The sequence below is a fragment of the Drosophila willistoni genome (assembly GCF_018902025.1).
Source record: "Drosophila willistoni isolate 14030-0811.24 chromosome 2R unlocalized genomic scaffold, UCI_dwil_1.1 Seg200, whole genome shotgun sequence".
Lineage (NCBI taxonomy): Eukaryota > Metazoa > Arthropoda > Insecta > Diptera > Drosophilidae > Drosophila > Drosophila willistoni.
Genome location: NW_025814051.1, coordinates 4,157,278 through 4,229,366, shown reverse-complemented (window position 1 = coordinate 4,229,366; position 72,089 = coordinate 4,157,278). Strand labels below are relative to the sequence as shown.

The following is a 72,089-nucleotide window of genomic DNA, read 5'->3' as shown; positions in this document are numbered from 1 at the left end:
ATAATCGCCATTCTCAATACATGGCTACTGTCCGACAGGCCAATGTAGAACAGCGCGAAATTGAACGGCAACTCGACGCTCAGAATCATTCTGAAAGGCGCCGCAGCCTACAAGTTAGACTTGCACAACGCCTTCGAAATACGACATCGCGACAACAATCTTGTCTCGATGGGGACTATAGTGCTGCAGAACAAGAACGAAACACGGATGAACGTCGGCAAGCTCGCCTGGATCCGGAATACCGCGCTGCTGAACAAGGACGAAATACAGCTGGGCATCGACGAGCTCGCCTGGATCCGGGCTATGTTGCAGAAGAACAAGAGCGAAACACAGCCGGACGTCGTCGAGCTCGCCTGGATCCGGGCTATGTTGCAGAGGAAAAGGAGCGAAACACGGTCGGACATCGTCGAGCTCGCCTGGATCCGGGCTATGTTGCTGAAGAACAAGAGCGAAACACGGCCGGACGTCGTCGAGCTCGTATGGATCTGGGCTATGTTGCAGAGGAACAGGAGCGAAACACGGCCGGACGTCGTCGAGCTCGCCTGGATCCGGGTTATGCTACTGAAGAACAAGAGCGAAACACGGCCGGACGTCGTCGAGCTCGTATGGATCCGGGCTATGTTGCAGAGGAACAGGAGCGAAACACAGCCGGGCGTCTTCGAGCTCGTCTGGATCCGAGTTATGTTGAGGAAGAACAAGAGCGAAACACAGCCGGACGTCGTCGAGCTCGCCTGGATCCGGGCTATGTTGCAGAAGAACAGGAGCGAAACACGGTCGGACATCGTCGAGCTCGCCTGGATCCGAGCTATGTTGCTGAAGAACAAGATCGAAACACGGCCGGACGTCGTCGAGCTCGTCTGGATCCGAATACCGTTGCTGAGGAACAAGGCCGAAATACAGCGGGACGTCGTCGAGCTCGTCTGGATCCGGGCATCGTTGCTGAAGAACAAGAGCGAAACACGGCCGGACGTCGTCAAGCTCGCTTAGATCCAGACTACAGCGCAGCTGAACGAGAGAGGAATGCTGAACAACACCGAGTAAGGAGGAATAACCCTGTTACAAGCGCCGAGGAACGAACTGCAAACACATCGCAAAGGAGAGAAACTCGCCAGCAACGGAGACTACGAGAACAACAAATTCGGGAAATGGCAGAGGAGCGGCTTATTACATACAGAGGAAATTCTCAAAATCGATTGGAAGCATCTATGAGGCAATCACAAAGGAATATTGCAGCAAGAGCAGAACAATCGCAAGAAGAACGGGAGGAAGCCAGAGAAAGAGAACGTCAGCAAAGAAGAGGACCTGCAATTACAATATACAAAAGGAAAATCAAGGAAGGACCATCGGAATGCTGCATATGCTGTGGAGGGACGTGGTTCCCAGACAAGGTACGTGGTTTGCACAAATTATCTATATCCATTAAGTATCCAAATTTAGATGTAGGCAACGCATTTTTTCTGTCAGTTAAGTTCCCTTGTCCGTCCGAAAAATATTTCTTTTGCCTTACATGCCACAAAGCCGTTTCTTCCGGCAAAATTCCCACCATTTGTCTTGGTAATGGTTTTCCGATATTCCTCAATGCCTCCAAGATCTAAAATGCGCTGAAGAGCGCTTTGTATCGCCGCGAATTCCTTTCATGCGAATAATGTCCCTAGGCTATGAGAGGCAATGTGGTATCAGAGGTGCTGTGGTAAATATTCCCATATCCGTCCCCGATATTGTTACGGCCCTTCCACGCACATCTGACAATACCCATACTATCCAAGTCCATTTAAAACGCAAGCTCGAGTATAACCACAATTTTATGACAGAAACCATCCGTCCTGCCAAAATTTTCAATGCTGTACAGTTTTTGGTAAATACTGAGCTGTGGAGAAAACATGGCATTACCGTGTCTGAAGATTGGCTTCCTCAATTTAACAATGCAGAGGAAGTTCCTTATATTGCAGACGTAGCCGATAGGTCAGTTGTCGATCAACTTCTTGGTCAAAATAATTCCCTTTTAGATAATCCAAATGTAGATGAAGAAGAAAATTTAAATCCGGGTGGTCAAGAGACTTTGTTGGACAACAATGCACTAGAGCAGAACGCAATCACCAGTCGTATTGCATTGGCTCCCGGTGAAGGCCGCCGTCCAGTGGACTTAATATTGGACGAAGACGCAGAAGAACTGTCCTTTCCTACAATTTCATGTGGCCAGATTTTCAAAGCCAAAACTACATATGTCCGAAAAGCTCGTTCCCAAATCCGCTATTACGATCGTCGTTGTGCTATAGTCCCCAAAGTTCTTTATATGTACAAGCGATACGAGCTTGAGCGAATTAAGAACTCGATATCCATTTGTCTTAGAAAAAAATCTGGTCCAAATGTAACAGCAGCAAATATGCGTGATGATTCATATGTGGATAGTTTGGTTCAGCATGACGATGGATATCAAATTCTTAAAGGTTTGCGTTCAGCTCCAGCTCATTGGGAAGCTGAAAAAAAGAAAGTTCTTGCCATGATTAGACAATTTGGGTTGCCTACATTTTTTATAACATTATCTGCTGCTGAAACCAAATGGACTGAGCTTTTGGTTATACTTGTAAAACTTTTGGATAACAATATTATTAGTGAAGAGGAAGCGGCAAACCTTTCGAGTTCTGAAAAGGCTAGGTTAATTCGATCCGACCCAGTTACCTGTTCTAGATACTTTGATAATAGACTGCGAGAGTTGATGAAACTATTCAAATCTGATATATTTGGAGAATTTGAACGGTCGCACTATTATTGGAGAATAGAGTTCCAACACAGAGGGTCACCCCACTCCCATGGCATGTACTAGTTTACTGGAGCTCCAAAGTTCAACAATGGCGATTCCACCAATATTGAACAGATGGTGAATTTTATCGATAGATTTATCACCACCAACGGAGATGATTCTGAACTACAAGAAGTGATCCGGTACCAGCGCCACAGACACAGCGCATCATGTCTAAGGGAACTTCGGGGTCAAGAATTTTGTCGATTTAACATGCCTTACCCGCCAATGCCTCAAACTGAAATATTGTTTCCATTAGAAGATGAAGAGGCGAATATTGATCACTATAAAAACCTTTTCAAAAAAATTAAAGAATACTTAAAGCTCAGCACAGAGGAAGAAGCTATTAGATTTAATAATTTTGATAATTTTTTGTCCGACCTTGATACTACATATGAGGGGTATAAGCTTGCTTTAAGATCGAGTTTGAAAAAGCCGCAAGTTTTTCTCCGCCGAAGATATACTGATAGGTTGCTAAATGCTTATAATAGAGATATTTTGGGGCTGCACCGTGCAAACATGGATATTCAATTTATACTAGACGCCTATGCCTGTTGTAGTTACATAATAAACTACATAAACAAATCAAACAGGGGCGTCTCTCAATTGCTTCGTGAAGCCATGGCTGAGATAAGTCACGGAAATATCTCTGTTAAAAGAAAGCTGCAACATCTCGGTAACAAATTCATTAATGGCACAGAAATATCAGCACAGGAAGCTGCATATAATATTTTGGGGTTGCACATGTCTGAGGCAGACAGTGCAGAAATTTTTATTAATACATCCCACCCAGATAAAAGAGTTCGGATGGTTAAATCCAGAAGAATGCTGGAGGATCTTCCCGATGACTCGACTGATATCTATGTGCCCAGTTTGATTGACCGATATACTCAGAGACACGCCTCCTTGGATCAAATATCCTTGGCAGACTATGCAGCATTTTATGATTTCAAAAAATCAACAACACGGGCAGCAGAAAATGAAAATTACGAAGAAGTTCAAGAAGTCGGTGGCGAAGAAGAAGGAACTATAGCGCGTCCAAATTATGCTCAGATGGATGGAAATGGTTCTGTAAAGCTGCGGTTAAAACCAAAAATCATTAGATGGCGGCGCTTCAGCTTGAATACTTCACCAGCCGACTATTTTAGAGAGCACATAATGCTTTTCTTGCCTTGGCGATGTGAACAGACTGAACTTATTAGAAATGACAACGAACATACATTCCGGGTTCACAACACCCTAATAAAGGAAAACAAATTAAAATATGATGTGTTCGATGATCTGGACTTGGAAGCTGTTCTTGCGGAATTGCAAGAAAATACCGAAGAAGAAAATAATTCTGAAGAAGTATCAGCCAGCCAATTCCTAGATGATGAGTTCAGGGCTCTAGCTGTACCCAGTGTTGATAGAAATTTAAATCTGTTGCAGGACGAAAATGTTGAAATCGAAGCCGAAGAAGAAAACGGAATTCGTTTAATTAAGCTACCTCCTTTAGTATCAGATAGTAATCTTTGTTCCCTTGTACGCTCGCTTAACTTTAAGCAACGTCTGTACTATGCTCATATAATGCAGAATTTGTCTACCAAGAAAGTATTCTATGAGTATATAGGTGGAGGTGCTGGGGTTGGTAAAAGTAGATTGATATCTACAATTTACCAATCAGTAACTTGGCGAGCGACTAAATTACCTGGTTCCACCGACTCTGTAAAAGTTCTTCTATGCGCCCCTACTGGAAAAGCTGCTTTTGGTATTGGGGGCCAAACGCTTCATTCCCTATTCTCCTTACCTATCAACCAATCATCTGGGGCCTTAAGACAATTGGGACACGATGCATTAAATACGATGCATTGCAAACTGGTTGACCTTCAACTAATTATAATTGATGAAATTTCAATGGTCGGAGCTAAAATGCTATCATACTTAGATCAAAGGCTCCGCCAAGTATTTAGAAATCCTGATATGTTTTTTGGAGGAATATCTATAATAGTGTTTGGAGACTTAAAGCAGCTTTCGCCAGTTGGAGACAGTTGGATCTTTTCTGAAAGGACTTCTAATCCATATAGTGTTCTAGCTGGAACAAACCTGTGGGATAGTTTCAAATTTTTCGAGCTTACAGAAATAATGCGGCAGCGCGGTGATCGTGATTTTGCTGTTGCATTAAATAATATGTCCGAAGCCAATATGACAGAATCGAACATTGAGCTCTTCAAACAAAGAGTTGTCACCTCAAGTGATGTTCCTTCCGATGCTATACATTTATTCTGCTCAAACGATGAAGTCAGTAATTATAATACTAGGAAACCTGCCCAAATAAATACGGAGGAATTTATTTCAACTGTAATTGATACTATTAAAGCGACAAATATGTCTACCACTAATAAGCAAAATACATTAAGGCACGCGCAAAGTATGAAGCAGTCGAAAACTCAAGGTCTTGCCTACTCCTTACATTTAAAAACACAGGCAAAGTACATGGTTACTGTAAATGTCGATACAAGTGACGGACTTGTAAATGGTGCGACTGGGCAATTGATGCAGATTGATCAAAGCAGTAGAAATGGCTCAGTAGCTATAACAGTTTTATGGATAAAGTTTACGGAAACATCGGTTGGTGCGATCGCAAGATCAAAAATTAGAAATATTCCTGACCCTGACTGGACTCCGATACAAAAAGTATCTCGGGTTTTCCAATGTGGACGATCAGAGCATGCCTCAATCGATCGGAAGCAATTTCCAGTTGTCCCTGCTGAGGCTATTACCATTCATAAAAGCCAAGGCGCCACATATAGCAAAGTCGCAGTGCATCTACAAAGAAACATTAGCCGAGCTTCGCTTTACGTTGGCTGTAGTAGGGCAACTAGCGCATCGGGCCTTTTCCTAATAGGTGACTTTAATGCTCCAACTAGATTTGGAGCTAGAAATGTTCAAACAGAGCTTGTAAAGCTTCGAGGAGAAAAGGCTTTGCATACGCATTATGAATGCTTTATAAACCGGTCAGCATCTGTCACAATGTACTACCACAATGTTGAATCTCTTCGGGCACACTTCGAAGACATACGCAACGACCAAATTATTTGCTCAGCAGACTTCTTATGCTTAGTCGAAACTTGGACTCTTCCAACTGAAGAGTATCTTCTTGAAGATTTCGGCATCATAAGAAGGATTGATGGGAATCGAACTGATGGTATTTCAAAGAATGGAATACTAGTTTTGGCAAAACTTAGTATTTTGCAAAATGTAGAATTTCTATTTGAGTCTCAAAACCTAATAAATCCGAGACAGGTTTATCAGTCGATTGCCTTCACGTACTATAATACGTCGTTTCTAATTGTTTATAGGAATTCACAATTCCCTATAACAAGATTTCGTAATGAAATTATGAAAGATGTAGATAAAGTTCGAGCTCTTCGAGCAACTTATAATGTGGTAGTAGTAGGGGATTTCAATATTTGCCGATTTTCCAGCACAGATCAGTTGGAAGCTCGTCTTAATGATAGGGGTTTAGTTTCTTTTTTGAATGTACCAACAACCAAACACTCAACTCAAATAGATTGGCTTTGGGGAACCAGTAATTTACCGGAGGCTATAGCTATGACATATGCATCGCCGTATAGCCATCATGATGCAATATTTTTAAAATATAGTTTGTAAACATTAAGTAGATTAATTTAATTATAGAAATATTTTAGTGTGTAAGATATTGTAAAAATACCTCCTCGGGGATTGTGACCTTGTCGTGGTGGGGAGGCTGAGTATGTGAAAACTTTGTGGGACAAAATTTTACTGTTCAATAAATACTTATCACAGAAACTAGCAGCAATCCAATTTTGTTTTATTTCTTACTACAATTTAGTTAAAGATATTTGATATGTGTAAAGAAAATATAAATTTCAGCAACAGTGAATAGTTTTTACAGACCGCATAAAGTTGCAAGGGTATACAAACTTCGGCACGGTCGAAGTTAACCCCGGCCCTCTGGTTTTTATATCCTTGTGGGTTTGTTTGTAATGCAGTGATCGACACGTCTCTGACCTCTCAGACTATACTTATACCTAATCAGTGTGAAATGACAAGTCTATGTAGCCTTCCCCGTCTGTCCGTCTACAGTATACTGCAGTAGAAAGCTACTGTCATGAAATTTGATCAATATAAAGTTGTCATAGAAACCAGAGATCGAAAATATTTAAAAAACGAATGTCATTCAAAGGACTGCAAGAATATACAAACTTCTGAACAGACAGATATACTTTCTTTCGAGTATTTATCTGCGTGATAATTTGTAAATAAAGAAATTTGAAAAGTTTCTCTGTACTTCAATGATTTTTGTCCACGAGAGTATATTTAGATTGCATGAATTATACAGCAATTTGTTTTATATGTTAGAGATTTCTGTATTTAACACATCAAAATTAACAAAGCATTTTCAATTCGTATCTTCGAAAAAGTTTCAATATTTGATCAACTGCCTTATATTTTTATTATACCCTTGCAAAAAGGGTATATTAATTTTGGTCAAAAGTGTGCAACGCATAGAAGGAAGCATCTCCGACCATATAAAGTATATATATTCTTGATCAGCACGACGAGACGAGTTCAAATAGCCATGTCCGTCCGTCCGTCCGTCTGGATCAACGCAAACTCCTCCTAGACCGTTGGAGCTACAGAGCTGAAATTTTGCATGTAGGCTTGTATATACTGCAGGCGTTGTATATCTCGGATTCAGCCGTATCGGATCACTATATCATATAGCTCCCATACAAATGGCAATGTCACGAACAGTGACTTTTCTCAATAACTTCGTTATTTTCTGAGCTATTGTCGTGAAATTTAATATTGATGAGTTTATTATACATATAAACGACTATGCCGAATTTGATCAAGATCGGGTGACTATATCATATAGCTCCCATAGGAACGATCTTTCGAAAACAGTGACTTTTATCAATAACTTCGTTACTTTTGACGCGATTGCTTTCAAATTAAACATTTGTTAGTTTAATATATCTGTTAATGACTGTGCCAAATTTGATAAAGATCGGGTTACTATATCATATAGCTCCCATAGGAACGATCTTTCGAAAACAGTGACTTTGGTCAATAACTTCGTTACTTTTGACGTGATTGCTTTTAAATTAAACATTTGTTAGTTTAATATATCTGTTAATGACTGTGCCAAATTTGATAAGGATCGGGTAACTATATCATATAGCTCCCATAGGAACGATCGGTGGAAAACAGTGACTTTGATCAATATCTTAGTTTTTTCCTATGCTAAGATTGTAGGCCGTTCTTTCGCAAACATTAACCTTTTTAGCTTGAGCGTTTTTCCATTTTGATGGCTATAGGTAAGGAAAGAGTTACCATAAAAGTTGCAAGGGTATACAAACTTTGACGCGGTCGAAGTTAGCCCCGGCCCTCTGGTTAGTATTCACTTTGTATGTAGGTTTGAATTTAAATAGTTATCATACACTACAAACGAACGTTAATGTAAAGAGCAAGTTAAAAGTTTTATGTGTAATTCCACTGAACCAAATGTTACTTTATAAACTACGTCATAGTCTGTGAATAAGTATGAAAAAGTAGTTTAAAAGTTAAAAGTTCATTAGTTTTTTACTGCTTAATTATTATATTACTTAACAAACATTTCTCTGAAAATGAATTTCATTTAGATTTTAATTCAACTTTGCACTACATATAGACAAAACAAAAAGATTTTTTTTTCCATTCCGTTTACCGAAAAAATTCAAACACTTTTAGTTAGAATTAACGTCGGGGTCACCATTTTAATTAAAAGTATTTACACAAAATACAAAGAATGTACCTATTTATCGTTTACTTTTATCTATGCATAAGGCATTATTCGTGGACCAAAGCATTCGGACGTGTTTTAAAATGCCTATGTATACATATATCCTCTATTTTGTTTTGGCAAGGCCAATTAGAGTGTTGCAACTGACAGCTTTTAGATAGTGGCGAAGACTCCAATCAGCTGTGAGCATGTAAACTAATCAACAAACAAAATGCATTGATATGTAAAATATCGACTCAGTGCATCGCTTTCAATCTTTTTGATGAGGATGATGTTGATGCCGATGCTGATGAGTAATAACGAACAATGGAAGGGATGATACGCTTCCAATACATGACCACGCCATTTTGTTGTAAACTTTACAACCAAAAAATTTGTACCGCCAAAAAAAAATGTTTGCTTTCTTTTCTGGTTTTGTTTTTTTTTCCTGAATTTTTTGTTGAAATTTTTCATTTTTTTTTTTATTGAAAATGGTTGGAGAAAGAAAAACAAAATAAAAACAAGTAAGCAGGACCAAAAAATTCGCTGCTAATTGCTTTTAAAATGCAAAAAGCCCTGCCAGATAGATGTTGACGGTTGCTGAGGTGGTGGTGAGAAGCGCTGGCTGGGGACCAACATTGACTTTGGACCATGACACAGCACAGAAGAAGGAAAAGGCAAAAAATATAAAATAACAAGAAGAAAAAAAGAGCCAACCACACAGCTGCCTGTGTGAGAGCCTGTGAGCTGGCAAACAAACGAACAGAGCCTGAAATTGTTTATGAAAGAGGGCGGACGGTTCGACCAGCAGGATACACAAATACTCGTACATAAATCAAGGATAATGGCCTAACGTCGTCGTCATCGTCGAGTCATCGAGTAGCCCATGCGTTCTATGCGGTTTTGCGATTTCTCGTAATTCGATGCCTTTTGCATTTACGTCGAGAGTTTTTGCTTTATTAAAATCCAAAAATGAGAAAAAAGAAAATAAAACAATTTTTGAAAATTGAAAACGCATTCAATTTATTCATTGGTGGACGAACAAGGTCGTCGTGCAAATCAATTCAATGGCTCCGCAACAGGAGGGATTAGGGCTTCATCGTCGCAGTCGCCGTCGTCGTTGTCGTTGTCCTCATCATTGCCGTCGTCTGGACCACTGATTGACGTTTCATGGCAGTTGTGTGAAATGGTTCTCCCACCTTCATCTCCTCCTTCTCCATTGGTTTTTGTCTTTAAAGCAAATTTGTCACGGCCGTCAAGAGAACTGGTGGTGAGAAGTTAAAACAAGAGAGGGTACAGACATAAAGGGGTTTTTACTTCCATTGTCATTGTCGTAGAGAATGACGCGGCTTTGCCATTACCTGTCAAGTGAGTTGAAAACAAATCGCAATGGGAATGTCAATAGGGCAAAAACGCCATTCAATGTGCCTCCACCCGCAATTGAAAATGCAAAATGGCATCACAAAAAGGCTCATCCAAGAGGAGGTCAAGTGATTTGGCGCTCTGAAATTGCTTCCCCAAATGCAAATCAAGAAATCAATTTTATTTATTCAAGTGTTGAGGTTATGATTAAAAATAACTAGGCAGAGAAAACATAGATCCTTGTGCCTTCTCCCCCTCCTCTTTCCTATTGAATGCACACTTCACTTTACTTACTCTAACTACTCATGCATAATTGAATTGACTATGTTGCATGTAGTCAATGTAGAAAACATAACAACTCCATTAGAGCAAGACACCACCAACAAAAACAAACACAAAACTGTCAAGGTCGTAACGAAAGGGGGGGTCTTAAAATCAACAGCTGCCAATGTCTTAAAGTTTTAGATCCAGATTCAGCAATGAAAGATGAAATTTTCTACTTATATTGTACATAATTTCCAAATTATTGCATTTAATTTAATTTTTTAAAGGTTTATTAGCAAATGGAAGTCTTTTCTGAATAGAATGAACTGGATACTGATATATATATTTTAAAATATTTTATGAATAACCTAGACACAAACATAAAACTAGATGGTCGCCCATCAATCTATATTATCAAATTTTGTAAAAAAAAAAAAAAAACCTATTCACTTTTATTATGCAGATCTGTCGGCAGAAGAAAAACTACTATTTTTATTACGGAATTTACATTATATATATGTCTTTAGTTAGGCGATCTTTTTATTGTGCATTCCTAATTACATATCTTTTCTAACTATTTCCGAGTGTTATTCCACAATTTTCGATATTTAATCTGCTCTAAATATTCTGCAATTGTTTTAAATTTTTCTTGCTTTAAAAGTCAATTTAATAATATGAGGAAAACTTAAATAAAAATTTGATACCGAAACAATTGTTTGATGCAGAATTTGTAATTTATGTATAAACAACAAAAACCTTATTTAGCATTGGAAGATGAAAAATTATAAAAATGTTTTGCCTATTCATATTAATCAAAAGGTCAGTGGCACATCCCCCCTGTTTAAAAACATGTCTACGTCTATGACTAAAATGGCGAGATACATAGAAAAAACTCAATTTAAACTAGATAAACCAATTAGAGAGAGCCAAAGAATAAACTTTGACTTGCAACTGATTGAAGCAAAAGAGAAAAGAAACTGCATAGTCTAGCATCGATCCATCGATAACATGACCAAAAAAAATGGCAAACCCAACGCGTGGCAGAATCGTGGTAGTCATAAACAATCTCATGGATTTTCCCAGCGATAATTATGTGGGCGTATCCCGGCAGAAGGCTTCTCAAATGTGAGAGCGTGCGTATGTACCACCTTCCTCTTGCCACTTGCATCAAACGTGAAAACGCCGCACGTGTTGGTGCAAATAATCTCAACCCTAGCCCATATCCAATCCACTTGCAACGTGGGTGTATGGTGTACCAACAATTTGCTGATAATCGCGGCTGATCGGCGGCCTTTTCTTTTTGGTTTTTCATTTTCTTTACGAATTTTTGCAACTTGCACTTCACTTAATTAAATTGCAACGCAGCAACGTCCTACGGATGTAGCGTTTCGCTTGAAAGTCGCCGCACCATAATCGAATTATGTGGCAAGTGCCACGGCACTATGCAACGGCAAATGGCAACGACAGCGGCGGCCGTCTGAAAGGAAAGAAGAATTACGATGGCAAAGGCGCAAAAAAAGAACATTATTAAAAGCTCATCAGCAATTGACATGCAACGTGGGTCGTTGTCGAGCCAGTTCTCCTACAGACAAAGAGGGAAAAGAAAGAATAAAGCAAAGATACAAAAGGAGAGAGAAAAAGCAGAGGTTAGTCGACCCACAATTAAACGGAAGCAGCAACTTAAAAATGACTTCATTAACTAACCTTTTAAGCTCTAAAGTTGAGTTGAACAATGAGCAGGTTGCCAGGCAAAGAGAATTGTATGGAGTTAAATCAGAACATGGGTTAGCTCATCAACAGGAAATTAACATTTTAGGCTTACTCTTTAATGATTCATCTCTCTAGATATAATGAATTAGATCTTTTTTTCTTAATACAATAAAGAGTCCAATCAAGACCCAACACTTGAGAATAATTAACTAAGCATCTCCAACAAAACATAGTAGTTCAAACTTTAAATTTCAGATGACCAAATTTTATCAATATGTTTCATATATTTATTAATAAATTTGTAATAATGTAATTTGTAAACTTTTTAAAAAAAACTAGTTAGTCTCTAGATCACAAGTAATTCAATAGTTATACAATAAAATGCTTTGGAGTATAAACGTCTCATAAAACTACATACATACGAAAATCCACTAAAGAAACACCTACATGACTTTTTGAAATCATTTTTTATTCATAAATTTGGTAATTTCATTCAAATCATTCCAATTTTAAAACATAATAATATTATTAAACAATTCATATATTAAATCTTAAGTCTAGTTGTAGATTCCTTCTAAAATAATATTAATAATATTCCTTCTAATAATAATATTTGACCAAAAAGATATTAATTAGCTAGATATATATTTTTTTATATTGAGATCGTTCTTATGCGGACAAAATGATATCACTATATCACTGTCCGATCCGATTGAATCTGACAATGAGATATACAATACCTGCACAATATAGTTTGAACTCGTTTCGTCGTGCTAATTAAAATAATAAATATATACTTTATTTAGTCGGTTGTAACTAAAAAGAATGTACCCTTTTTGCGATGGTGTACAAAATATGATGTTATAACAAAAGTAATTCATTATAAAAAATTGGCTTTTTCAAATGGATTCAAGAATTTTTGATCTTTTTATATACTTTGAATTAATTAATTTTTTTTTTTTCTTTTGCTGAATAATATATTTTTAGATTGCAGCATAATAAAAGATTCATTCTTTGTGATCGCCGTGTGGAAAGGAATGATATTTTGCAGGTGTTGTATGGCTAAATTACTCAATCAGATCACGTACCAAAGTCATCACTCAACTCTCGATCGCTGTGGATTGTCAACTTTGAAACCCGAATCGATCATACTTGTATACACACATATTTGAGTTTAAGCGTTGCAAATTTAAAAAACAATTTAAAGTGAAATCAATTGACAAATCTTTATTTATGTTGGCCATTATCATATTTTAGCCTTAATGGATCCAAATGCATATTTAACAACACAAATCGAGAGAGTCTTATGCGGTTTCCCATAATAAGCGTGTGTGGACAAACATACATACATTCAATATACTCATAGTACAAAACATTTGTAATCGGGGCCAATTAATCTCATGCAAGCAATGTTGCTCGTACTCCCCAAACAATTTTCATGTCTACGACTACAACTACGGCTACGGCTCTGACTCCTGGGCCCCGTTGTATTTGCTGTTAAAAATAATTTCTGTTGACACAAAGATTGAATGCCTGGCAGAGTAGAGCACAGGGCATAGAGGCAAACTGGCTCCACGAGATCTGCGATCTTCGTTGTCATTGAAGTCGTTGGCATAATTTATGCCTTCGATCACATGAAGACATGAAAAATGTCGCCACAACTTGCCCGGAGCGACGATGACGAGATCGATGCCTCAGCTCCATAGTTGAGCAGTCGTTGCCAAATGCGGCAGAACCAGTCCGAGGGAGATGAAGAACTTGAGAGAGGCATGGTATACATGTATGTTTGTAGAATGGGAATGGGTGGTTAAGGTGGTGGTCGGTTGCATCTTTGCCTGCATTCGGAATCAAGCATAAATTAAGTTGACATGCTAGTGTTTGTTGTACTCGTAGTTCCGCTCCATGGTGCGACTAGCCACCATTCGCTCACCTACCCGCACCAGGCAAACGCTCCTCGAGTGTCATCTCTGTGTGTTCACCAAAACGACCAGCGTCAATTTAATGTGTGGACATAATTTTCCTGTCGCATTCAATATGAGATGCTTTGGTGCAGGCAAAAACAAAATACGAGAAGTAGAAACAACAAACATAAAAAACTTGCACGTGGATTGCATCACTGATGTGCACACAAGCACACATAAAGTGAGAGGAACGAGCCAAGAGCCACAAGATGAGGATGATGCCAAAGAGGGCATCGGGCCAAGAGTGTTGTGGTCCTCTCTGATGGACGATGATGTTACCGATAATGGGCATGGCAATGTGCACACGTTATTTGAACATTTCGTTGAGTACTTTATATGGGTCTGTACTTGAGTGATATAAGGGCAATGTCGTGTGCGAGTATAAACCAAAAAGAAAAACAACAATGGAGAAAAGAAAATAGTCTTCCTTTGGGTTTAAAAACTTCTGTAAGGAAGGAAGGAACGATAAGCTCTAAATGCTTGTAGCAATGTGCTTAAGATGCTATCTAGTGTTATCTATCGATCACTTGGACAGCAATATCTAGTCATATATGTACATATATTTAGACATATGTAAAGCGTTGTATTTCTTAGAATCTCGTCACGAAGTCTTTATAAGTTTAATCAATTTGAATAAAATATTGTGAACTAGTTGTCGTTTCAATTTTCTTTTCATTTTGGGTCTTTTTTTTCTATTTTGTTGTATATCCAATAAAATTGGTTAGAAGTAACGTTTTTAATATTATCACATATTTATTCAAATATTATAACTTTCAACTAAAATTTGTATTTAAGAAAGTGCTCGATTTAATATTTGTTGCATACCAGAAGTTACCTTTTGTTTATTAAGATCACTCACTCTTCATCTTCTACTACTGATCAAATTGCAATGTATTCTATTCTATTGTACATAAAGACATTTAAATTTAAATACATTTTATATTAATAACAGCTTTATATAAAACAAAAATTGTAATCAAACTGGAAAATCAAAATTAGCTGTTTAAGTTTTCTTTTGTTCATTAGGTTCACTCACTTCAACTGCAACTACAACTGATCGAATTGCAATCTATTTTACAAAAAAATAAATATATGACAATTAATGTAATCAAGTTAGGAAGTCAAAATGAGCTGTTAATAGTGTTTGGAAAACTAAATATTTCGAAATAAGCCGAGAACTATTCTTAGTTAACTACATGAAGTGAATAATTCTTTGAAATAATCCTTAAAATTACTTAGTCTATGAATTTTGATTATCTCAAAGTTTGCTTCTTAAGGCGTCTGATTAACCAAGTTGTATACATTTTGAGACGTTGGTTTATACTGTCTTATCCCATTTGCATTCTTAATGCATCAGAGTTGGAGTGGTGGTTTTTCCATTGATATCAAAATTCCATTGTTCCGCCGCAAAAGTTGACGTAACCACTTACGCAAGTCGCCTCACCCAAACCGCTCCTTTTATATTTTTTTACTTTGCAAAACTTTCAACTTGAACTCGATGCACAAGAAATACCTTAATAGTTTATTAATGATTTTGTTATTGTTGCTGTTGCTGTTGGTACCCTCTTAGAAGTTTATTATATGTAAGTGTAAGCGGCTCTAAAGAGAGGCCCCAGACCAAGGGAAAGAAGTTGTGGAGTAAAGTAAAGTATCTGAAACTATCAAAACAGCCAACACTTTCTTTTCACTGTTTTTTAAACCAATTATAAAAGTATTGCACTGCCAGGAAGGAGGTAAAAGTGGTAGAAATAAGGATTGAGGTAAAGGCGTTTTCCCTGGCAACACTTCCTGCCTTGCAGTTTTTGCCTTGGCGTCTATGAAGCCATCATGTGGAAAAACACTTAATTACTTTAGAAGAGCTGGCATACAAAAGTGTAAAGTGCCCAGCCACGCCCATTCGCCCCGAATGCCATCCTGGCTCATAAACAGTTAACTAACTAAAAACTAAATGGGAGTATGGGAAGTATAGGGAAAGGGAACCCAAAGCCATCAAAGGTTGCCCCATCCTGTTTAGTTCAGTTCAGTTCTGTTTCGTTCGGTTTCCCATGGAATGCCTGACGTGTAGTCGTATTTAAATTAGATTTGCCTGAAATCGTGCGTGATTGTCAGAGTCTAAGCAGAAGCAGAACTCTAGGCACAGGAAGAAAGTTGAGAATGAGTGTGTAGTGTGACGTCGCCACGGATGGGGGTGGGGGTGGAGGAGTTTGGGTTGACAAGAACCTGAGTAAACACCATTACCATTCTCAAGAATTTTAGCGTGTGTGCATACTCGAGAAAAACTTGCAAATTGGATTTTGGTCGTAGAACTTTGAGTGTTCAAGTTCTTTCCATCAAGGCTTATGGCTAAGTATGAGCATTTCTCTAGGCTTGACTCGGTCTTTAATTTAAATCATTTCAAAATTATTGTATACGGTTCTTCATTTTTATTTTTTAGGTCAATTAAAGTGAAGCCTTGTTCCCCCGTCACTCTTGCTCATTGTTGGTCTTAATCAATTAAATAAAAGTCTGTGACAGCAAATTGTCTGAAGTGGCCTCCTAAAGAGAATGCAATAATGTTTTCTTTAAATAAATTGTTCTAGAGGGTAGGAAATGAATAATTTCGGTCAGTGTCAGAATAAATGATCATATAATTTTTGTAAAATTTGTCTTAATCAATTTTTTTTTTGAGTTATGGGAACCAACATTATTTTATGAAATAACCCGACGCTCCCACAAAATTGTTCTGTTTAAAAAAGTATTCATAATGAATGCATCTATATTCTAGTATCATTAGTGTTTCCAAATGTATTTACCTTGGGATTGCCGTTCTTCTCCCAGCCCTTGTAGAATTCTAAGAAAGATGTCTCTTTTTTTCAGCATATGCCTAGAAAATTATGATGTTGAAATTTTTCTGAACAGTAACACATGGATTGAGCATCTGTCACAGTATTACTAGATCTTAATGATCGGTATCTTAGAAAGCGCTAAAAGAGGTTGACTTAACCTTAAGGTATAGAATGTAAGGAAACTCTCATGGCAGTACCGGATTACCCATATCGCAGGATCAGCACGCACTATCAAATCTTTTATGATCAATGCAAAATTGATTCAATGTTTATAAAGTAATTAAAATATAGTCAATTGACAAAAACTTAATCCAATAAATTCTTCAAATTTTAACAACTCTTATCTTAGCAAATCTGTAACAGCAGAACAGCAAAATATTCCAATAAACCTTAATTTCATGAAGGTCTTATTTTGTCAATTTTTGACGTATCTAATATATTCATGTCCTTACTTTTATTTAAATTACAACAATATTTTGGAAAAAAAACATTTTTAAAATTTTTCTGTTTTAAAAAAGATTTGATGCCATTTTATGATTTTTTTAAATCGGTTAGAAAATGACTAAAATACTGTCTGATAAAAATGTAGAAAGAAAAACATTATAATTTGCATTGTGAGTAAAAGTAAGTAAAATTTTTGGTTTTTTCATAGTTTATACAAAATTTTATCATCATAATGCATACTGTTTATGATATTGAGATCTCACTTATAAACCAGCCAGTTCTTAGTATTCGATCAAATTCAAGGAGTGTGAGTTTAAGTTACAAATCCATTATTCTTGTTAACATCACCGACATTATTCGTTTTCGAACAGTTGGTTTGATCGGCTTTTCCTTTTAAAAAAAATACCCACAAAGTGTCATAAGTTATCGATTCCATGACCGAAAAATTGTTTCTAAGAAATAATTAAATAGTTCCAATAATCGGCTACCCATAACATTGGATAGCGGAAACATAAATAATTGAGAAAATGCTACGCAAACAATTAAAGCCAGTTTAACGCTTCTTGTTGCCCAGAGGACACCGCAGGATATGGCGAGACCGAGGTCCTTGCATAGATAATAAATGATGTCTTTGGCGGTGGGAGCTAAACTGTTTTGACTTTGTTAATAAATTGAAAAATTATGATAATGCCTCGAGAGAGTGGGAGCAGCGCAACGACAACTGTGTGGGCACATTAAATTAAACAAAAAAACAAAAAAATGAACAAACAGGACTCGAAGGACTCACTGAGTTGCGTCGTGTTTCAGCGCTGTGTGTGTGTGTGTGTGCAATGCGCAACGCAACATTAAGCAGGCGACGTCCGTTGACTGCCAACTGGCTCAAAGGACATTAAGGCCAACGAGGCAATGATGATGCAACATATTCGCCAGGACTCCAAGACGCCGCAATTACAATATACCGTGTCCTGGTGTCCTCGTGTCCGCTGTCCTCGTGTGCGTATCCTGCCGGCGGCTTCACTGCAATAAAGTGTCACTATAAATAAATAATAACGCCCTTCGAAGGCCAAGCATGCTGTGCACACCGAAAACGAAATATATATTGAAAAATTGTAATTGTATCTCATAGATACAATTACAGAGCTGAAGCACGAGCACGAAAAGGGAGAGCAAGAGTAAAGAATGTGACACGTGACCGTCGCAATGCATCTCATCGCGTCGCATCGCATCGCATAGCATCGAGTGCGAAAAGTCACCCACTACCAGCGGCGTCTCGCACTTAATGGACCAGAGTTCCGTAAAGCAAACAAAAGTAACGCTTGATTGCGGGCGGATCAGCAGCGGCCAGCAATGAAGGTTAATGTTAAAGGACAGGGCGGGGATGGGTAAGGGTATCAGCGTGAACTCTACGCAAAAAGGGCAGCTACTATGCGTACGAGCCGTGGGCAAATGCAAACAAACACATTCACACACACCCACACACACGCATAGATGAACCGGAAACGGCTAACGTGGCACTCTGTAGATGAGCATGCGGTGCGTTTGCCCGTAGGGCAGGACAACGACAGGATGTGCTAAATGTAAAATGTTCAAAGTGAAACGAAACGCAAGTGTGAAGCTGCTAGCAGATGTCAAAAATAGAGAAAGGGTTTTGGCAATGGATTTCCTACAGTTTGCCAAGCAACAAGGGTACGAATGGTCTGGGATTTAAGTGTGATTAAAGTTGTGGAAAAATCTGATTTATTTCTTCATATATATTCAAATTGATTTAAATGTCTAAAATGGATACACTAAGAAGGAAGAAATCCTGTGGAACAGACGATTCTTTGGATTCGAACAAATGACTATTATAGCATAATTTTTTGGGATGATCTACAATAGATGACAATGCCACTTTTTTCACTGAAGTGTCAACCTTAGCCTTCTAGTGCAATGAACAGGATTTTCTCATGCTAAGAACAATGCACTAAACTTTGAATCTTCAAACTAGTCATATCATATGGCTAAAAAGAGTTTTACTTAGGCAACGACCTCCGTTAGAAAAAATTCCACAAGAAAGAAACCCCTTTTTACGGGACTGGTCTGAATTTCAATCAATTTACCAGGTCGAGGAGGTTGCAAAATAAGTTGTTAAGATTATATTGAATAGATGACCATCACAGGCAGAATAATATACAATAATTAATATCTAAAACAACATTATATATTCACCTCTTAAATACATTACGACATGACCAAAAATCTTCTGCCTTGGGGTGAAGTGTTAACCATCTATCATAGTCCCAGTTAATCCTTTCATAATAAGAACTAGGCTTATACTTACTCATGATTCTATGGCAGCGCACCCTTTTGCAATGCATTCAGTCATTAGAAGTTCCATTAACGAATCTTATTAACCACCACAATTGATTTATGATTGCAATCTAAGTATTCATATATCCCCAGGATGTCATGTGAACCCCATACAATTTCAATTCCCTTCGCTCAAGGACTACTCCATGGTTGTTACGTTCTCCTTCTTTCTCTCTTCATAGCTGGTTTTATCTTTATATCTCTGGCTTTGTCTTGTGTCCTGTGTGTGCCCGAGTGTAGAGCCAAGCATAATTTCAGGCGCAAAAGCACCCGGATCAACTTAAGTACATGCCGCAAACAGCGACACACAAGGACACACGCGTCCAAAGTCTCCATAAAGCAATATAATCTCTTATTACAAGTACAACAAAAGCGACCAGCGGCTCAGGCTGTGCCATATGCTGCACCAGCTCCTTCCCCAGCCCCATGGCCGTCTTCCCCTCCGTCACACTGTCGCTCTGCTGGAGTCGGTCGTCGAATTTATAGCCCCTGCAGTGCCGACAAACTGCGTCGAGTGCAACAAGCACATATATAGCGGTTGAAGAAGAAACTGAAGAAAACCCAAAAAAAAAAGAAATAAATTTATAACTCAAGCATAATGAACTCATATTTTATAACGTTTATTAACCCATTGATAACACTCCAAGTGCTTAACGGCAACTGGAATTTATGCGTCTGTCCGGGATAACTAACGGGGTTGCAAAGGCTTGGAGCACAACTCGCCTCGTCCGCCTCGCCTGCCCCGAAACGACACAACGACAACTGGCTATCGAAAATACAAAATCCTAAATTGCCGCCTGCCTTCGCTCGCACCACAACAAATGCCTTATGACAAATAAATGTCATATTAATGTCAGAAACCCACAAGCAAAATTGATTCGCCTCGCACCATCGCCAACCACCACTGACACCAACCAAGAGGACGCATTCAAATCTGCGGCTATCTCAAGTGCCCAAACGGAAAACGGAACAAAACGAAACAGTCTTGCTTGGATTTTTTTTTAGGGTTTTTGGGGACCCTTCGAATTGAGATGGCAGCTGCTTGGTCCCTGGAATTGGTCACGAAATGGAATTTTTGCAACACGCACGAATGCTTTACATAGATTTCTAACACCGCGAGGGTCTATATCTACTCGTAATGACCCTGAATAAATAATACATTCCCATCACACATATGTATATTTCTTTTTCTAGATGGGAGTAAATTAGAATTGATTGTTTTGGAATTCGATTTTTTCAGTAAAGCTTTTTTTACTAAGGAAATTAAACACTTATAATCTGTTCTCTTTAATCATATTCAACATTTTTAGAATTTCTCAAAATATTTTGTATAGTACTTAACACAAGACAAAAACGAAAACATCTGAGATTATTCAAAAAAAATATTTACACGAAAATTATATTATCTTTTTGAAAGATCTTTCAAATAGATCCTAAATCTTGCTGTAAATATAATAGTTATGTATCTAGATTAAAGGTATAAGAGTTTTTTTTAATTTGTTGAACGTTGAAGTATTTTTCAAGTTTATTTTAAAATATATAAATCGATCTAAAGAGCCTCGAAACGCCATATTATTCTCATTATGGAATGGAACCTCCATATAAATTATTCAAACAATTTAGTCTTTAATCTTTAGTCCTTACTAACTACTTTGAGATTGCAAAAGAGGAGAAATAATATTTGAACACGGTTAAAGTTTACATTTTATTAAGTTTAAATTCAAAATTAAAATTAAATCCTATACTGAGCAATGCAACAAAACGTGTGCTAGAAGAGTCAAGGTATAAACCAGATGTATGATCAAACCGAAAAACATGATCTGATCTTCATGTTCAAAGCGCTATATCATCTATGGAATAAAGCCTTCTATATAGACCATATATACATAGTACAATTGATTCAAGTCTCTTCTTTCTCTATTTGGCCAATTTTAAAAAGACATTTTCAAACTATCGCAAATAAATAAGTATAGAAATATTTGATCGACTTCGTTCGTGACACGACCATTAAACTTTAAGAACTGCTCATCTCTAGTTTCAAATACAACTTCACATTTGATTTTCATGCATGTTAGTATGGCTTTGCGCTCTATTACGATAAAGACATGTTATGGGTCTAGGGATACAGCCATAAAAGTGTTTTGTGCCTAGCTTAGAAATAACCTAAGAACAAATTGGCCACTAAGAAGTTATTAGCAGAGAAATTGCTGAATAAATAGAGACAGTATAAAGGGAAAACCCAACAACAATGCCAATTATCCGGTTATAAAACCTTTATATAGTTATCAATAACACTGTAAAGCGGCGGGATAAGCTAACAACTTGTGTGGTTTTCCAGCAGATTTTCTTAACAATAGACAATGGAAAATTGAGCTGACCGTTCACAATTTAGCAATTTCATGATAATTATATCTGTAAAATGAGCCCGAAATGCTTCTTGAAATGATGTTGTCTTGGATTATACAGGGGAACTAACAATAACGTTCGGCACCTGCCGAACCTATTCTAACAGCTTATGACTGAGATTCAGAGTAACTGGATTGAGCTGTGTGGTCCTTGATCCCTCCTTCATGCCAGACAAAAGGCAAAACAAACAAGCAACAGACAATAAATAAACCATTGAAAAGCATTTTCCATCGTCCTCTTGTTGTTGCCTGTTGTTGTTGTATTTCTTTTATTTTTACCCCCAATGTAGATTGGAACATGCGTTTTAAATTTGTCGCCTGCATAAATTTTCCTTCGGTTGATCCTTTTTTTTTCTTCTTTCATATGTCCTCGCCCCGGTCTTGAGTGCGTGTTGTGCCTTACAAATTTTAGGCTAATGCCTGTTTCCTTTCCTTTCTCTTTTTTTCCAATATATTCAATATTGTGTAAACAAATAATGGCTGTAGGTGTCGTCTTACAATTTCCTCATCCTACCCCTCACTACTGCTCTCACAAGCATGCGATCAATTCTGGAAAAACAGCCTGTTGGATTCGGTTGACAGTTGCCAGCAGCTGTTTGGTTAGACGAGCCCATTATATCTGTCTGTGTTTATCTCTGGCAAAGACTAAGCACGTCGTACAAATGCGGGTGAACTATTGACACAATTGTTTTTCGAGCGACCAATCGGCCAGCCAACCGACCTTTCTTTCATTTTTCCACTTTTCCTTTTTTCGACAAAAAAAAATAGAATATTGCGCCGACATTCATTTGAGTCATTGTCTTTCGTCGTCTCTTGGGGCTATTTTTAATTATTTGTATTATGTTTCAGTTGTTTGCGTTAATGTCTAGTTGGGTTAGCTGCTCGTTAATTATATCACAATGAGCTCGGCTTGATAATGTTTCAACTCTTGAGTTTTTCCAAATATTTGTTACATGGTGGTCTGGGTCGGTTTGCTTCAATCGGCGTAATGTCACATTACTATGCGCTGAGTGAGCCAGGGAGGGGCATCTAATGTGGTTACTGTGTTAGGTCAATATGGTCAATCGGTGTTTTCCGTTTTCTGACTTTCACCTCGTCATTATTCCCATTCAATTGAAATCAACAAAAACAGATGCAAACTGTTTTTAGGCCCGTATAAAAGTGTAGAATATCAGACAAAACAATAATGAAAAAAAAAACGTTTTTCTTTTTTTGTAAATTACTGTGAAATGTATATTGCAATTTAAGGAAAACAATGTACGCCTTCTCAATTATGTTTGAAATATATCCTACAGTTTTCAGAAAAAAATGCATTTACATTTTACATATTTGTTATACAAAAATAAATTTAGCTTTACGGAACTTTATTATTTGCCACAGAAGAACATAGGAACATTCTAGCTGATAAATAATATAATTAAATTTTGAACAAATATTCACAGGTTTATTCCATAAACACACGTATTTTCACTAAATATTTGTAATCTAGAAATAAGCCAAATATGTACCAAGTTTTCCAATGTTTTTTGCACAAACTATTTGAAAATATATTACATTTTTATATAATAAATCAATGAGTAACCATAATACCCTGCTTTATATTTATATTTTTTCTTTGATGGAGTTTTCTAGTGATTCCTAAGTTTATATACCATAGTTAAAAGTCGGTTCCTAGTTATTCCGAACTAAAATTAATCTCATTTCTTAATCTAAGAAAATGAGTTTGTCAGAAAACAAAACATTTTTATTCTAGCTAAATTTAAAAATTTTTCTAATTTCAACTTGTTTAAGATATTTTGTAAGGCTTATCTGTTTAATTAACGTTTTCTCCGCAGAACTCAAAATAAATTGTCAGAAAATGTCAACAAATTCAGAAGAACGAAAAAAAATGTTAGAAAAAAAGGTCTACCCTAATCAACTTAATTGATTTTCCTTTCCCAGCATTTTCAGAAAAATCCTCTCAGTGACTGCCTACCAACCCGCTTCCTTCCCTTTTCTTGCAAATCCATCTTCATATTTAGAGGCAAAGCCAAAAATCACAGTTAATACCTTTGGAAAATTCATTTTTGCAACTCCCCAGGAATATATATTACGCTTTATTATCAGATAATTTCATTATTTAACCAAAAACATAATCAAATGTGTTATATTCATCACATCTACATACACACACACTCACACACACACACACACTGACACACACACACATTAATGCACAATTAATTTCATAAGCTCATAAAAACGTGCAGAGAAGAATAACAGAAAAAAGTGCAAAAAAAAAAGGGGGCAACCCAAAAAAAATCAGATAAAGGAGCATAAATACATAGATGAGGGAAACTCCATAGGATGGCTTAAAGTAGGGTGTTTGGAGTAGGGGGGATGAGGAGGATTGAGTAGCAAAAACCGAAGAGAAATTATATATAATCCCGACTGCGCAATCAGCGTGTAAATTATAAGGCGGGCACAACAGAGGCCGTGCCAAAGTACCGCAAAACTTCCAAGCGGTTGAGAAAATAAAGTAATGCGAAATAATCCTTGGGTTGTTATCACACATACACACCACCACCGGCAAGCACCACCACATACCACACACACACACAGACACAAAGGCATATACATAGAGACAGAAGCGACACGGCATTCGCGTGGTCTAAAACTGGAAAATGCAAAGTATTGTAGACGACCATCATGACATGGAGACAGGATATTTACACAACGGCAATATTTGCTTCGTGGGTGAGTGGGTATCTGTGTGAGTGAGTCAGTATGAAAAAAGGATATGAATAAATGCGTATGTATATCATGCATTCTATAGAGTGTAATATAAGAGATTGATTATGCAGCCACATTACAAGGCAATTTTGATCACAGAAAGTCTTTAGTAAAATCATTAAATCCAACTACAGTAGATACCGGCTAAAACGATTTAAGCTATAATGATATAAGCAATAAAGTCTGATTGAATTTCATTGGAACTATTGAATTGTTGAAGAGTTCAAAAATTATCTATATATAATGTTTGTTATGAGAGATTTGTATGAACTGTTTTACTTGTTGCATACTTTAAGGGCGATATTTTCCCATTTCACATGCCTACAATTTAAATGGGAGTTGATAACACTGAAATTTTGAAGTCAACCATTATGTGTACCTAAAATAAGTTCGATTCAGTTTCTACAAAGTATCATTTTTTTAAATTTTTATTATTATTAGTTGCTTGAGTGAGGATGAGTCATATCGATTTGAATTATATTTATAGTATAAAGCAAGATTAAAGCCCAACATTGGAATGCTAGCCGATGATTGAAGATAAAGACATTAAAAACGTGGATCTGTGTGTTCTGATAAGAGAGATGTAGGGCAAACAGCTCATTCTGAAAAATGAATCAAATTAGCAAGTTACATATATAATTCATTTTGATACTTACACTTCGCTCAACCAGAGGTGTTTGTCTCGAATGTCGCCGTAAGACAATTCTGAAATGCTGAAGCATATTATTCATGACTTCTGACATGTAATATACCATAAACGATTCTAGCATTGCCAGTGTATAAACAATTATGATATGGATCATCATTCTCATAGTATTAATCTTAATACGAATTAATAAAAATGTCATCAGAATTCCATTATAAGTGTTACGAATAAGAATTCCAAAGAAAACAAATTTAAACACCATAGAGATCTCTCGAACTGTGAAAATTAGGCGTAGATATTTTTTCTGCAATATTTGAAGTTCTTTTAGCTGATCACTTTCTGCCATTGGCATTGGTTTGGATAGTATATATTTTAGCTGGTCCTGAAGCAAGCAGCAACATTGACAGATCAATCCCATTAAACAAAAGACCAGAGTTTCTGTCGAAAATACGACTAGGTTGGGAGTGTACCATAAAATCGATGGCAAAAGTACGTAAGCGAAAATAAGTAAGCCGACATGTGAGCTAAATCGAAATGCTAGCATCCATAATAAATGTCTTCCATGAAAATTCGCATTTGAATCCAATTGATCATTGTTGTAGCTAACGTTTTCCATTTGTAGCAAGTCCTTGAACATTATGATGATTTTGTACTCCCAGCGATACGCACAGCCAACACAAATCAGCATTGAGGCAATTAGCATAATTTGAATTATATAACCACCTTGTAGTATGAAACCTGCAACACCTAGATTTTCTAATAATTGTTTCTTTAAGTCACAGACCAAAAAAATTGTCACAATTATTATTAAACAATGATGCATTTTTTTGTATATCCTTAGAATTCGTAATGTTTCTAGTCTACACATTTTGGTATTAAAATAATATGAGATAAGTCCATTTAAGAAAAAGAAATAACTTAGACAAGCGTACGTGCGATTCCTCCTTGGTAATGACATGACTAAAGAGAAAGAAGTATGGATTGCTTTTTATATTCTCATAATTAGTAAAAGTATACTATGAAGGTTTTTTCCTCAATTCCATAGGGCAAAAATATTCGATCCTATGAGATAAAGAAGTATTCAATAATAACTACGTAGTTAACCGAGTCATGCTGTGTGAACACCTAGTTTAAAAACATTGAATAACAAATTATAGATATATTTAATATAAACCCAACACAGCAATAACTCCAACCACTAGCTTTAATAAGATTAATTCTTGTGTATAAGAAATGTTTCATTTATAAAGCTAAAGTGCAATTTAAATTAGATTTAGCCTTATTGTTTGGCGCAGGATATAATAAAGTCGGTTCGACTACTCAAAAAGGTTTACTTCATTTTTTTAATTAACTAAAAGCATTGGGTTTTGCAATCGTAATTAATCATTTAGATGAAATTACAAATACCAAGTGATATGGCTTAAAAATAAAGAGCTGGAGGTTAGAGAGGCCGCAACTGAATGAAGTTCTGGTGATATTTAAGGTCTTTTTTGTTACTAGAAGGATTTAAACAATTAAAATGCAGATCATTTTAAATGAATCTAAATTTAAACGAATAAATTTACACATGACTTACGTCTTACGATAGTATAGTCCTAAAATTCAAACTATAGATAGGTTTTTAGACGAGAGTTTTGTGCCATTTCCTTAATTCCATATACCTCAAAGCAAGAGCTTAGCAAGGGTTAAAATTGGGTGGGCAAACATTTTATAACTGAAATTTTGAATACATTTGGATTCTGATTTCTATAAAACAGTATTTGGAACTTCTATAAATGAATTGAAATAAATGAATTATTAAAAAACAAAATTATAAAGAAACTTTATCTTAAATTAAATGAATTCTTTAAAAAACTTCCAAATTTAAGTCACCCATGACTACGTCCTTGTCGCAAAGTAAGACTTTTGCAATGTTTTTACAGTGCAGTGCATAAACATTTAAAAATATTATTGCCAAAGACTACCCTATATTAACTTCGGCATTGCTGATGTTAGCTTCTTTGATAATGTTTTAAGTTTTTATCGAATTTTAAAACTATAAAAATTGTATGAAAACACGAAATTTTGTGCTGGAACATTAATTTGCCGTCATTTTTGAACACACCCAAATAATTTTGACACTAAAAACTCCTTTACAGTATTAGAAACATATATTTTAAATTTCAAATCGATATTTTTTGGTTTGATTAAAAAGTTGCAGATTTTTGCCAGCAACTTCAGCTAAATCAGCCACCGTGCGGTGATTTAATGCAAATTATCCGAAAATACGGATCTGTGTATTGTGATTAAAGTGATTGGAGTCAGCATGATGTTAAACACAATTATAAGAATGAAGAGTGTTTTAATTGATCCGCTTAAGAGGTGTATTGCAACAAATATCCAAAGAATTTTAAGTCATATCGCATTGAACCATATACAAAACATGTAAAACAATAACAGTTGCACTCAAAAAGAGTAAGCGATGGTTTAAGGCAAAAGTTCCGAAAATGCGGATCTCCGTATTCTGATACGACAAATGTAGGGCAAATAGTTCATTCTGAAAAAAGACATGGTTAGCTTTGAAGTTAATTTAAATGCTTTTTGAATACTCACATATCGCTCAATAACTTGTTCTTGTGTTGCAGATAAACGTAATATAGTCCTAGTATGCTGTAGCATACAGTTCATGGTGTCAGACATGGCAAATATTGTCAATGTATCGACGATTTCAGAAACCATTGTCATAATGAAAATGGTTTTAACTGATCCACTTAATCCGCGTATTGTAACAAATATCCACAGTATGTCGTTGCAAACCATACTCAGAAGAAAACAAAAAAGAACGTATTTAAAAATGGAAATTAGCTGTTGGACTAAATCAATTAAAAATTGATGTTTTTTCTTTATCCATATAAGTTTTTCAAGTTGATCGGTCATTGGATCTTGTTGAGACCTTTCTAGGACTTGTTCTAAGCCCGCTTGAAGTGAGCAGCAACATTGACATATCAATCCCATGAGACAGAACACCATTGTTTGTGTTGAACTTATCATACAGTAGGAGAGATACCATACCACAAAACTATGTTTATTATAGAAATAAGTTAGAAGTAAACGGCTCACAATGTTTCCAATATATGCCATCACTTTGACACATAGCAATTGTGTCAAACGTCCCTGCTCATTCCTCGATGCAAAGTAACCTTTATCATAGTTTTGTTTTTCAAGTCTGAGTAGTTGATGGAACATCATAAAGATCTTGGTCTGCCAGCGCCAAACACACCATAGGGAGCTCAATGCCGTAAGAGCAAATATTATAAAATACATGTACATATTAACTACTTTTAGTTGGGGATTCATTTCAGTATCTTTGAATTCATGTGCGACATGAAAAATGATAGGAATGTACATTGTTAAATTGTGTGCTATTTTGTAGAGTTTTAATATTCGAGATCTTTCCAAAGTTTCCGTTTTTGAATTCCAATAAAACCAAGTACTACCACTAAAGACAAAGAAGTAGCTAAGCCAAGCGTACACGGAGTTTCTTGTCGATATTGCCATGACTTAAGTTAAGTTTAAACTAAAATTACGAATTTTTTCTGTATTGTAATAAAAACAAGTTCCTACTTATGTAGGTATCCATTTTAAATTAATTAACTAATTACATTAGAGTTTGCAAGTGCTATTAAACAAAATGTGGCTTAAGCAATGATAAATGATGATTTTCTTCTAATTGCATAAAAGTAGTTTTATTTTCGTTGTGGTATCATGAGTTTAGATTAAAGTTATGGTAACTTATGTAGATAATTTAACTCAATTGATAATGGATACTGGTCAATGCGATCACTTACATTGCACTATGGGTTTTATTTTTATTTATAGTAAGAAAGACTAAAAATGTGGATTTGATGATTCGCAAAATTTGTGAGGCTTAAGACTGTTTACAACATTTGAAGCAAATTTCTTAAGTGATAAATTATATAGAGAAACTTTCTGAATGAACATGTTATTTCCATCTTCATTATGATAGAAAATATATTTCATCAGTAATGTACATATATTTATACTTTAACAAAAACGCAGCCAAAATAATCGGAAACGATTATTTTCCAAGGTATAAATATCCATAATTTAGATTAAACTTAAGCTACTTCCAGCGACTGAAAATCGTAGGTAATGTCATACGATCTTTCAAATTTATGTGTGTTTGAAGAATAGAAAATAACAAGAAATCTTTTAATAATCCGAAAGTATAAAGTATTCAATTAAAGTTAGACGATTCATGCGGTTAATATATAATAAATTTATATACATACAATTTTTGCATTCTCTTTAAAATATTTATGAAGCTTTTAATAAAATTTTTATCTTTTGTTGCAAGGGGAAGCATCGTCGAGGCGATGAAAAGCCGCATTGTCATCAATTTTGCTTCGGAGGGAAAAACAGTCACATACAGCTTTATACAAAGGGACAGCCACCCACAGAAACTCACACAAAAAAGGTAAGCCAATCTTCCTTTTGGGTGGTGTTGTTTTTTGTTGTCACCCATTTATGGCTTTATAGTTTATGTTATGAGCCATTTTTTAATTTATGCACAATTTTTAGGCTCTCCCAGCCCAAACAACAAGTAGGTCATTGTCACTAAATAGTGAGGCTAACACAGGCAATTGGCCAAAGCAGAGAAAAGTTTAGAAAAAAACTCAGGATTTGGATGAGCCAGGGAGAGTGAGAAAAAAAGGTTGCCTAAAATCCGATTAAGTGTTGCGTGCAACAATTTGTGACCCTTGGGCATAAATGGGATTAACGCTTCAATGGGAATTCATTTAAAAACTCAATTCAACTGAAGCGGGCCCAGAGAGGAACAACACCATGAATCCTTCTTCTCTCCTCATCACGTCTCATTCTTCGTTCGACTACAATTTTTTTCCAATCAATTGTTCACTAACAGGGTTTTGAATTACATGATGTCTGAAATTCGAGCATGAGTAATTCTTCAACACGAACCAGATCCATGAGATACCGAGCCAATGGGGAGGGTTAAAGACTCTGGTGCGCAAAAATCTCTTCATAATTCGTGGAAGTAACATGTTAATTGAGTTATCAATAGAGCAAGAGAGACAGTGACAGAGAGAGGGAGATGGCGCACACCTACAAAAAGGTTCGTCTTTGGGTTTGTTTTTTTCATTAAAGCTACAAAGGTTGTATTTTTCCTTCGTTGAGTGTTGTTTTCCGGCCAAAAAGAAACCTGGAAAAATTTGATAGCATCGCTGGAATTGAATTACACCCGAAATCTGTATATCAAGGGATGACAGCTGTGTGTGGCTGATTATTTCTGATTGATTTATTATCACAAGTAGTTAAATAGTAGAACAGAACATCTTATTCTTACACTGAACGAAAAGAATAAAGAGAACTAAAGAGATATACACGAAGCTGTTAGGATTAACTCAGTTTGTTATGGATATTTGTTTTATGGGCATATGTTTTACAATTCATTTGAAACCTTCATCATGTCTGATATATGAGACAGGACTCTAAAATTTATTTCAAAGGATCTTTGCAGTGTTATTTCACAAGTCTTACTTCTTATGGCTGCTTTACTCATAAAATTTAAGAGAATCATTGGTTGCTTTTATGATTGTGTAAATTTTCAATAAAATTTTACAAGTCGATCTTAAGATATTCAAAGATCTGTTTTTTGCCGAATTTTGTCATTTTGTTACAAATTTGTGTAAATAAACTTGTGATAAAGTAAATCGACCCGCATCGTTCAATACCAAAATTAGGGGGAAAACTGTCTTGCAAATCTTTGATTTTCAGAAAAGATTTGTCAGAAAATATATAATTTTTTTAAGAAGGAATTTGTTTAAAGTTTGTTTATTTTATTTAAAACAATAATGCCAATATCAAATGTCAAACTTCTTGACAAAAATCATAATATTTCAGTGATGATATTACGGTATAGCGGAATTTAAAAAAAAGAACGTTTTTTCCAAAAGTAAGAAAAGAAAAGTTAAAAAAAACATTGCTATTAAAAATCTGATTTAAAACCAATAGATTTAGCTTTTGATAGAGTATATTAAATATTACAAAATAAAGTAAATTAATTAATACGTAAATCAAAAATTATTAAAAATTCTGATTTAAAGCTAATAGATTTAGCTTTTGATAGAGTATATTAAATATTACAAAATAAAGTAAATTAATTAATACGTAAATCAATAATTATCAAAAATTCTGATTTAAAGCTAATAGATTTAGCTTTTGATAGAGTATATTAAATATAATAAAATAAAGAAAGTAATTTAATGAATACGTAAATCAATAATTATCAAAAATTCAGTTTACATTTAAAGTTTCAATACAGTTTCTTTTATATATGGTAGAGAATTGTTTAAAAAAAATAAAATCCAATTTCAATTATTTTCATTTATTACGGTAAACTGGGAATACATAAATTTCCATATATAAACTCACTTGGCTACATTTCAATTTCCGTGCAATTCTGCAGAGGTATATATTCTCATATGGACATAGAAACACAGGTGGTGCAGCACTTACAACAACAACAACAACTACAACAATAACAACAACTTTCGTATTTGGGGACTGCCAACTTGTTTATTATTTTGGCACTTGAACTAACTTCAAGTTGGCCGACAACAGACAGCAAAAGCAAATAACAAATAGTAATAATACTCGTATTACTTGCCCATAACGTGCAATTTAATTAAATTTTGTTCTCTTTTTGTTTTGTTTTTGTTTTTGCTTTTTGATTCTGTTGGCCAAAGCTAGTTTAATTTCAGTTCAGTTCCAGTTCGGTTTAGTTCAGTTGAGGTTCGTTACGTGCCTAGAAGATAGGCAGGCGGCAGCTATAGACTTACATGTGTGCACATACCTGAATGGGTCCTCTCTACGTTGCCAACTTCGTCTACGGCATTCACATCGCACTCGTCCTGGTCGTCGGCGTCGTTGTCGTCTGGCGACATATGCGCCGCATAAATTAAACACTCCAAAAACTGCAAGAACGTCCGCACAACATACACGTACATTGAATGTGTGTGTGGGTACGTTCTACTTTGGCCTCGTCGGGGCATCAGACACCTGCCTCATAGTGGCTTTTGGGCCATAAAAGAGTCTTTCTCTCACTCGGCATTGCTCATTAGTTCTTTCTCCAATATGAAGGGGGGGACTTCTTGAGACATTTTAGCATATATAAATGTCTAGCGTTATATGCATATGGATGTGTATATTTCTACAGTTACACGTATTTCATTTGCTTTTTTCATTATTGATTTAAATTCATTTTTTTTCCTTTCGAACATTATTCATTATATTGCCAGCTAGACAGTTCTGCCTATGCGTAGTTAATCATTTATATATATGCATTTTTTTCAAAGCAGTTTAAAGTCATATATCTACTTATTTTCTACGAATGTCTCAGTAGGACACTCTCTTTGAATGAGGATATAAACGTTATTGCAATTACTTTGTAACCAGGAGAAAAAATTAAATAAAATAAAAATTTTAATTTTTCAAGATTATTTCAAAAATTCAGTTTACATTTAAAGTTTCAATAGTTTCTTTTATATATGGTAGAGAATTGTTAAAAAAAAATAAAATCCAATTTCAATTATTTTCATTTAATACGGTAAACTGGGAATTTAGGTATGTTGGAAAGACATTTTTAAAAATCAATGGCACGTCATATGTAAGTTTATTCCTAAACTAATTTTAATAAAACTAAAGTTCGAATTGAATAGGTTTGGTATTATATGATAGTTAAGCACACAAAAACCACAGTGAGTGTTTTGTATCAATAAATATATAACACAAAAGTGTTAGTTATAAATCAATAAATTAAACCAAATATAAATAAATTTTATAATTATATATTATATATTGTATAATATTAATAATAAACAGGTATTATGTCGATTGGCAAAAAAAATCCGCCATATTCTATGATAAGAACAGATATAAATTTAAGTTTATAATGTGAAAAGAATTTTAAGAATTTTAACATTGTTTTCTACAAATATGAAACTTATTTTAAACCAAATTAAACTATTGTAATATTTTTTGTCTAAAAAGTTAATGCTTCTTAGCAGTTAGCCCTAAATTTGAATAAACAAAGTTTAATTTCATGATTTGTAGACACATAAATTCGAATTTATTATTTACTTATCAGGAATTTTATCACTTCTTAAAAAATTTGCATTAATTGATATCAATCTCAAGAGTATATAAACTTCGAATGCAATTGACCTTATGTATTTTTTGTGTTTTTTCTTCTTCTGGTCTTTTTGTAGCTCACGTCCGTTTCATTTTTGCAATGCAAGGTGTCAGTCCGGTTTGCCATCCTCTTTGGTTGCCATAAACTTTGAGCAAAAGATATATATGTGTATGTATATCTACATATATATGTATGTATTTATTTTTTGATGAAAAAATTGAAATTCCTAGTCTCTGGCTCTCTCTGGTCGTGCTCGAAAAGTCATGCTCATTGGACTGTGCTCCTGACTTGGATTCTTGGACTTGGAGCAGCAGGCACAAAGTTTATCAATAAAATGCTGTGGCATACAAAAGTACACGAGTTATTTCTTCTTTTCTTTATTATGACTTTTTCTCCATTTCCAATTTTTTTGCTTCTTCATTTTTTTTTTTGTGCATAGATGGATAAACAGATAAATGGTTGGAGGTAGTAGAATCACGTTATACTTGACTTTTATCTATGGAAGACAAAGTTCCATTTTTTTTCTTTTCTTTTTTTTTTCTTGGTTTTCTTTGAATATTGAATGGAAATATTTGTGCAATTTTGTGGTTGCTTTTGGAATAAGAATACATAGTGAATCAATTCGAATTTAGGTCAACCAACCTGTGTCACCAAAGTTTGAATTTGGAATGTGGAAACTAACTTCCGTTTTGTAGTTATTTCATTCAGATACTTTAAAATATAACAATTCAGTTTTGTGTATTTTTGGTTTAAAAAAAGGACAAAGTTTTAATCCTTCTACCAATCAAATTCTACTGACAGACTATTGATTTTAAATACCTAGAATGATTATACTGAATAATACATCTAAAAATAATGTCAAGAAATCGTTTCCTTATACCCCATGACCGACAAAGCCTTAGATAAAGATCCTTATAACATCCTGAGTGTCATCCTTAAGAACAAACACCGTTGGTGTTCTGACCATTCTTTGGCTGTTCAGTATTCTCACTTTTAGGAAATAACCTTGGTGACCATTATCTAGTTATGTCCCTAATGATTATAGTAGAATCCCGTAGTGCGCACACAATGTGAAAATTATTTGGCCAGGTCACGTTCTTGGACTATTTTGTGAGCATAAAAAAACAATTTCTCATTGTGAATAATGGTCCTGGGACACTTCTGCTCAAGGTCGTATAATTTCATTTCTTTTATTAAGTATATATTTTTATGTTCTATAATAGCCTTTTGATTTTCATTTTTCCAGAAAATACTTACATGCACTTTTTAACTGGAAGAACAAAATACAAAAAAAAAACCTCCTACCTAAAACTATTAGTTACTAGGACTGTATTAAGATCGACATTTTGTCCATCTAAATGGCTACATGAATGTTCTATAAAATGTACCTATATATTATATTTGTTCACAAGGACAGACAGACACGGCTGAAATCGTCTGCTGATGCTGCTTAGTGGGTCTGAATTGCTTTCTTCTGAATGTTACAAACATTTTGGCGACATTAATTTACCATTTATTTATATGGGTGCATTATCCAGCTCTTCCTTTTTGGGTTTTCATTGGTACAAAATTTTTGTTTTATTGAAGTTATAAATTACTGAAAACGCTAAATGAAAGTTCCTAAAAAAACTAAAACTTCAACGTATGTACATACTTACCAAATCTTAAAAAGTTACTATTTGATAAAATACATTAAACAAAATCTAATACAAACAAAAAACAGACAACCACTCCAATTTTGTTAATTTCATTCCAGAAATAATCCATATGCATATGCTTTGTTGTTACTTTCAAAGCTTTTTAGTTGCCTTTAATATAATCGGATTTGGTAAAACGTACCCAATATTTAAAGCAAAAAAAAACACGTAATCAGCTTGAAAATTAAAGACCGCATGAGAATAAGCAGAGAGCAGTTATGCTAGTGCACCAAACCAAAAACCATAGATACGATACAATACGATACGAGTAGAAGCAAAATTTGCAGAGCTCGAGACACAGGAGGCATCATTAATCTTCAACCACATTCAATAATCATGCATATATAGAGACCAGCAGCAAAGTGCCAGATGGAGATGGGCCATGCAGTGGGAAATGGGGAAATGGGTGTGGTAGTGGGAGAGTGAGCCAGAGACACACTGTACACATACCAGGCGAGATGCCAGGCAAGTTGGGCGAGTGGCACTTAGACCCTCCCGATATGCCAAGCCAGAGCCAGAATAGTCAAAGCCCGAGTAAGACAAGAAGAGACATTGAGGGGGAGGTAAAATGAGAAAAAAAAAGGAAAGCAATACATACATAGAGACTGGTGAGCCGAGCGACGCTTTAAATTATGCCAATGATTTGTTGCATAAAACCAAGTGGCAAGTGGCAAGTGGCAATATGGCAATGTTGTAGCGCAGCAGCAGCAACAGCAAAAGCGGATAGCCAAAAATGAAAGCCGAAGCCGACAAATTGTGCTACTGCACAGAGACAGAACTAGAGCCAAGTCAAGTGGAGGCAAACTTCTTTTTTATCCCACCATCGCTCTTCTCACTCTTTGCTTGAACTGATTTTGGCAGCAAGTGGCATGGCCACATTTGTCGGTTGAATGCATCCACACACACACACGCACACACACACACACACACTTAGAGAGAGACGCCTCCATTTTGCCTCAGCCAGCCTCTTGTTTAGACTCTGCATAATTTTTATTCGATGCCTTGGCAACTCGCCTTTTGTACTGCCAGCTGCCAGAGTCCATCCACATCGACATTCACATCCTACATACTCTCATATGTGGAGGCAGTCGCTCTGGCACTGCATCGCATTGACAATGGCAAATGATTAAGTTGCTTATTCGACAAATTGATGTAGCATTTGTAGGCAGCTATTGATGTTGCAAAGATGTGAGACAAAAGCAGAGAATGCTTCTGCTTAGCCAGACTAAAGGCTCTGAGCAATCGATGAAAAAGGCATCAAGCGAATGCATACATAAATCGGATATCGTATAATCAATACAGAAATGTTTCGTAAATATTCGAACTCTAAATCCATTTTTTTACATTTACTACTATTTTTTGACTTTCTATTTTTAAGCTAAGGCATGACTTTAAAGTAGGTTGGAATGACAATTTGCGATTTTTAAGCGCGTTCTCTTCAAAAGACTTTCGCAAAAACCTTAAGGCAGGATAAAATATACAGACCAACTCATGTATAGTCCAAATTTCTTAAAGTTCGAGTAGCTAGAAACAACGTTGGGATTTTAGAATTTATATATATAACGTAGTATTACTTATCCATATTTTCGTTTACATCATATCATAAATTTAACAGATCTCCTTACATGAGCTTGTATTGGGTAAAATCCTCTCCATCGGAAGACATCCGTTTCAAAAATGCCTTCCATATGCTTACATTGAATGTTTTATTAGGCTAGATTTCAAAATTTTTATATGTATGGCTACTATTCACTTTTGGTTAGAAAGAAGTTGGGTAGATGGGTTGTTAGGTAAGGCAACACTTGAAACAATTAATCACACGTTTGACTTTGGGGCGTGAGTTGCCCGGTGGTTCTTGTTGTTGCCCATGTTGTTTTGCTGCTACAATGTGTGGCATATGTGGGAAATTTTCAGCAAGTTTTGCCATTCGCAAACAAAAAAAAAAGAGCCAACGAACACAACACAAAAAAAAAAAAGAGTGGGAAAAGCCGAAAAACAGTTTGAGATGAATAATGACAATTGGCAAAAAGTCAATGGCAAAGTCAAAGGCGCAAAACGGCAACACGACAAACGGTCGTTCAAAATGATAAATGAATGCAGGTGCCGCGCCAGGCAATAAGGAATATCCAGTTGTAAGAAGGCTAATCGATAGACAAGGTTCTCCCCGAAAACAAAAAAAAAAAAAACCAACCAAAAAAAGAAGAGAAAAAAAGTTTTAATGAATTTTCAAAAGGCGTGATAATCAAAAGCCATGTCGCAAGGAACAAGAGACTTTGATGTCAATATACACTTACTGTCTCGGATGTTAGCAAATTTTTTCAAATGGTTTGTCATGCCTACATATATCAAAATAATATTAAGGTGGAGCAAGCTTAGGATAGAATCTACATATATTTATGAACAAGTTTAGAATAAAGAATAAAACACTATAAAAGTCAATCAAAGAAATTGATGAGCTATAGAGAATCCATAATTCGGGACGTTAAAATTAGCTACCGGGGATCTGTTCACTTCAAACGGTAGATTCGTTTGGTAATTCAATAAAACTTTGCGACAAATGAAGCAGCCAGCCGCCATTTGGTGTTGCTTGTGGAAGTTGGAATTGGTCTTGGAGTTGGAGTTTGAAAGTCTTAGACGTAACTTCAATCGACAGTCATCGGTTTGGCAGGAGAGTGAAGGCAATGAAGCGATGGCTTGCAAATGAAAATGATTTCCTTCCATGTCATTATTATGTACTTTTTTCTTTCAGTTTATCTCTTTTTTTTTTTTTTTGGTTGTTGTGTTGTCGCGACTGTTTTCACTTTTCTTCTGCTACTGCGAAAGCCCCACAGAGAGATAAAAAAAGGGCAAATGATGGTCGCGTCTCCTTCATCTTCACTCATCTCCATCCCTAAAACCATCTACGGCGTTTGTCTGCGTTGTATGCTTTCCGTTTCCGCTTCCTTAGCTTTGGCGTTTGTTGCTTCTCGCTATATCCCTGCCGATTCTTTTTCTTTGCTTTTCTTTCTTTTCGTTTTTTTTTTTTTTTGGCGAGCAATTTCAAGAATTTTTCACATAAAAAATAATAAGAAAAGTTGTATGCTAATGTTGTGCTTCGTTCAGCTGCTGCGTGTTTTGTGTATTGAAAGGAAAGCGCACCAACGACGATGAAAAAAGAAAAGAAAAAGAAATTGAAAAACAATTTTTGCATTTGGCATTTTCTCAGCATGGAAAATGCGAGAGCATAGAGACCCGATGCGGAGTAAGAGAAACAGAAAGAAAGTGTGTGACTTAAGAGCATAAAATAAGCAGCTAAAGTTTAATCTTAAAAGTTGATTATATGCATTCTTAAAGTGAAAAGAATCGCAGTGGGTGGGAACTTTTTGCTACAAAAATTGTGATTATTTTAGTTTTGCTAAAGCTAACAACCAAGTTTTTAATTTATATATCAATAGAATCTACAGTAGTTTCAGGTAAATACTTGAGACAACTATCCACTAGAAGACTTTAAATTCTTAACAATCAACCTAGTATTCCGTGTAATTTAAAGCGAAAAAGGCTAATTAACTTCTGTGTTTATAAACTCTGAATGGCAAATCTTCAATCACACCACAATTAGTCGCAATTTTTTTTTTGTCAATTAACACTGGTTCGTATCCCGTATAAGTGTTCTAATAGAACTGAAACTCGGTTAAGTTCAACTCATATATTTTAAACATTGGCATTTACTTTAATAATGCCTTCATTGCCCCTCCAAATTCAACTCAATTTAAATAATATCGCTAGAATATCATAAAGAGTTTGCGGCAACTTGGCGTATACGTGATTACAAAACGTAGTTTCAAAAACAGTAAAAAAGCTTTCAATTTGCATTAGATTTTTAGTAAATACTTCATTAGTAAATATGAAAATACATACATACATATATAAGAATATTTTTTATAATAAATGGCTATTATAAGTGATCTCCGAACAGACGATCATTGTACTTACTTACAATTAAAAGCATTATCTACAAAAAAGAGGAACTTATAATTGCTACACACCAACAAAGCGGCAATAATAATGTCTAAAACTATTAGCCTAGCTAATTCCTTATAGCTAGAAGTAATTGAATTCACTTGGGACTTATGCAGAGAGATGAAATATTATACCTACTTAATAAGTCAACATATAAAGGAATGCCAAGTCCCAAAACAAATGATATCAAAAAATTTTGTCAATTAAATAATATCTTCAATTTGTAATTTTATAAAAATGGCAAGATTGCACTTTTAACACGAATTATTTTTTCTACTTAAATAGAATAATATTAAAAAAACACTTGAGTTAACAAAATATTTAATTTCGTGCCACTTATTTAGAGCTTCGACCAAGTGTGCATTCCTTATGAATATTTTCGTTTTTCTCTTATCTTGACACCTGTCAAACTTGGCTCATCTAATTGTGTCCATGACAACCCTTCTACAAAAGAAAACCAGCTGATTTTACCATCTTTTGCTTCTGCCACCAGGAAAAAACGTCCAACGAATTAAATCTTTTTAAAGCAATTCCAAATGAGATTTTCTCAATCAACTTTTTAATTAGTTTTGCAATCAGAAACGCAACAAAAAAATTAAAAATCAACAACAACAAATCGTCAAAGTTTTCTGCCATGGCAAGGAACACAATCCTATCACAGAAACTTTTACTTAATAATTTCAAAGGTAAATATTTATTCTTCAGCTAATGCCCGATGGCCATAATCAACAGCTTCAAAATGCCAACCATCAAAAAAGGCAAGAGAAGAAAAAAACCAAACCTTAAGAGGGGAACTCTCTTTAGTTCGCTTACTCGCTCTCTCTCGCTTTCTCACTTGACAAAGTAATCAATTTTGAGGGCAAGCCGACCCACTTTGAGAAAAGTTATAGGACCACCACCCCATAGCATAGCACACCTCTCTGCACCACAGTCAAAGCCAATTCGCATCCTTGGTCTTTCCGCTAAAAAAACAAAAAATAAAAAAAAAAGTTCAAACATCACCTGGGCAGTGGCAGCCGCAAGGGCCATCAGTTGGCTTCCCGAAATGGCTCCCAACTGACCTCACTCCACTCTTGTCGCACTGACTCACTGACTGACTGACTGACTACCTGTCGTCATTTTTGTTATTGTTGTTGCTGTTGCTGCTGGTGGTGTTACTTTTGGCTGTGGGCGTGGTTTGTTGAAAACTTTTTGCGCTGAAAAATTGAAATGCTACCTCACGTGCTGTGAAATTGTTGATTTTTGGCTTAGAGTGTTGACCAAAAAAACCAAAAACAAAAACGAAACGAAAAGAAAACCTCCCCGCCTCAACCAAAAAAAAAGGAACAAAAAAAACAAACGCATAGAAAAATAAAAACTGGCAGTTGGCTTTTGTTTTTCAATTTCAATTTTTTATATTTTGTTCCCCTGGTCAAGCACATTCCCCTCATTCTGTACTCTGTTTAATAACTTAATATCTTTTGTCAACGATGGCCGAGCAGTAGGGCACTTCAATTCCTGATTGAAATGCAGCTAGTAAAAGTTAACCACTTAGATTGGTTTCTGCCTAGCAGAAACTCATCATCGAAACGTCAAAGAGGGCAAAGAGTTTTTGGCCGATTAAAATGAATACCGAAATACGTACCAATACAAAACTGAAGGAGACTTCAAATTGAATGGTCAACAAAAAATTTTAATTTTATTTTCAAAAATCTTTTTGAAGATTTAAAAGAATTGGGGAGAATTGTATCATACAAAATCTTGTTGTTGCCGTAATCTGTAACCTTTGTGATTAGGTTAACAAACTCATGTTACCTCAAAGATAATAATTTACTTTGCTTTTTAATTAAAGGAAGGAATTTGATGAAGCTATGCCCATACCTGCACATACCTGACTTAATTGCCTTTACATTCGAGAATGTTATACACACTTACAAAATTCGTTCACACAAATGTTTTTTTTTTTAATAAATCGGACAATTTGAAACCCAATGCGGCTTTGGTTACTGGTAGTTAAATCTTAGTTATGTTATTATGGCAGATTTCTGTTCTTTGTTTAAGTTAGTTTTATTTTGATTTCATTTTATAAATTAAATCCCCTGTAAGCCATGCTCAACGAGAATTCTACAGTGACAAAAACTTTGATAACATTGGCAAAGAGGCTTTTGGTTTTGGTTTTACCAATACATAATGTTGATTAATAAAATTACAAATTTTTTTGTACATAATTTTTTGGAATATTATGTGAGGGTTTTGAGCAATAACGATTGAAAAATAAATATTTACTAAAGTGTTTTATATTTATAATAAATATTAAATGAATAAAAGTGGAATCTGCATTTCCAAGCTTTTCCGTTCTTTTTTCGCTTTATGTAGTTTGAATTCCCAACTTCCTTAAGCGCTGAAGATATGGTACAACTCTGGATTCTTTAGTAAAGTCGGTTTGGGGTTTATTGAAATAGCTACACAGACAACCTGCTCAGCGTATGTGCTGCCTATGACTAAAAATCTTATAAATTAGTAAAATGTATTGACCTCAAGTCGGTTAAAAATCCAGTTTTGATTAACCTCAAAAAGGTCCAAGTTTAGCCAACACATAATGGTAACAACACATAATGGTAATAATTAAAGTTTTTAATGGCTTTAGTGAATATATATCGATTTTACGAATTTCAAACCGAAGTAAAAGCAAAAATATGCATATCAATTTCTGTTTGTTTTTTTTAACAATGTGAATCTTTTTTGACCAAATATATCAGATGGTGATCAGATACTTTTTGTTTTATTACATTAACACTGAAACAATGGTTATTCTTAGCACATTCTCAGTCCATAATGTATAAGATTTTTCTCTTATTTGTAGGTTTTATTGGACCATTTTTGTAGCCTTTTTAATTTCTTTTTACTATAGAAAACCATGAAATAAGTAAACAGAAAAGAAAGGTAAATGTGTCAAATTTTAGATTACAGCAATTTCTTCTTGAAAATAATGCTATTTTATTTTATTTGTTTAAAGTGGCTATTTTACGTCGATTTTCATAGTTTTTCTTGAAGTGTAATCCACTTCATATGACATTATATCCATTAGCTTTCGATTTGCGTAGTGGCTTTAGCTAAATGCTTCACATTTTCTGGGTTCAAGGCACGTGCCAAACGAGCAGGGTCCTTTTTAAAGACATCACCCGTCACCGCCCACTTCTGCTTGTATGTGTGTACACGGGCACGAGCAAAACTAGTCTCTAGCAAAGTCATAGCTTGTTGACGCTGTGACAGGCATATTAAAAAGGACGCTTCTTGCCTTAAACATCATGTACCTCTAGCCCAAACTCAAACCACCGAAACGCAGAGACAGAGCCCCGACATCATGACGTGCCAAAAAACTAAGTAGTGTCAGAGCATACATACACACATAGAAAACTACGTTAGCCATCAAAAGGCGGCGCACACGTACACACACAGGTGAGCCCAGGAGAAGGCCCAGGACCTTAATGCTGTTCTGAAAAATAGGCAGTTGGCATTACATGACTTTTGTGTAGCCAGGCAGGAGAAGTAAGAAAGGGAAAAGATTGGTTTCGTTCAGTTCTTTTTTTTTTTCGAAGCAACCACAGGCGAAACCAAACAACATATTGCTCTTAGAGCGCGTTGTTCTTAGTTTAAGTGATTCCAGGGCGTGGCCTGGCTATGTATGTTTTACTTACCATGAGTTTTGACTATAACCAAGGCAATTTACAAAATGCATTTTAAATGTTATGCACGGACGTTTATTGTGTTTTTTACGTTTGCTTTTTTTTTTTGTATTCTTTGTTTTTTGTTTGTTGTATTTGTTAAGTATATTACAAAGTTGCGAGTGGGCGGGGGCAAAAAGGATAACAACTCAATTTAATCTTAAGGAGCTGGAAGGGGATTGGGTGAATTTCTGTTCTGTATTTGTTCAGTGCACCATTGTTGTTTTTTGTTGTTGTTTATCTAACATTAGTTAAATAGATAGAGCTACAATTTCTTACACATAATACATACACATTAATACATTTACATATAGATATATCTATATATATATTTTTTAATTATTATTAAGGTATTGTTTTGGATGCTATTTGACGAACTTGTAACACGATCATTTCAATTACTACAATACGACAAAATTCCACCCAAGTTTAGAGTGTAATTTTGGGTTATTCTTTCTTCTTTTTTTTTTTGTATATTTTTGTTTATTGAGAATATGCCACATACGTATTACTATTTAGTTTACTGGGTCATTTTTTCTTTTCTTGTTTGGGTTTGTAAATTCTATGTTTTTTCTTGCATTGAAATGTCACATTTTCTCTCTTCTTTCTAACCTACTATAAACTAAATACTAAACTTAGACACATATAGAGAGCGAAATCTATGTATATTGTATCCTTAATCTCGCCCTCATTATTATGTGCATATAGAATAAGTAACTTTTATTATGTTTACGTTTCTTCTTACTTTTGTGTGTGGGGGGAAGGGGGTTGCTATCCTCTGGGTAACTTATATATCCCCCGTGAAATATGTCTTTGGAAACAATGTGGCTGACGTGTTAGCCTGTTGGTAAATCTTACGACGTCGCCTCTTGTTGTATTTACAAGTCTTGGCATGTTGCAGCACCGCTGGTTAAACGTATCTGGTAATCTGGGTATGGAATTCCGATAGACAGATTTGCAGTTGACTGAACGAAGGCCTTTCAGCTGGCATAGATGCCCAGCAGTAAGCCATAATGGTAAAGCTGTAAAATGAATAAAAAAAACGTCATAAATTAGTCTTCATAGGAGACAAATAAGCCAACAAGTTCAGTTCATTCACAAAGAAACCAAAAACCGATAAATAATTTACAGATCTAACAATCGAATTTAAGCAAGTTCATTATATTGAAAACCCGATTTAATTGGATTAATTTATTTATATAGTTGTTGTGGTACTTACAGCTCATCGGGGCAATTGAAAGGCTGAGCCAATCTATAGCCATCTTTAAGATAATGCTCCATTTCATATGGATCAATTTCGGCATACGGTAGCTTGCCCAAAGTGCACATCTCCCACATTAGAACACCAAAGGACCAAACATCGCTGCCTTCATTGTAATGAGATTTTTGCAGGGCTTCCAGAGAAAGCCACTTGATAGGTCTATATTCGCCATCGCCCAAGCAATTGTAATCGCCTGGGAAGAGATCGCGACTCAAAGAGCTATCTGTGAGCTTAACACGCAATTGATCGTCAATACTAAAAGAAATAAAAAGAGGGGAAACAATATTTTTTGTTTGCTTAGCATTGTGCCTTTATTTTTGTTTAGTCTATCTCTTTACTTACACACAGTTCCTAGCTGCCACATCCTTGTGGATGACACCATGATTATGCAAATGCTCCATGGCCATGGCCAATTGAGAGGCCATCAATACTGTTTGAATGGTTGTCACGCTACGTGCATATGAGGGATCCTGCAGGAAAGTCTTCAAATTTCGAACACTACCAGTGGCCGCATATAGGACAAATGGTGTGGCATAATCCTCAATGGATATACCCAAAACGGACATTACATTTGGATGTGTGGCCTCGTATAGCATCATGGACTCTTGGAGCAATAGATTCACTTGCAATTGGCTGGCATGTTGCGCCACAGTCTTAACCAATACCTCCTGACAGTCGTTGTAAGTGCCGCGATAGATGCGCCCAAAGTTGCCTTCTTGGACGAGACAGGAGAGTCGGACACGACATTTCTGGACTGTCAGCTCTTGGAGACGGCGGTTGAACTCCTCAGGCTCATGCTCATATTCGCGAAAGGGCCGCGTCAGTGTGGCATATGTGGGTGTTATGGTCGATGGGCAGACATATATAGAATTGTGAGCGGTCGATGAAATGGTGGGTAAACGTTGGAAACTCGATGTCTTAATCAAATGAACACCATTCGATGGATGCCTTTTCGATGGACCCTTGGCACAATAGGCTATCAGGATGAGAGTGGAGACCAAGACCAAAGCAAGTATACCTCCAACAATTAAAGTAATCAAACCACTTGTCGGTGGCACAAGATTCTCTCTCAACATGGGATCATAACCGCGACCAGAGTTGCCTCTACCCACTGTCACCGGTGGCTGGGGCTCTGTGACTACATTACGCTGCTTCTCCTTCTCTTGATCCGCTCCATTTGGTGCCAAATGACCATTGGCCACGACATGCTCTTCATTATGATCCACATAATGGATATCATCGTGTCCACCACTTAAGGCCGGATGTACCACATCGTCATCATCATACTCCTCATGAGCGCTATCCTGTTCCTCTTTCAAGCAGATTTTCTTACGTTTGAATATAAGATTTGTATTATTATTGGTCGTTCTATCCAATATAACTTCCACATTAATGGTCACAGTGACTTCAGCATTTCGTGTGCCCGAGCACTTAAGAGCTATGCCCCAAGTCTGCGGTTCCATGGGCACATCACCAATACGTGATATATTCAGCAAAGGTCTGGGTAATACATCCGTATCCGATGTGGCTATATTGATGCTATAAGGCAATGGATGATCCACTAGTGATTGCCAGGTAAAGGTCACATCACTTATGTTCGCCGGCACTGGCACTGCGAAATTCAAGGCATAATCATTGATGGCTCCCTCTCGCACATAGTAAAGTTCCGCTGAGACTCCTGCAAAAAGACATGGAAAAGAAGAGGAAACATATTTACTCGCATGAAATTAATGATACATTTGAGGATAAAGTTTAACGCTCAGTCACTCGATGCTCGGGCATAATCAATCACCAGGGATAAACAGTTTTCTTCTCTTTACTTGGCTCAAATTGATTTTCGTATCATTCACACACTCGCACAAAAAAAGGGCCAAATATCTGTCTCTACTAGACACTTTAGTGACATATTGAAGGAGTTAAATGGACAAAAAAAAAACCAAAAGCAAAAGCAAAAAAGATTGCTCCTCCCCAAGGGGGTTCAGTCTTCGTATTAAAAGTGATTGTCAGTTTTGATGCTTTTCTTCACTAATTGAAAGGATTGTTAGAAGTACTAGAAAAAACTAAACATATTTTACTTTTACTCAAGTATTGTGAAAACACTATAACAAAATTACTATATGATACTAAATATGTAATACTGAGAGTAACGTTTCTGCTAGTTCAAGCAATAAGACATATGAGTTTGAGTTGAGTATTGAGTTTCTCAACTAACTTACATACATATTTTAGTAAAATTTTGTAACAGATTTTACCAGATAGGACTTATAAATTGAGTTTCTCAAATAACCATGTAAAGACAACTTCGTTTCAGATTTTACTAACTTAGCTGTAAGCTTTAACAAGCCTATTAAATATACTAAAAACCAATATCTAAATGGTTTCTTACTAATGTCATAGTTAACTATTTCTACTCAACATATTTTAGAAGTCTTTCTAATCTAAACATTAAAAAAATAGCGCATTTAAATTATAATTGTACAAATTTTGTTGCCACTTTACTTTATTATTCATAAGAGTAAAACAAATTTAGGCAGTGCCACCAAGAAACTGCTTTGAATTAAGGATTTTTAGACTCTTATAAGTCGATCTTATAGCAATAGCTTCTGTTCCCTTCTAAGAAAGGTCGTTTATCTAACCTATGTTTTACTTGTTGCAAGACTAAAAATGGTGTCAACCATGAGCTTAGCTAATTTCACTCCCCTGTGTAATAATCGATATTGAGGCAACCCCTAATGCAGAACGCGTAGCACCTGTCTAACCCATATGCTTATCAGATAATTTTTGACAGCTCTCTATTTGGTGTTCCAGTCACAATGCACTTTTAATTAAATTAAAGGAAACCTTTTTCTTTTCCCCACAGCTGCTGTTGGAATAGTGTTGCTGCTGCTGCTGTTGGCGCCTTGCTGCCACAATGAATGCACTTGCTGGTGCAACAGCTCGTGGCAGGGGCAAAATAAATCAATCAAATTATAAAAAAAAAAAAAAGAAAGAAAAAAGAAAGAAAAAAGAACCGGACCCTTTGCACACTAACCAAGAGACAGACACGCGAGCTCTGTATATGTATGTGTGTGTGTGTTTGTGCGTGGGGGCGTGTCTTTTTTTAGTGGGCAGGTTAAATGTTCATGCTTAATTAATGTTGATGTAGTACATATAACCATCATGAATGTTGTTGTTGTTGTTGTTGCTGCTGCTGTTGTCGGTGTGTTGCACCACTGAATGCGGTGTTTATTTTAGATTTTTATCGCAGTCGGCGTTGCAGTTACATTTTCTACTTGTACATTTTATTTTAATTTATGCCACTTATGTAGTATGTATGTTGGCTATTCATAGGAGTCTATATACACATCGTACTAATTAGTGGGGTTCCCTTTTCCTTTTCCTTGCCCCATTCACTCGCTCGCTCACTCACTCACTCACTCACTCGCACGCTTCGTTTGCACTTTGAAAATGTAATTAGTAAGCCAGAAGGGAGAGAGTAAAAAATTATGAAAAATGAAAGAAAAACAGAACGTAGTAGCAGGGAAAAAGAAAACGCAACTGTCGCATAATGAACTTGTGATAACTCAGCGACTTGCCCAAGTTTGTGGGCAAGGCATATACAAAAAAAAAAAGGGTTAAATGGGCCTCAGACATGTTACATTCATTAAATCGAGAGATGAGTTTCAGATAACTAAAATTTGAACTTCAAACCACCTTTTCAAAGACAATTACAATTAAAATTACGTAAAACTAAGCACAACTTTTTCTCCCCCACTGTCCTCTCAAACCGACCTTCAAGTTAACCCCTACCCCCAATACCCTGCAATTAATAGACAAGTAATGGCAATTTATATTTTGATGCCAAAACCTTCGCGTTAATTAGTGCCGCAAATGAACTTACTCATCCACCAAGTCAAGAAAAATCGATTTCTCATTATCATGATGGTAGATGAGGCGGATGGGGGCTGGGGGACTGCTGAAGAAGGTGTGGACTTTAAAAAGGAAGCCAAGAAACACCAGCAACACCGCAAAAGGTGCTACCCAAAATGAAAGAAAGGACACACAAAAAATAATAGAAAAAGAAAATGCCAAAGTTTTTCCTCACTGACATAATTTCACGACAGTCAAGTGAAAAGTAAAAGTTTCTTGTGCAAAAATTTTTCCGTCCCAAACTCTTACTTTAACTCTTTAAATCCTGTTACGGCCTTTTTTCCTTCTTGTAAATACTGAAGCTAAAAAACCAATTTGAATTCATGGCACGACATCTATTTAATTTCAATTATAACCCTAAAAAAAAGAAAAAAGGAAACCCGTCAGAATAGGCTAACTTTGGCCAATTCAAAATTTGTATACCCTTTCAAACAGTTCTAAAAGTTTAGTTAGTTATATGAAATTTTCTAAATATATTGAGCTCTTCAAATCTGTTAAATATCTGCTAAAACGATTTAATTTTGATAAAATTTGATAAAGCAAACTTAGTTTGGGTTCTTGGTTCAAAATAGTTATCTTCTTCGAAAGCTACGTTCTTCTGAAATAACTTACGCCAAAATATCGATTCATTATATATGTAAAACTTTGAGGTTCAAGTTTTTAATTACAAATAATAGAATTCTGGAGCTTTTAAATCTAAAACATTTGCAATCTTATTGTGAAAATAATTCTAATTGTACAGTACTGAACTCGGCGCTAAGAAGGGACAAACGAATAGAGATTCGTGATGCAAAACAATTTTAATATACCCATTTATAATAAAGAGTATGAAAAATATACATACCGAAGCCCACAGACGCATAAACCAAAACTTCTACTTTTATTTCTTTATGCTATGTTGGGGGGTTTCTTCTTTCTTTTTTTTTTGACACAAAAAAAAAACATTTTTGCGCCCCAAATCTATCTGGGAACATAGCCTTTCAGCACAACCCGTCTGGCAGTCCTAATTTATGCAAACGCAAAAAGCTGAACGGACCAAGGGACAAAGTCAGAGTCAGATTCAAATTCAGATGCAGAGAGATTTTTGTTGGTGGGTAGTTTGGCTATCATTTTATGCTTTCTTAACATATTTTTTTCACATTGCGTCATTTTGTATGTATGTACATACAAACATACGTACAGTGACTTATGGGATGGGGTGTGGTAAGGGGGTCTGTGGGGGATTTCGCAGGCCATAAATCCGAAATTGTCTTTTGACACATGAATATGTTGGGCATCAAAGCCAAAAACGAGACAGACAAACCCCTGCCTCTGCTCCCCCACATAAGAAAGTAGACTAAAAGCGAGACGACATTTTTATTATTATCAATATATATTGTATATGCGGCAATTTGGATGGGGAGGTTGAGAGGAGGGGGAGCGAATGATATCGAAGATGACATTGTTGGGCATTGGCCTAGAAGGAAGTACATACAACTCTTTATCTTGTTCTCTTTCTCTGCCTCCATCATCACATTAAGTACAGCGAATTCAATTTTCAACCAAATTATATGTTTCTGTAGATTTTCTCTCAATTTTTATTTTTTTTTTTTTACAAAATTGCAAAAGCCAATTGGTTTGTGTTTTTTTTTTTTTACATCCTCGTTTATTTTTTCTCATACCATAAAAGGTCAAGAGAAGAGAGCACAAAGCAAAGAGGTAAGACATGATAAGGTATGGTTAAGGTAAGGTAATTTTCATGCCGAAATGGTCATGATTCGTGCTTGGCCAAGATGTTGTTGTCTGGCCAAACAACTTCACTTCACACAGCATTCAGAGTGAAAGACAAACAAGCCAAAAGGACATAAGAACTGAAACTCAACTCAACTCAACTCAGCCACGTTTGTCTGGGGGTCCAAACTGAGTTGGTTGGCCCTCTGACTGGTTGGCAACTTCATTCGGCTAACCAAGCGGAGCTTCTACGGTAGCTGCCAAGTATTTCTATTTGTATTTCATCGCCCAAGTCAAGGCAGCTGCAATTTATTTAGCCCTGTGCTCTGTTTGGTTTTTTTTTTTTGCCCTGTGCACTTATTCTTTTTTTTTTTTTGTTTTTGCCTTTTCTCGTGTATTTTCTTTTACATTATCACCTCGATGCTGCGTTAGCTGCTTCATCAATGATGTTGCCCTTGGTCAGACCATAAATTTTCTACGCAGTCGTGCATAAATTATGATACGACACAAAAAAAAGAAAAAAAAACAAGAACAAAGATCTGACAGATATTTCTTTAACAAAGTGTTAAAAAGTTAAGGTCTTCATTCGGTAGAGGACTTAACATCACAATTTATTTGAATTCTGTTTAATGTTTATCTGTTTGGAGTTTTTCTATATTTAGATATAATTCCAAAAATGATGTAGGATAAAATCTTGCATTGAATATAAATATGTTGACAAACCAGAGAATGCTTTAGATAAGTTTTTTAGGGTATATAAGATGTTATGAGTTTCCAAAAATCTAACTTGCTAATAATATGTTTTAAAAATATTCTGGGAAAAGGCAGCACTCTTTAAACTGAATACTAAAAGAGTTAGTCTGACGAATCGCAGAGTTTTCAATACACTTTATAGTTTTATTCCGCTCCTGTCTTGGCTATTGCTATTGGCCTCCTGTTAGTTTAGCTCTTTTGTTTCCTTCTTTTTCAATTTTTATCTCCCTGTAGACCATTTTAAGCTCTTAATTATTGCAACACTAAACTATGTAGCATTTATATCTTTTGAATTTAAGTAGCTATTACCAGGTAAGTCAGGAACTGTGCCCACTTAACGGCTTTTTGGGTGTGTCTGCAGAAGCTATAGATAAAAGTGTGAGAATTATTGACTCGTAAAAATCAAAACAGAAAAAGAACTAGAAGAAAAGAAAAAATCTGAAATTTAATGTGATTATCTTAGCCAAGTTAATGTGATTATTAACCAAACTTGCGTGAGCGACACCTGCCCCTAGAGATAACAGCAGGCAGGTAACCAATCAGTCAACCCCTAAAAACATCATTGAAAATTCTTCAAGATTTTCTTTCTTCAATTTCTTATAGCCTTGTTGCCCTGCAAGCAGTGCTTGAATTGGGTATATTAGGCAACAACTGAATTAAGGCAGTCTGGCTCATACTGTGGCGAATTTCTTCAACCTAGTCTACCTAGTACAGGGTATTGAAATAATGGTGTGCCATCTTAACAAAGGTTTTGCTTTTTCCTGTTGCGTGACATAATGAAATTTTTATCACTTTTAGACCCGAAAACTGGACCTTAAACCTTGTCTCTGTCTTTTTGTTTGAGTGTTGTCTAGGAACTGCCATAAAATTTATGGAAAGTCATAAACCTCCTCAGTGTGTGTGTGTGTTTGTGTGGGCGGAGGAGGTCTTAATGTGAGTGTGTGTGTGCCAGCGGTTTTGGTTGAGGGAATACAGGTGCCGAGTGCCCTAGTTAGTTGAGAATTTTGTTGCGGTTTCGACTGCTTGGGTCAGCTTCTAATGTGCGTTGTGGCTGGTTTTGGTTTTTTGCATCATGGGTGGGCCTTGCTCATTTTGTATGGCAAAAGTCTTTTACTGTTAGGCAAATGTATGTAATAATACTATGTATGTGCTTAAGTAAACAGTCCGACTTCCTGTTTGCTGAAAATTTCGGGTTAGGAAGGTAAAATTTATGAACAATTTTTGACAGTACCCCAGTTAGGACAAAATATAAAAGGAGGGGAAACACCTCGGGGGCATTGTTGAGTAAGCAAACAAATCGAGGGAACATGCATACCTCCACACGGTCACACACACACACACAAACACACACATTTACACACATCTTATTCCATTTTTTTTTGTTTCAATAGCACCCCCGGGATGGCGTAATTTATGACTCTGACCGAGTGGAGAGACAATGTAAGAGCCGGGAAATGTGCTGCTGCTGTCTCGGTATTGACTTTTTGGCCAGCTGCTCTCGAGGCCAAAAACCAACAAAAGGAAGCCAGGAGAGATACAGAATGAGAGAGCATGAGGGAGAGTGAAAGAGAGAGATTAGCACAGAAATATGTATTGTGCATTCGAGTTTGTGGGAGTTGTAGGCGTCGCGCGTCGACACCCTGAAGTGGGGACACCCATTGAAAAGTTTTCAGCTTTTATTTTTTGGGTCAAACAAAAAAAAAATGTATGTATATGTATATTTGGGTCTTGTTTGTTTTTTGCCGGTTTATTTGTGTTGTTGAAAAGTGGCCAAAGGGTTTTATCATCTTGTAAACGTGTTGGGTGCTAAAAACCCAAAAGAAAATAACAACAAGAACAACAACTACAAAACACTGACCACACACCAAGTAAAAGCTAAAAATGGTCATTGTCTCTGCATTTTGCGGTTTCTTGTCACTCGTCAACTAAGTAAGTGAAAAACTGACATGATGAGATGAGATGGTTAGGAGGTGTGGCCACAGTTAAGATCTAGATAATTAGCTCAGCTTAGTGGGCAGTTAATTACTGTTGTCGGTCAAGTGTTGTCAACTAATTAAAAGGCACTTGAAAAATTATCTCATGCCAGTGATATGCTTATTATACTCCCAGGTCATGCAAAGTTTACTTAAAGTTCATGTTGAAAAGTGAAAAAATTTCAGTCACATTATCCTAAAATAAGAAATACTTGGCAGAACTGTAGAGTGTGGTTGTTTGGTAAATTAAATGTTATTAAATACTTCGAACTAATTATTGCAGTGATTTAGCAGTTAAAAATAACTGGTTAGGGAAAAGGTATGAAATTTCGACTAGCCCTCAAGGGATCTAGGACCTGAAGTTGTTGTATGAGAAGATGCACAAGTATATGTGAAATGGCTAGACCTGATTGTGTTTCCCGTAGCTACTCAAACTAACCCTCTGCTTAAATGGAGCAAGGATGATAGAAAATTATTGCCTCTTGCCCTCTTGTAGTCAATTAAGGAAATTTTTTCACTCAAAAGTGTTTCAAATATTTTTAAAAATAAATAATAGAACATAGAGGTGTCCTTTAAAAGTGTTTTCACTGTTAACTGAAGATATATCCTTTATACTTCTAATCTATTCGCTCATTGTACTCAAAAATGTAACTCATGAACAGTTTTTTGCTAAATTTACTAAATTTGTGAGATCAGTTTCATGACTATATTTTGCATCAATTGTAGCTGAAAGCAAAGATAATGAAAAAAAACTGAAACTCATCTAATTTTTTTATAATGAATCATAACAATTATACTAATATGAATATTGCTCTTGTTAGGTGTGTCTATTACCATATTCTCCCTTCCATTTAGACACTCATTCATTCATAATTCATTCATATCAACAGCTTCCACCCTAAAGGTTTTAATTTTTTGTTGTTAAATATGTTAATGATAATGTTGCTAATATTCCTCGCACCTAAACCCATTAGGCTGTCTAAATAAACACTCACACACACACACAAATATTTCATACCCTGATGGTACAACAAAAGAGTAGAAAAAGAGATGAGAATTGATAATAAAAAAAAAATAAAAGAACCCAGACAGAGGCCGTTAATAACCGCAACTAATGCACAGAAGAACGCATAACGAATTGCATTCGCAATGGAACGAAACGAATAAACTGTGTGTGCCTTGTAGAGATGGATGAGGAGGAGGAGGAGGAGGAGGGTAAAAACGGTTGGAGTAGTATATAATGGGAAGAGAATACTTGAAAATGAATTTTATAAATATACACAGAGAAATCATCGGTTAATTAAACTTAAAATAAACCGCACTATAATCAGGATGCTTGCCAGGCCCTGCGGCCATGTGGAAACTCTATCAGGCGTGACAGTGAAATTACCAACGAAGTATCCATCCACACTGTCGTCAGGCAGTCAGTCATTCAGTCAATTTGATTGAAGGGCATAAATTATACATAAGTACACTTCGAGAAAAACAATATGTGGTTTTTAAATTGAAATAATACATATTGTAAATGTTAAATTCTTATTGATTCCTTTTTGTACATGCTAAACTTTGTAGTAGTTTAAGATTCTACTTGACTGCACTTTTTTTCAGTGTAAATGTTAAATTCTTTCGATCCTCCTCTGATTTGATTAGCGTAAAATTGTAGGGATTCGGCATGGCTTGTGATCGATCAGAACATAAGCCAACAGTGACATAAATAGGTCGAAAGAGATAATATGTTTATCGAATCCCTTAGGATTAGGATGCCTCTCTCAGAAGACACCGCCCCATCGACTCGGCTGGTGCCCCATCATCATTGCAACAAAAAGTGCCTATGCGGCACTTAAGTGCTCCAAATTTTTAATTACTTGCGATCATTGAAGTAACACCACCCCCCTCGTTCGATTTATCTCTCCCTCACTCTGTGCATGTGCCAAGTGAAAGTAGTTTTTCCCATTTGCGTGGGAAGCTGCCACAACACCAGGGGATATGTGAGTCTGCGGGCGTGTGAAATTTTCCAATAAGTTGCCTCTGATTGTAAATTATGGCTCACTCAAACTGTTTGGGGAGCCTGATAATTGCGCGGAAAGTTATTAACCATTTTCACAAATTAGTTCCAAGTCATCTAGCTTTTAGATTTTTCGTCTCCTCAATTCGTGGCCGTTCTTGTGGAATATCAGTTTCGTTTTACCCTCAGGTCCTGCAACACTTAGTTTTTGTTTTCATTTCTACCCTTTTCAGCATTGCCACAATCAATTTCCTATCAAATGACTGCCACACACGTTCAGGACTCAAGCAGCAATGAAAAAATTATTAAATACAAAATAATAAAAAATAATTTACGGCCTCATTTAGAGAGTCAAACTTGTGTGTGTGTGTGTTTGTTAGGGGTAGCAGCTCTGGTGGTAGGGGAGAAGTTCGTGTGCATGGCGCCCGCTCGGAATTCGCCAGCAATAAAAAAATGTGCCACACTCAAGGGCCAAGTACAGTGGTATCCGTGCAAATTAATCCGTTATGAAAGACACGTAGAATTAATTGAAAATATATTCAAATATACTTGGCATTACGTTTCGATGTTTTATCTTATAACGATATAAGTAGAATTTATGGACAAATTAAAGATGAATTTTGTTAGATTAGAATATGAATCGACCTAAAATCGAGTAGATATATGTACATATGAGTAATTTCGTAACACATTGAACATTGAAAGAGTTAAAAAAAAAGTTGCTCAACCAAGTCTATCTGACTTTCTAATAGTTCGTTTTATAGGAAGAACAAGTTTGTACCTATTTGAAGTTAGGCAAAATTTTATCAGTTCAAATGGTTTCATTTAATATAAATTTAAAAGTTTTATTATTGTCAAAGATCAGTCTAATGAAATTTGCAATTTTTAACATCTTAATTTTTACATATTTCTAAAATTTCGAATAGAAAATATAGTCGTTATCCTCTTTAGATTACCTTTAATGGTAAGGGAAATATAGACAGTCTCTCGATTTAGGAGTTGTATTTCTTTTTAAGGCCAACACGAACCACTGTTACGATATGTGTATTGAGGCATCATTGGAATTGTAGGCCTGCAGGCACACATTGCAAGCCGACTTCGAGACCACCACCGCCACCACCACCACCACGACCAGCAGCAGCAGCAGAAGCAGTCAGAGTAGTCGTCAGTCCCACCGCCTCTCCTCTCATCATCATCACACATTGCCGCTCTACTCCCGCTGCGTCGAGCGGTTGCAAATAAAGCACTCAACGCTGGTAACTTGGTAGGAGGAGGTACAGGCGAAAGGGAAAAGAGAAAAGGGGACCGGGAATCACCGGTCTCCGTCTACAATTTTATTTTCTCTCTTCTTTTTTGTTTTTGGGGTGGGTGTCTGGGACCGGGCGTCGCGGCGTGCTCAAGTGCTTTGCCAGCTCGACGTAGCTTCACATTACGCTTCCGGGCCCCAGACCAGTCTCCGCATTCTGTTTGCATACGCAGGACGAGGGTCAGGATAAAGAGAGAGAGAGAGAGAGAGAGAGACAGAGAGAGAGGAGGTCGAGATGTATGGTTGGAATGGCATTGGTAGCAGGAGTAGGCACAAGGGAACTGAGAATTGTTGCCTGCTCCCCGTGTTTGCACGACGCATTTCTGGTCCATTAAGTAGCGCTGTTGTTGTTTTTGTTGTTGTTTGTTGCAAAGGTAGAGCCGTTGCCTACCCTGAGCCCGTCCCTGGTATGCGTTTGTCATTGTTGTGTGCGACTTTTCTCACTTTTCAGATGTGCGGGGAAACAGGGACAGCAAATATCTGTGTATGTATGTGTGTATCCATAAGATACAATTGCTTTTTCTATTGCTGCAGCACGCGTCAGTTGATTTCTGGGTTTATTTTTTTTCCGTTCTTGTTTATTTCTGTTTACATAGTCGTTTTTGTTGCAGCTAAGCCAATGCAGGCAACTGCCCTTTCTTCTCCTCCCCACCGCTAATCACCGTCAGTCTCTTCATTATAATGATGATCATTGTGGGAACATTTCGCTGATGCAACAAGAGTTAATTAAGCTAAATGGTAAATATCCTGATGTATTTTTCACATATATCCTTTAATACGCATTATTGTTTTAGAGCCTTGTGCCACCTAATGCAAATATCTTGTCAGGACGTTTTGGACATTAACATAATTTGGGCATTTTCCTTTTTTATTTTGGTTTTGGCCTTCCTCAAGGATTATCATAAATTTTATGCCAACATTTCACGAAATAAGCTCTGCTGTGATTTATGTACAAAAATTGCACAATTTATGTGAGAAAATGGCAAGAGAAATAATTTTCCTTTTTTTTCCATCCCTCCACCCTCCTCTTGTTTATTGAAAGCTCAAAAGTTTTGGCTTAATTATTAGAACGAACATTGTTGTTTGTGGTCACTTAATGAGCTTAAATATTTGTTTTAAATTGCTGCCATATTTTCATTAAAAATTTCCAAAAGTTTACTTTTAAATACATTTCGCTTGAAATCAATTAAGTAATATTTAAAGAAGAAAAAACAGAAAACAGTCATTTTGAATGGGTTGGAGAAAATGTTGATGTTTGCATAAAAAAAACATACAGGTTGACTTTTGGATCTATTTACACAAATAATTGGGACCAACTATAATGTCAAACACCTCTCTAAGCTAATATAACTTGCAGCATTTATTTTAACAATTGTTTTATTATTTGAAACAATATATTGTTTTGTACATATTTGTATACATTTTCAGTTGTTGTTTGCACAAGTAATTTAAGCCTCTTAATTTCTATTAAAATATTTTCAATAAAACAATTTTTAAGGTAATTATGAAAGGAAGTGAAATAAATGAATACATTTTATGAATAAATGTTTATTGTTTATACCTGTTGTTTTTTTTTATGGCAAGGCAACTATGTTTCTATAGATGATTAGACTTGATGATTTTTTAATTTATTTGATAATTTTCTTAAATAAATATTGTTCATATGTTTCTAATACTGTATTAGAATATATAGATACTGATCTATCTGAAGTAATTGTTATTTTTTAAGAATTAACCAAGTAGAAGCTGCTTAAATATTTATTTTTTTTTATACTTCATTATCAAACATCAGACATTATATTTTATTTGTCTATTTAGCTAAACAATACTTTATTTAAATTATCATAGAATTGCTAAATTTTAATTTATAAAGATTTTAAAGCATGAAAAAGAAAAACCATTCTAGTTCTGTGTGAAATTTATAAGCAATTTCCCAATATCTGACCAAAAGAGACCAAGAGAGCATAATAATTAACCAAGATTCACTCAGACACATGTGTTTGCCATCAAAATTGAATCCGTTCCTCATAATGGATGCAACAATTTGTCTCTAGCCTGATAATTACTCACACCAACATGGATGGCAACTGAATAAGGAAGGCAAAAGACAAGTTGTTTCTATAAAAAGCTTTCGAAATCAAGTCAATTGGAAGTTGTGCAACTCATTCCGAATCTCAAATGATTGTGGGGGTGGTTGGGGATTTCGGGTTGGTTTGCTGGTGTTTTATGGGCGCTGGCCTTCCGTTTCGTGTCAAGCGGCCACCAATCATGCAAAAAAGGCAACCAAATGAGAAGAGAACCAGAGAAAAAACTACAAAAACAAAACAAAATAGAAACAAAAACCGAGCACAAAAAAAACATAAACAATTGAAACTGATTAAATTAATTTGATAACAAGTTTAGCTGCAGCAGGGGACTCTAAGCACTTGAGATATGAGAAAAGTCTTTCTATATTTTATTTCTTCGTTTTTAGGGGGTGGCAAGTTTCACATATACATATGTATGAGTGTGTGAGTGAGTGTGAGTTTGTGTGCGTGCATTGCTAAATTGGAATGTGAAATATGATTTTAATTTAAATAAATTTACTTTAATTGCTTGCCATGCAAGAGAAAGAGAAAGAAAAATTGGGTGGGCTCAAAAAACCAATTAGAGATAGATAGTCTTTTTTTAGTGATAGAAAGAGAATGAGAATTTAAGATAATTCATAGCCATAAATTGTGTCAGTTTTAGACAAAATGGACAGGTCCGATAAGTAGATCAAGTTGATAAATTCTCTATAAAATAATTGAGAAAATATTGCAATCAACTTAAAGTTAGAAGAATCAAAACAAGAACATATATTTTACTTAATATTCTCAAAATACTTTTAACAAACTATGACGATAGATACAATTAAGGTTTTTGTTGTATAGAAAGATAGATTTTTTTAATTCGAAATTTTTAAAAACAGAATATGTAGTTTCTCTAAAATCAATAATATTATTTTATTTGGATTTTTTCGAAATCATTAGGAAGGTTTAGGAATCAATAAAATAAAGATTTTATGGTTTCTTAAAGAAGTTTCAAATATTATGTATTCCTAGTAAATAAAGTTATTGTTTTTTATATATAGAAAACATAAACTAAAGATTAGAATATTAGATATAAATGTACAAATTATTGTGTTTAATATCCCTTTATGTCACATAATTTTTAAAAACTTAACCAATCAAAATGTCGTTAAAGTTCACTAGCATTAGATCCTTTTCTCATAAAAGTCTTTGATCCCTAATACCAACCCCCTTTACATTATTCATTTCGTTATGAACATCTGTATTTTGAGCAAGTCACGTTTTCTAATGTCTATCAACAACTTTTTGCTAATCTCTAACCATCTCTGAAGGACGATTAAACCATTGACATTTTCACACTTAGTCTGCCCTTTATATCAGTTTGTTGCCAACTCACGTTTGGCTAATAAAACGAAAACAACAAAAAAAAATCAACCAGAACACTTCTTTGCCTAAAAATACTTAGACATAGAACAAATATGATATTTTGCCAAGTAATGTGAACTCAATTAGTAAACGACAGCCAACCCAAAAAGCCTTCCAAATCTTTTGGGGCGAGAAAAGCGCAATGTAAGTGGCGAATGATTTCTTTTTGAGACTGAGACAAAATAATTAATAAATATATACACACATACATATCTATGTATTAAGGCATTAAATATGTTTGTACATATGTACACAATGTGGCAATGCATTAGCCCGACCGTCTGCATGTCGTTTACCATGTCTAACTAAGAGAAGGCAGAGGAACGCCAGCTTAATTGGCAAATGAACAAGCGAAAGCAATGGCCATGAGGATGAGAATGAAAATGATGTGGATGTTGATGGCGATGAGGATGAGGGGAATGTTGATGCCGATGATGACTAGCACGATGACGGGGCCAAAAAAGGCAACCATGTCGAGACATTTGTGCAACATTTGTGCAAAATCTCAGTTGCATTTCAATGATTTTAATTACCACATACTAAGAGAAGGAGAACAAGAAGAAGGAGTATAAGGACTACCCCAGTGAAATTCAGTCCCCCAACACACACACACACACACGTGTCACACGACATTCACCTACTATACATACTACTCCATATCATTTACGACTTCAACTTTTACTCCTGCAAGTCATTGGCCCTTCATTCAGTATTCACACCCTCAGTCGGCAATCATTACTTTTTTGTCTCTTTTGCCGTATTGCATAAACATTTTACACTTGACAAATATTAAACAATAGGAAAACAAAAAAGTGGAATTGGTTATGCTTAGGTGACCACGCCTCTTGCGCTTAATTAAATCGCTAAATAGGCTTTTGAGCGGATGCGGATATGGCAATAAAGACCTAAAACGAATTATCTCTATAAGTACATATATTAGACTACATTATTTGAGGTCTATAAAAACTTTCTAATTTGATAATATTTAATTCATTAAGTGATTTGCATACAATTTTTCTCAAGAAACTGAGTTTCTTGATGGCTCAGCTAATTTATAGCTAATACTTTATCCTACAATCCTTCAAACTCAAATAAGTAGGCCAAGAAAACTCTTTCAAAAACATAAAGCGTGAAAATCATAATCTTGATGAATGAAACAAAAACTATTTTCAACAGATTTTTTATGACATCTTCACTTAAAAAACAAACAAACAATATTTTTCTCGCTTTTCTCTCTCTCTTTCGCTTATCTTTTTTTTCAGCGATTGTAAAATCATAATCCTCTCGAAGAAAAAGTAAAAGTGTTTTACGAGGTGTCGGGACTATAGAATTTATAACTTTAGCACGGAATGCATTTTTTTTTTTGTGTAAATGCATACAAAATAAATCAGTAGCAGAAAAGCAAACCAAAAAAAAGAAGAGAAAAAGTAATATAAAATCTATGTCGAAGCCATAAAACACATGCAAAGTGGAAAAAAGGAATGGAAGTGGGTGAAGGAGGCAGACTGGCCACGGGTAGCCAGGCAGCCGTCAAGAGGTCGAGAGAGATATGGGAGGGAAAAAAAAAATTATCAAAAATTATGTTGTAAAATTTACAACACTCGAGAACGACGATGTCGATGACGATGATGATGATTATGATTATGGGTGATGACGATGGCGTCGTACGCCTGTGCAAACAGTCCATGTGATTGATGGGCCAGAAGGGTGCAGAGCATTCGTTGTCACTTGTGAATATCTGTGTAAATATTTAAACAAATGCAACGACTACCTACTACTAATCAGGCGCTTATCTCCCTTTCCAGCAGGCACTCGACGATGACTACTCTTATCATAGAGCGCCAGTTAGCCAGCCAGCGAGCCACCTAACCAGCAACACAATCAATCAATCAGAGTGAAAGAGACGCAGTGAATAGAGTGCACTATGCTATAGCAGTAGCAGTCGTAGTAGTAGTATGTAGTGCCTTGTAGTAGTTAGCCCTCTTAGGGAACTTGATATGATGATCTACATACAAGTTAATGTTTGAGTGTTTTGAGCGGGGTACAAAATTTATTTATTAGTTATGTCAGCCGCGTGTCAAAATAAAATCACAAATTTAAAGCCATTAATCTGCTTGTGCTTTTGTGGCCAGCGATGTTTAGAGAGGGGCCGGCTATTGAGGGTTTGTCTTTAGCCCAAAACCCTAAAACTACCTACCCTGCCCTGTCATATCCACGGTCTCTCTCTCCAATTATCCCCAAAAGCAAAAAAAAAACAGCGTTGACAGCTAGCGAGTTGCATGCCTGACCTAGTTTCTCTCTTCAGAGACCTTTCGTAGGTGTCATTTCTTTTTTTTTTTTTAGCGGTCTGTTCAAAAAGCTTGTGCGGCTGGGCGGACCTCTTTGTGTGAGGTGCACATCAATTAAATTGTCAACCCACATGTACCTATAGAAAAATATAAAAAAAAAAACCCTACTGAAAGAGCAGGAAGAAGGAGAACATGTTGGAGGTTGGCAGAAGAAGATGAACCAAAGTTTTATGCAGCTGTGTGGCATTTACTGTTCGTTAGATATTCCTCATTCTCTTACACTGTCAATTCTATCTCAGTTTCGTGTGTATGTGTGTGTGTGTGTTGGGTGAAGTGTGCCAAAAGGACACTTGAAATTTCTTCTGCCTTCGGACTATATAAACCATGTCAGGAACTGAAAGCTGCCATGGCTCGGACCTGAACTAAACTTAACTGAACTGAACTGAACTGGGTTGGGCAGCTCGTTAGTTAAATGAGCAGCTACATATACATATGGCCAAGAAGGTGCCAAGTGCTAGGATAACTCGAAAGCTTCCCTAAATTGATACATTAAATTTGAATTTTAATCTTTGCAAAAATTATGAAAATATAAAAACTAGAAAAAACTTGCACGAAAGTGTTGCATTTTTATATTTTCAAATACCACTTTGAACAACATTGAAAGTTGAAAAGACTTTTAGAAATACAAATTTCATTTAATCTTCTTCATAATGAGGTGTTTGCCAACAGTTTGCATCAACATAAACATATGACTATCTGGAATATATGTATGTATGGCTTTAATACTAAAAACAAACCAAAAGTCACTCTATTACCTCTGTACATTGCTCTAATTTAAGATTTCCCAAGATTTCTCTTATTATCTACATATAAAGACCTCTTTGAGATTTCCCATAATTAAATTAACTTCAACAACAAGTATGCTTGGCTAACTCTAGTTTAAAATTTTAAGCCTAAGCCTCTTTGATGCTAAAACTAGGTGTGAATTACAAGGAAAGAAATCTAAAATGGCAAAATTCATCTTCTTATTAAGGAGATAAACAAACAACTAAAAAACTAAGAATGCTAGGATTTTGTTCACATTTTATTTGTTATTTAAAATCCAAATGTTTGTTTACATATAATCATATATCAATTTATTCACATAATGTAAACAAAACTAATCTAATCTGTAGTTTTAACTTAATTTTCTATCTTTTTGATGCAATTCTAAGAGATTCAACTCATTTGAGAGAATTTGAAACTATTTACCTAAAGATAAATAAATGGCAAAACATTTTTCATGATAAAAATCAAACGATATCAGCAACAAATGTTTTTTCAACCATCATTAGTGTGTGTGTGTGTGATTGAAGTTTCGAGTCTATTTTTATATTTTTTGCCTAATGATGACATGCCAAATGATGGACAATTGTTAAGCCATAAAACAAAGGTCTTTTGTGTACATATATTATCATAGATATCATTAGCATAGAAGACGTAAAACTTTGTCTAGCAGTCATACACGCCCACACACGCACACTCATACATATTTTCATTCATTATGTTTATCTGTGTGTATATATATACACGATTTTTTTATGGGTATATATAACTTACCAATAAGCCGCAGAACCTCGTGTAAATTCAAAAAGATGTTCAAATGCGTCTGTCCACTGCTAAGCAGAGCCAGAAATAATCCAATTGTAAAAATTCCTCTCAAGTTTTTCTCCATTTTTTTATTTTGTTTGCACTTTAAAAACTTTAAGCTTCTCAACAGTTTAAGGTATTTGTTGTTGTTGTTGTTATTTAGTTTTATTATATCTTCTCGTTTTTCTCGCTGGCACTGGGAAAAAATTGCACTTCAAAATTCAGTGAATTTTTCTTTTATTATTTTTTGTTTGGCATTTTATCTTATAATTTCTTTGGGCCTTTTCGACCTTTATCAAATTTCTGTTTTGGTTATTCCTTTTAAATGCACATTTCGAAATACGCTAGTCGAATTTTAACGTTACGATGCACTTGTGTGTATTTGATTCCACAGAGTCAAAAGTCTTCCGCTTGGAAGTTGTTTCATCCGCTACGACGACCAACTCGATGCGCGACCCGTGACGATTCTGACGGTACTGTGCCGACGCAGAGACTCCTGGTTCAAATGGTGGTTGTGTTTTGAATGTGACCAGTGGTGGGTGCAACTCGTTGGTTTGTATTCGGATGTGTTCGGCAAAGAGGGAAAAGAGAGAAACGAAGCAAGTGATGGGTACACTTACATTGCCGTTTTCAAAAAAGCAAAATAGGACTTGAAAAAAATTTAAGCTACGGGAAATGTAACTGAAAATAAATCCAAAAAATAAGACTATCTTCGATATAGTACTTCAAAAACTCTTTTTTCTTTACATGATGCTATCGCGCCCACAATTTAGGTGAAAATAAAGAAAAACAATATAATTAATTTGAACAGTATATTTGTAAAATTATTTTGAAATTTTTGGAATAATTTGAAGTTAAAAAATATATAATTTTAGGTAATTTTTAGAAAATTTTTAACTATTTTTTTTATGTTTTAATTTTGATTTCAATTTTGGGTAATTTAATTTAATTTATTGAAATTTTTGGATTTTTGAGAAATTTCTTAAATTTTTTTTCAACATGCTGGCAGTCTTTTAGCATCGACTTATTGCATCGCTGGATTTGGAAAAAAGCAACTACAGTCCCGAGATGTTGAGTTTATTAGATATTTATGTAAATATTGACAATTATTTGTACAAAAATCAGCCATAAATAAAAAATTTATAAAAAAAATTTTAAAAAACCAATAAAAAATTTTGTTTGTGATTGAATAAAAAAACGGGTTTCATTCCATTATTAAATGAAAAACATACTTGGAAATATTTATTGACTTTGAGCTTGAATATTACAGCACCACGGATACCCAGCACTCTCGGCAAACAGTCATTTTAAATTCTTTTTAAATCGCTAATCGTAAAATGACAAAAGGCCCCACTGTGCGGCGCGACGCAGCTCGACTCAATGGTCGAATGTTGCACGTTCGATACGATTGTTGCATGTTCGGCTGTTTTGTTCGATGTTCGAGTGCCTTATTCGAGTTGGGCAGCTGAAAACAGTGCACACCTAAACTAAAGTTCCTTTCTGCATACGCAGATAGAACAGGACAGGACAAAATTCTTTGTATATAGGCACAAAACATGCACAAAATTTGTAGTAAACTACCTTTAGAGAGGTAATAGTGCCTCTAAAGAGATAGTACCTCTAGTATGGTATAAAAAATTAATTTTAAACCTATTTCGTGTTTGTATGAATTTACCCCTTGGATCTCTTATATATAATCAAAAAACTAAAATTTTTTTTTTTTGTTTTTTTTATTAAAAAAATAACAAGAACATTTGAATTTAAGATCAACGCGATCGTTTGAATATCGATTACATGCTCGGTTAACAAACAGCTGTTTGCCTGTATTGAAATCGATGCTGCAAGGAGGAGAAATGTGGATTACATTTGAAAAGCGACCTCTGGTGTTTAATTTTAGTACCCAATTCAGGGGAAATATATCCAACAAATATGTAGATAAAACAAGTTGTAGGGGCACGACTTAATTATCAAACAGAATTCACAACTCTTACTTCGGCGTTTAAGGCGATTACATACATAGTAATAATAATTTCCGGGAAAACCCCTTAAATTTAAAACATTTCTCTCATCATTAGACTTTACCAACCAATCTAGAATTGTAAGGCCATGTCACTACTTTAACACTAAAACCAGTTGGGTATTGGAGCTGGATTTCATTTTTTCTGTTGTTACCTTTTAAAAAAGTTATTTTTATTTTCCAAATTAGGGTATTTTTATAAACAAATGTTTATTAAAAAAAAATGCATTTGAATTTTGGTGATTAACGTATTAGAAAAAAAGTTGCGCTAATTTAAAGTCAATAAAGTTAAATTTTAAGGGGTGTATCTATTATTTTCATCATGAGTTTACATTTCTTTTTAATTGTTAGATTTTACATCGCAACAAAACAATAGATAAATCACCGAATCTTTCTCTCTATTAATTCTGTTGGTGTTTCATCTAATTCATATTAATAACGCTAGTTAGCGTTCCATCTTGCAATTATTTCGAAATATACTCGGTTCCTTTTAATCGCAAATATTTATTTTATTTCGCATAAATTTAATTTAAGTATTCAATGAATTGCAATAGGAATGTATATATAAGTACAGCTGAGTATGAGAAATAATTTACACAAATGACATATGGAATACTTAAGAACAAAAAGGACAAATTAAAAAAAAAAAAAAAAACAAAACAAAAATTAATTTTACGAGCATACAATATAAACAGTAGATGGGTCTTACCCAGATTGCGAATACATACATACATGTATATTTATTTATATATACTTATCAATACTATTGGCATGTGATTTTTGACACATAACTTTGGCCTGCAAGTAATAAAACTTGAAATGTCTTACAAAATAAATCTACTACTCTTCAACTTTTAATTGATCCAATGAACTTAGCGTTGTTTCAATTAATAAATTATAATCCAATTCGTTTAAACTGGCTTTGGCTGTCAAAAGATCCAAGAATGAATTTAACGAGGACAGAGTTTCGGCTGTAAGATCTGACAAGTAAAAGAAGATAAATATATATTAAAAGAAGAGATATATGTATATATATAAATCAAAATTAAGGTGGGACTATTACTGGCAAACACACAGATTTTGGGCTGCTTACCAGGCGTGGCAAATGAAATGGAAATTTACCATATCGTTGGTCTTTGCTTGAACATAAAACTTGCTATACTCAAAAATGCTGTGCTTAAAATGATAAATAGAAAAACCAAAAGTAGTGAATGACAGACCACAGTATTGGGTTTGCCCAAATCTAATGTAAAATGCGAAATTAAAATATAAAATGAAACCATAACTATGGGTGTGTGAGTGTGTGTGTGTGTGCATGTGGGTGTACACTTACCACTCCTGGTCTGAGAACGTGTGGATATAGCTGCAGCTGAAGATCTTTGATTCTGCGAAGTTTCTTGATGCTGACCAGATAATATATTCGCTGCATGTTCTCGTCCACGTATCATAAGACTTTCGGGATGATGCCAGCATTTCAATAGACGTTGTGCTCTCTGCTTAGGCAAGGCTGAAAGTAGTGAAAGTTTACGCTCCGTACCCAAAGAAGAGTCCTCAATATCTGCAAGAAATAGTAATATTTAATATATAATAGAAATAGTAACCTTTAACTAATGACGTTTCTTACCGTATACAATGGCCTTCATTACATCCACTTGCAATTCGAATACATGATTCTCCACATATTGCAAGAACATATCAAATTCCAAAGCACGATAACCCAAATAGGTAAAGAATGAAGAGAAACCCTCCGGTAAAGGAAAAGCTATGGACTCTACAGCCAGGCAATAGCGTTCTAGTATAAGGAACAGTGAATGTTGTTGATTGCTGGGCATTTGGTCACTGAAAATTTAAAAGAATTAATTTCAATTTACTAATAACTAAAAGCTAAAATTAGTTTACATTAACTGAAATCCTCTTAGGGTTTGTAAACGAGCATCTAAACCAGCGGCACGGCAAACTAAAGAGCATAGTCCACGAGAAAGTTCCAATTGGGCGGAAACAAACTGGGAGGCCACCGCATGAACATGAGCCGGAGCCTGAGAGCGTTCAAAAAATGTCTCTTTTAACCAACGGAATCCAGTATGAGGCTTGGATGAGTGTTTAACCAAATGAACACTCAATTCACGTAGATACTGAAATAGGAAAAGCTCTTTTGGTAAGTATTTCTTTGGGATATTGCGAATATTTTTGAATCTTACCACTGATATGACATGTTCCTGTTTGCTGGCCGTGCATTTTTCTAGCTCAATAAACGGCAGCACTTCATTGCCAAAGGGAAAAGCTGTGCCACTGCCATAATCACCAAAGCCACCGCCACCCGATGATCCGCCATCTGGGGTTAGGGGTGTAGTGCAACGGGATAAAGCCTCCGGCTGATAGCACGCCAAACTGAATATCAATTTCTCGGTAACCTGTTCGGCACTGAAACGTGGCTGCTCCTGTTTAGAGGACTCATTAAGTAATTCCCACAATCTTGTCCAAATATCGGTGCGATATGGTGATAATCTCTGTTGCGGTGAGAGTAACATCATACTGGTATTATGTAATGTTTCATGCGACAGTCCAACAATAATATCGGCAACTTTTGCCTGAATAGGACGCGATGCCATGGCCGTAGTCAGTGGCAAGAGTCTCAGCAATGGTTTGGCTTCATCGGGCAAACCTTTAACAGCAGCAGCATAGCTTCCCGCCACCAAAGCCTCCTTAAGCAACGCCACAGTATCCAAGGATAGAGGACGTTCCAAAATGCTACTCAATAGTTCGGCCAGCACATCCAGATCGCTAGTATGCAAGAGGAAATAATGTATAATGCTTATACGATTATCCAATGAGCTATCATTGCGAAATGTCTCAATTAAATGGGCACGGGGCACAGTAAGTGAAACCAAATCCAAAGTGGCCATATCATAGGCCAATGCACCCCATTTTTTCAATGGTACCAATTGTCCAAGTTGTGGACTACGACTCGTTGGGGCTGGACAAACGATATGACACATGGGCTCATGCTGCAGTCCCACATCCAAAAGATGAACAAAAAATGCTGATGATACCAGTAAATGATGTTGGCCATGCAGAGCAAAAGTTGGGCGCAATAAACGCGCCTTTTGCCAGGGTACACCCGGCATAACACAATGAACCACACAGCCATGATGGAGCAGTGTTACCGAATAGGCAAAGTGCACATCCTGCTGCACATTCGATTGCAATGGTTGATACAGATAATAATGACAGACAAAAAACATGCCCGACCCATCAGCTAGGATAACCAAATTCAATGAGCTATCATGTACACGTAAAGGTACAGCATCATCATCATAACTGGGTGATTCCATTTGATTGGTTGAACCGCTTCCTGGCAACTTGGGCAGATTAAGCGGAATATTTAGCTGAAATTAAGGGATAAATTAGTGTGTATACACAAATGAAAGTGATGTATAAAACTTACCACCGTCTCTGTGGGTTGTTTCTCATTGAATTGAAAGGCCGTTAAAGTAGGACTCAATGTTGGCTTGGACTCAACTCCAGCCTCCTCTTCATCACGTTCATCCAGTAAACTTAAGCTCTTCGCCTTGGGTTTGAGGTGAATATAATACAATGCCTGACTCTCGGCATCCCACTGGGCCCAACTAAAGTTTTTCGCCAGAGTTTCATGCGTCAGCACCGATGTATCCAAATGCCAGGCACTGCCCTCAACAGCACCAGCAGCAGCTTGGCCAGATGTAATGGAACTTTGCTTCACTATGCAGGTAAACTGCTTAATGGCTAAAACAACAAAACCGATTAATTAATATTCCCTTGAATCTTAATATTCTAGTACTAACAATCTTCATGCGTTAGCACTAGCAATTTATCTTGCCAGCAGGTACGCGTGGCACTCTCCACACGCCACAGAAACTGTGTCATTATCTGTTTGGAAGTTGGATCCGCATTTAGTGATATTGCCTTGCCGCCTTCACTGCTTCTGACCTCCACCACAAAGGCCTGATAGAGCCCTTGACTCTTCACCACATAGGATAGCAGGGTGACACTGCTATTAATGCTGGCTTGGATCACTTCATGACAGCCCGGCAAAGTCCATAGTAGGCGGATTAACTTCTTTGTGGCATGAAAATGTCCAATACAAGTCTCTCGACGCTTGATACCTGGCTCCTCTTCCTTCTCGTCATCATCATACTCGAATATCCATGAGGTAAGTAGCGAACCGTCTTGCTCCTGGCCCAAAATACGCCACTCATTTGCCTTTTCTGCGTTCAAACGAAAATAGTGATTCGTATTCGTATTATCTGATAATTTTTGTATACTTACCCTTGTGTCCCTGGGTTGCCAATAGGCCGCAGAAATTAGCTGCCAAGTTTTCTTGGCGCAGCATTTTAATTCTAATTCAACAATTTCTCATTTTCTGCAGACAAAACAGTAAATAAATCAATAAATGGTCACAGCTGTTGCAGAATAGAGTGGCCAGACTTAAATAAAATACCAAAAGCAACACCGTAAACACCTTACTTGGCGCGTAAATTGTGCCATTTTAATTTTATTTGTAATTAACTACGTCCACTTTTGAAAATTTTATAAAAACTCATTCATTTCAAATCTTATAAAAACTCATTCATTTAAACAAACAAAATTTAATATTTATATTGAAAATTTATATTTACAAAAGGTTTTTGTTTTGGCGCAATTGTCCCATAACCAATATGGCAACCTTATTTAGTTTGAAACCGTTATGTGTAGCGAAAAGAAATAAAAGAAAATAAGTAGATTAGAATTATACAGAAAAATATGCCAAGCGAAATAATAACTCTACAATTAGGCCAATGTGGCAACCAAAGTAAGTAAATAAGTTTAAAATCTTAAATGGAAACTCTAATTTAAAACTTTGCTATTAAGTTGGTTTTGAATTCTGGAAGAGATTGTGCCTGGAGCATGGCATTTCCCCAGATGGCCTTTTGGAAGACTTTGCCCTAGATGGTCAAGATCGTAAAGATGTCTTTTTTTATCAAGCCGATGATAATCATTATATACCCAGAGCTGTTCTCTTGGATCTGGAGCCTAGAGTAATTCACAATATAATGACATCGCCATATGCCAAGGTAAGATAAATGATCAACATTTTGTTGATAAAGATTTAAGGAAAGGGTCAAATTGTTATTGCAGCTTTACAATCAGGAAAATGTTTATTTATCTAAGCATGGTGGCGGCGCTGGCAATAATTGGGCCTCTGGCTTCAGTCAAGGTGAACGTGTCCAAGAAGAGATCTTTGATATTGTCGATCGCGAAGCCGAGGGTAGTGATTCCCTTGAGGGTTTTGTTTTGTGTCATTCCATAGCTGGTGGTACCGGGTCTGGCATGGGTTCCTATGTCCTCGAACGTTTAGCCGATCGTTTTCCCAAGAAGTTAATACAGACCTACAGCGTGTTTCCCAATCATGATGAGATAAGTGATGTAGTAGTTCAACCATATAATTCAATATTGACTCTGAAGAGATTAATCAAATGTGCTGATTCTGTTGTGGTCCTTGATAATACGGCTCTAAATCGGATTGCCACCGAAAGACTTCATATCCAAACACCCACATTTACACAAATCAATAGTTTGGTATCGACCATCATGAGTGTGAGCACTACGACTCTGCGTTATCCTTCGTATATGAATAATAATTTGATTGGTTTGACGGCACCGTTGATACCAACACCTCAGTTGCATTTCCTTATGACAGGATATACTCCGCTTCTTACAGATCTCGAGGTGAGTTAACTAACTCAACATTCTCTCATTATGCTAATTGTCATTCCATTCGCCTTTTGACAGACAAAAACCAATGTGCGGAAAACGACAGTTTTGGATGTCATGCGTCGTTTGTTACAACCCAAAAATATGATGGTTTCCACTACAGACAAACAGAATCGTCATTGTTATATATCAATTTTAAATATCATTCAAGGCGAAGTTGATCCCACTCAAGTGCACAAGTCTCTACAACGCATACGTGAACGTAAATTGGCCCAGTTTATACCCTGGGGACCGGCCAGCATACAAGTGGCTCTATCACGCAGTTCTCCTTATGTGCAGACAGCTCACAAGGTCTCTGGTTTAATGATGGCCAATCACACGGGCATAAGTTCTCTCTTTAATCGAGCATTGGCTCAATACGATAAGCTAAGGAAACGTAATGCTTTCCTAGATCAATTTCGTCGTCATGAAATGTTTAAGGATGATTTATCTGAATTGGATTTAGCTAGGGATACGGTGGATTATCTGGTCCAAGAATATGAAGCTGCCACTCAAATAAATTACCGTCAATGGAGTCCCCAAGTGAATACAGCTAAAGTTTTGGGAGCTTAGTTCAATCAATAATTCAGAAACATAATTTATTTAAAGTGATAACATTGTAAAAACTTAAATTTTTAAGATATAAGTTTTATTAAAAAAAAACTGCAAACAAAATGCTCTATATCCCATTTATATGAACTATGAGAATCAGTTTCTCTCAACATTTAGAAGACTGTTTAAAAAAAAAATTGAGTTTTCATACTTTCTTAAAACACGACTATATAAAGAAACGCTTACGATCAAAAATTTGTCTGTAAAAAGTGAATGAAACTATGACTCTACGAGCAGTCGAAGCTAATCAAAAGAAACTTTCATAAGCATTCATAAGCAATTAGAAGGACTAGCGGCCGGGGGATAATTTTCTCCCTGCAAAGGGATCAGAAAAGAAACTCATTTATTACCCTGGATATATGAGCTTCGGGACAGCCAGATAATGATCATTGATAGGTTTGCCTTTTCTGCATCAAACGAAAACAGCGATACATATTCGTTAT

At 35.8% G+C, this 72,089-nt stretch overlaps 4 protein-coding genes across 7 annotated transcripts; 1 reads left to right on the top strand and 3 right to left on the bottom strand.

Annotated features, from left to right (window-relative positions):
• Positions 1 to 27,715: 27,715 nt before the first annotated feature.
• On the bottom strand, positions 27,716 to 28,337 carry LOC26529659. The gene is made up of 2 exons (XM_047011034.1): positions 28,150 to 28,337; positions 27,716 to 27,862 (listed from the first exon to the last, which is right to left on the bottom strand). The coding sequence occupies exons 1-2, from the start codon at positions 28,333 to 28,335 to the stop codon at positions 27,716 to 27,718; spliced, it is 333 nt and encodes a 110-aa protein (XP_046866990.1). The 5' UTR covers positions 28,336 to 28,337.
• A 14,651-nt stretch (positions 28,338 to 42,988) lies between these two features.
• On the bottom strand, positions 42,989 to 63,369 carry LOC6641557 (tyrosine-protein kinase Drl). The gene is made up of 4 exons (XM_002064401.4): positions 63,219 to 63,369; positions 44,542 to 45,877; positions 44,158 to 44,454; positions 42,989 to 43,960 (listed from the first exon to the last, which is right to left on the bottom strand). Exons 1-4 carry the CDS (start codon positions 63,331 to 63,333, stop codon positions 43,849 to 43,851), a joined length of 1,860 nt encoding a protein of 619 aa, XP_002064437.3. The 5' UTR covers positions 63,334 to 63,369; the 3' UTR covers positions 42,989 to 43,848.
• Positions 63,370 to 65,753: 2,384 nt separating this feature from the next.
• LOC6641558 (protein pigeon) lies at positions 65,754 to 69,721 on the bottom strand. Of its 4 annotated transcripts, none has more exons than XM_023175423.2 (9): positions 69,571 to 69,721; positions 69,087 to 69,509; positions 68,711 to 69,027; positions 67,464 to 68,651; positions 67,165 to 67,397; positions 66,890 to 67,104; positions 66,599 to 66,823; positions 66,359 to 66,550; positions 66,181 to 66,245 (listed from the first exon to the last, which is right to left on the bottom strand). In XM_023175423.2, the coding sequence occupies exons 1-8, from the start codon at positions 69,632 to 69,634 to the stop codon at positions 66,384 to 66,386; spliced, it is 2,832 nt and encodes a 943-aa protein (XP_023031191.1). In that variant the 5' UTR covers positions 69,635 to 69,721; the 3' UTR covers positions 66,181 to 66,245; positions 66,359 to 66,383. The 4 variants fall into 4 exon arrangements, with proteins under 4 accessions (XP_023031192.1, XP_023031191.1, XP_002064438.2 ...); XM_002064402.4 differs by having other exon boundaries at positions 66,359 to 66,508; XM_023175424.2 differs by lacking the exon at positions 66,359 to 66,550 and having other exon boundaries at positions 65,754 to 66,245.
• A 254-nt stretch (positions 69,722 to 69,975) lies between these two features.
• Positions 69,976 to 71,709, top strand: LOC6641559 (tubulin gamma-2 chain). Its single transcript, XM_002064403.3, has 4 exons — positions 69,976 to 70,093; positions 70,153 to 70,355; positions 70,420 to 71,010; positions 71,074 to 71,709. Exons 1-4 carry the CDS (start codon positions 70,045 to 70,047, stop codon positions 71,605 to 71,607), a joined length of 1,377 nt encoding a protein of 458 aa, XP_002064439.1. The 5' UTR covers positions 69,976 to 70,044; the 3' UTR covers positions 71,608 to 71,709.
• Positions 71,710 to 72,089: the final 380 nt, after the last annotated feature.

Coding starts and splice junctions, on each gene's coding strand:
- LOC6641559 (XM_002064403.3), top strand. CDS start 70,045: ATGCCAAGCGAAATAATAACTCTACAATTAGGCCAATGTGGCAACCAA. Junction 70,356..70,419: donor TGACATCGCCATATGCCAAG/GTAAGATAAATG, acceptor TTGTTATTGCAG/CTTTACAATCAGGAAAATGT. Junction 71,011..71,073: donor CGCTTCTTACAGATCTCGAG/GTGAGTTAACTA, acceptor GCCTTTTGACAG/ACAAAAACCAATGTGCGGAA.
- LOC6641558 (XM_023175423.2), bottom strand. CDS start 69,634: ATGCTGCGCCAAGAAAACTTGGCAGCTAATTTCTGCGGCCTATTGGCA. Junction 66,824..66,889: donor AATGAAGGCCATTGTATACG/GTAAGAAACGTC, acceptor TATTTCTTGCAG/ATATTGAGGACTCTTCTTTG. Junction 66,551..66,598: donor ACGTTCTCAGACCAGGAGTG/GTAAGTGTACAC, acceptor ACACACCCATAG/TTATGGTTTCATTTTATATT.
- LOC26529659 (XM_047011034.1), bottom strand. CDS start 28,335: ATGGTGTTCTGTCTCATGGGATTGATATGTCAATGTTGCTGCTCACTT. Junction 27,863..28,149: donor TAATTTCCATTTTTAAATAC/GTTCTTTTTTGT, acceptor GTCTTTTTTCAG/AATGAACTATTTGCCCTACA.
- LOC6641557 (XM_002064401.4), bottom strand. CDS start 63,333: ATGGAGAAAAACTTGAGAGGAATTTTTACAATTGGATTATTTCTGGCT. Junction 45,878..63,218: donor CGAGGTTCTGCGGCTTATTG/GTAAGTTATATA, acceptor GTCTTTTTGCAG/GAGTCTCAGCGGAACTTTAC. Junction 44,455..44,541: donor GTGGCAGCTAGGAACTGTGT/GTAAGTAAAGAG, acceptor TATTTCTTTTAG/TATTGACGATCAATTGCGTG.